Source organism: Salmo trutta, chromosome 27 (genome assembly GCF_901001165.1).
Source record: "Salmo trutta chromosome 27, fSalTru1.1, whole genome shotgun sequence".
Lineage (NCBI taxonomy): Eukaryota > Metazoa > Chordata > Actinopteri > Salmoniformes > Salmonidae > Salmo > Salmo trutta.
Window position 1 is genome coordinate 25,523,580 of NC_042983.1, and position 71,719 is coordinate 25,595,298.

The 71,719-nt window shown below is 43.7% G+C and overlaps 3 protein-coding genes and 1 long non-coding RNA gene across 7 annotated transcripts; 1 reads left to right on the top strand and 3 right to left on the bottom strand.

Moving 5' to 3' along the window:
- Positions 1–2,067: 2,067 nt before the first annotated feature.
- Positions 2,068–31,312, bottom strand: LOC115164705 (protein crumbs homolog 2). Of its 2 annotated transcripts, XM_029717456.1 has the most exons (13): positions 30,935–31,312; positions 24,953–25,648; positions 24,516–24,711; positions 23,776–23,915; positions 22,983–23,168; positions 22,697–22,810; positions 10,712–11,704; positions 9,923–10,482; positions 9,576–9,741; positions 6,437–7,298; positions 6,209–6,325; positions 4,288–4,414; positions 2,068–4,029 (listed from the first exon to the last, which is right to left on the bottom strand). In XM_029717456.1, the coding sequence occupies exons 1-13, from the start codon at positions 31,002–31,004 to the stop codon at positions 3,808–3,810; spliced, it is 4,449 nt and encodes a 1,482-aa protein (XP_029573316.1). In that variant the 5' UTR covers positions 31,005–31,312; the 3' UTR covers positions 2,068–3,807. The 2 variants fall into 2 exon arrangements, with proteins under 2 accessions (XP_029573316.1, XP_029573317.1); XM_029717457.1 differs by lacking the exon at positions 2,068–4,029 and having other exon boundaries at positions 4,305–4,425.
- Positions 31,313–40,981: 9,669 nt separating this feature from the next.
- LOC115164708 (uncharacterized) lies at positions 40,982–52,078 on the bottom strand. Of its 2 annotated transcripts, XR_003869971.1 has the most exons (7): positions 51,882–52,078; positions 51,297–51,335; positions 42,455–42,541; positions 42,056–42,106; positions 41,777–41,924; positions 41,474–41,540; positions 40,982–41,232 (listed from the first exon to the last, which is right to left on the bottom strand). It is a non-coding gene; the product is annotated as an uncharacterized LOC115164708 (long non-coding RNA). The 2 variants fall into 2 exon arrangements; XR_003869970.1 differs by lacking the exons at positions 40,982–41,232; positions 41,474–41,540; positions 41,777–41,924; positions 42,056–42,106; positions 42,455–42,541 and adding an exon at positions 47,210–48,052.
- Positions 52,079–52,270: 192 nt separating this feature from the next.
- LOC115164706 (tubulin beta-1 chain) lies at positions 52,271–54,857 on the top strand. Its single transcript, XM_029717458.1, has 4 exons — positions 52,271–52,412; positions 53,189–53,297; positions 53,411–53,521; positions 53,638–54,857. Exons 1-4 carry the CDS (start codon positions 52,356–52,358, stop codon positions 54,696–54,698), a joined length of 1,338 nt encoding a protein of 445 aa, XP_029573318.1. The 5' UTR covers positions 52,271–52,355; the 3' UTR covers positions 54,699–54,857.
- A 574-nt stretch (positions 54,858–55,431) lies between these two features.
- Positions 55,432–57,919, bottom strand: bcl2l16 (BCL2 like 16). 2 transcript variants are annotated; one of them, XM_029717459.1, is made up of 3 exons: positions 57,756–57,919; positions 56,813–57,448; positions 55,432–56,193 (listed from the first exon to the last, which is right to left on the bottom strand). In XM_029717459.1, the coding sequence occupies exons 2-3, from the start codon at positions 57,290–57,292 to the stop codon at positions 56,062–56,064; spliced, it is 612 nt and encodes a 203-aa protein (XP_029573319.1). In that variant the 5' UTR covers positions 57,293–57,448; positions 57,756–57,919; the 3' UTR covers positions 55,432–56,061. The 2 variants fall into 2 exon arrangements, with proteins under 2 accessions (XP_029573319.1, XP_029573320.1); XM_029717460.1 differs by having other exon boundaries at positions 56,060–56,189.
- Between the last annotated feature and the right edge of the window lie 13,800 nt (positions 57,920–71,719).

The window sequence follows — 71,719 nt, forward strand, 5'->3', positions numbered from 1 at the left end:
GGATCATCTCCATCTCTTAGTGTCAATTAAATGTGAAATATCTGCATTTGTCATCGTATCATTTGTGGCCGGCGTGACGCTCCTCTGATTTGTCGGCGATTCCTGACACGTGGGAGAGAGCAGGAGACGGCCGTCTCCCTCATTAGAGCGAGAGCTGGCATCATGATGGCTGACACTGGCGCGCGCCGCCTCCTCCTGACATGATACTTACCCAGGAACAGCCCTCGTCTGTCAGGGCTGTCACACAGCAGCGCTGGGGGAGCGGGCCCCTGCACACCAGGCACCCATCTCTCAGGGCTCAGGAGGAGAAGGGGGAGGGAGGAGGGGTGTTGGAGATCAGTGCAAGGCTGGGTGCTAGATTGTCTTTGTCCAAGTTTTCTATTGACTGTGTCTATCTTTATTTATCTCCCTTTCTCCCTCCTTATCTATACTTAGTGTAGTCTGAGTACCCAGATCAAGGAAAATGTTGTTTATTAGATGAGACCAATCATCTTTTTTTCACAAAAACAGTGTAGCATTCACAGCTTTAAATTGTCTTCATCAGGCTTAGCTAAGCTGAGAACATTGTGTATAAATTGTGTTGGAGTCTGTGAAAGCTTTTATGATATATCTACTGTAAGGTGTCAGATACCTGGAAGGTTGTGTTAAGATAGTAAAGTAATAGAAAAGTAAATATGTTCGACATTGTACAGTAGATTACATCATATCTAGGTAAGGAATATTTTATACCTTCTTTTATGGCTGGGGGGGTATCGGAATGCGAGCTGCCCGGTGTGTGTGTGTGTGTATACGTGGGTGTGTAGATTCCAGCCCAGCATTCCTGCCTCTTCCGCCCCCACGCTGTGGATCAGGGAAGAACCAGCCAGCAATCCTTTCCTCTGCAGTTCTGTTCATTAGGGAGGGAGAGAAGCACTGACCACCACTGCACTGCTCTGAGGGTGGGAGTTATGATAAAGACACAAAGGAATTCACCATGAGCTCTTCAAAGAGGCCAGAGAGTGAGGAAGGAGGGATGGTGCAGAGTGAGAGGAGAGAGAAAGAGAGAGAAAGAGAGAGAAAGAGGAGGAGATAAGATGGAGACTGTGATGTTACAGGATTTTTCGATAAATTGAATGATCCCTCAGGATATTCAGCCACCATCATTGTTCTAACTTTTTCACATATCATAACCTTTAAATGTAAGCACCTTTGTCAGCAATACTGTAAACTGTAATAATAGTCCTTCCCAAATGTTTCTTCTAAGCTCAGCACTCCCTCCTGTGGGTTTCTCTTGTTTGTGTGGATCAGGCTTCACATCTCTGTCTCCCTTATCCTGGCTGTGTTCCTCTCCCTCTTGGTTTACTTGAGTGAAATCATTGTAGTTCCCTCAGTTGTTCTCATATTGTCAGCAGAGAAGATTTCATTTAGAATTATTTTCTTGGACCGGATGGGCCCCTCCGTTTCAAAATCATAGGCCAGTTCCCATTCTCTTGGATCAGTGAGCTCATTTTAAATCTGGAATCATACTCTTCATTTCATTTGGGATGAGCGAGAGAAGATTTCTGTGTCGTGTCTGAAGGGTCCTTTCATACTTTGTTTTTCCAGCCAAGAAACAGACCTGTTCTTGTGAGAGACTGTATTTCTATATAATTTATTTTTCAATGAAATGAAGGCGTTACAAACATGCACTGTGCCGCTCTACTCCCTCCCCGATTCCCTTCTTATGCTACAGCACTGAGAGAGGGGATCCATTCAGGAGCATTGCATTCATTTAAGACACAAACCATAGGCACTGAATTGCAAATTCTATTTAACAAATAGATAGTCAACCCCTTATAGTAGGGATGTAAAACTCATTCCACGGAGAGCCGAGTGTCTGCAGGTTTTTGATTTTCCCTTTCAATTACGACCTAGACAACCAGGTGAGGGGAGTTCCTTACTAATCAGTGACCTTAATTCATCAATCAAGTACAAGGTTGGAGCAAAAACCTGCAGACATCCGTCCCTCCGTGGAATGAGTTTGACACGTGCCTTATAGGATACCTGTTGACTTCTAAGATAGTTACAAACAGAAACGTACACAGCAGATCCATTACTCCACTGTGTTTTTTATTATCCTTCTTCTACATGAGCTCTTTTGCAGAATTTTCACTTTTGAAATCCAACAGAAACATTTACGTTTCGAATAAATCACATTATATACAATTACATCATGTTACAGTGTTACTATCCAATCACATTTTACAGAATCACAGAATACTCCTTGTATATACCAGTGTAGCCTACCCAGCATCCCATACTATTGAGTACACTGTACTTTGTACTGCGTGAGTAGAGATGCGTCCAGTGTAAGCTCCTACCATACTGTTGAGTGCTGAAATACAGGTCAGTCCAGTCTATCCCCTGTTGTAGATTAATCCAGGGTGTACCAGGATTGGGGTCAAATCAGTTTTCAATTGACAATTGACTTTGTGAATTGAAAAATGCCCATAGAAAGCAATGGGCTATGTTCACTTCCTGAATTGACTTTATTGAAAACTGAATTGAACCCAACCCTGGCATGTATTCTGTGAAATCCAGCACCGGAGCAGAGATGATGTCAGTGTATACACAGTAACATGCCTCCCAGTAAAATATCATCCGGCCCTGCAGGAATAAGAGGAGGAGGCCCAACAGAGCTGGAACAGGCAGCTTGCTCTGTCTATCTGTCTGTCATACTGCTCTACAGTATTCCACAAAGACATCAATAAAATCATCACAGTGAGTTTCCCTTTGAGACAATACATGGCTCCATCGTACATATAGATACAATATACAGGAGTCAAATGTTGGGTTTGTCAGCATTCCATCCATTCTGTTAGGAAGGCACATACAAACAACTCATTCATAAAGTCATTTAGAAGTCAATTCATAACAAATACTTATCTTTCAATGATTTGCCTTTAGTAGGGTCTGCATGAACTTCATATCTAGCTAATTTGATAGAAAAATATAGTGCCTTACTTTCATTCAGCTCAGTTACAGTATAAATGTGGTACAACATCCATAGTTACAGAGAGCGAAAACGTCCATCGACCACTTGGCTGGTTAAGTTAGTGGCGCTGGTGAGCAAAGACTAAGAGACAGGAGTGTAGGTTTGGGTAAATGCAACCTGTCTGAAGACTGTGGCATCAGAGTTGAAGTTAGCTGATAACATTAACATGGTCTCAATCCACTTTCTAGGAGTTTTAGGAGCACCTCATACATTTGCATAAGACAGTGACATGAACAAAAACACATCAAATATTTAGAAATAGATAATTATTTACATTGTTGGTGTAGCCTGTTAACTTACATAGTGCACATCCCGAGAAAAATACAATGTTTTACCATCAAAGTCGTCATTAGTGTGAACTCACACATAATCAATGTGGGGTACAGAATGTTCACAGGTAGGTATTTTATAGAAAGATACTGGAATCAAGTATGGTTCATCACTCCAGGGAAGGGATTAGCTGAGGAGACTCAACCCGACAGCATTTCTCGAGTCTTGGGAAGAAGACCGTCTCTGTCCTGCCTTTCTCTGAGGCTCTGACAGATCACGTCACTTCTTCCCATAGAGGGATGAGCTCTGGGTTTAACCACCCCCACCACCATGACCCAGCAGCAGCAGTGTGGCGGGGGCACCACTGTAAGGGCATATGTCCACACCACCGGTGGCCTTCCACCGCTTGGACACCTCTTAATGAGTCTGACCAGTCCTCACCTGTCTGTTTGTGTGTCTGAACCAGGGAGTGTAGGTGTATGCAGCCAAGCGAAGGAAGTGTGTGTTTCTGTTGTGTGTAGGGCTCATATGAGCCTCTCCTCAGGGGGCACTTTGAGCACGCTACCCATCTCCAGCCGTGCCCCTGCCACCTCCTGGGCACTGGGACTGTAGGTGCCCTCTGACTGGCGCTTCTTGCGGGCGGTCAGCACCATGAAGACCAGGGCCACCACAGCCAGCAGTACACACAGGCTGGCCAGAGGGATGGCCACCACTAGCCAGGGCACACGCTCCCTCTGCTCCTGTCTCTACAGAGGGGACAGAGCAGGGCAACAGGCCTAACTTACTTCTCACTCAAACTGAGATTAGAGGAACTACAGTTTAAATAGTTTAATACATCAGCTCTTTTGATCCAAACTGGTCTATGTATAAGCTTTTGATACTCAACATACATTAGCATTACATACTAGACTACTGTAACATATACACCTACACTATGTACTGGTTACATGCAGACTGTCAGTTACTGAGTGCGATATGGGGAGATACAGTATGTGGTCACCTACATTGCTTTCACACTGTGTGCCGCTGAAGCCCGGCATACACATACAATGGAAGCTGTTGAGTCGGTCCAGACAGGTAGCACCGTTGAGACAGGGACTGGACTCACACTCATCTATCTCTGCCTCACACCTGGGAGAGAACTTCAGGGGTTCAACACAACACTGACACACCAGCACTCCCACAGCTCGCTGTACTTACAACAGGGACCTTGCTCTGTCCACCCACTGACAGACAGCATTTTAACCTTAGACATATAGGGCTGGTTTACTGGACACAGTGCTTTAATGATGTCATGTTATTTAGGCCTTTTGATTTGAACATAAAGATTGTTTTAGTTTTGTAGGCTAGGCTACCTCTTTAATTATTACATTTTTGGATCAAGCCTTAGCAGTCATTCTTATTTCTTTCCCAATGATCAATGCTTTAGTTTATTATGTTGCTGTCCACATTTCTCTGTGAAATAGCCGTTTGATTTGAACATTTGAAAAGTTTTGGTGTGTGTACTAGGCTATTTGATTGAATTTATATACAGTACCAGTCAAAAGTTGGGACACACCTACTCATTCAAGGGTTTTTCTTAATTTGTTCTATTTTCTACATTGTGCAATAATAGTGAAGACATCAAAACTATGAAATAGCACATATGGAATCATATAGTAACTAAAAAAGTGTTAAACAACCACAATCACCCGACCTCAACCCAATTGAGATGGTTTGGGATAAATTGGACCGCAGAGTGAAGGAAAACCATCCAACAAGTGCTCAGCATATGTGGGAACTCCTTCAAGACTGTTGGAAAAGCATTTGTAACGTAGGTCAACTAATGTTGAATACTTATCATTACTGGTGAGATTCCAGTAACCAATCATATTGTACTATATTGCTATTGATATGTTTAAGTTGACAGCTATTACAAATCAGCAGTCAGAAGCTGCAGTTTATTTTTAGCCAATCAAAACTCAATATTCTCTTAGTCCCTCACCTAACCTCAGGTTATACACCAGTTGGCGCCAACATGCTAAACAAAGAGCTAGAACGGAGCGTGAAGAGCTACCGCCATTCCATGGAAGAAAAACTACGTTTCAAATTGTTGAGAAGTTGTATAAAACTGAACTAAAAAGAGAGAACTGGATATTAACGCTCACTTATCTATACGAACATGCTGTGAAGGGATTAAGGGAAAGATTGACGCCAGGATTTGTGAGTTTTTGTATGGAGAACGAGCTGCTAGCGTCTAGTCTAGCTAAGCTATTTCTAGCATTTTGTGCGTGTTCATACTGAACCAAGCATACGCACAAGCCGTTAACATTTAGGCTAGCTCAGCTATCAATCAATTGAAATTGCAAACGTTAGTGATCATGCTAATCATGCATGGCAAACTATTTTAGTTTTCATACTTTTATAAAATGTGATTAGCTATTATCATAATCCATTTTGGTACACTGTTATGTTTTAGATGACTTTATAAGAAATGATGTGTAGGTGTAAGCACTAGTACTTTTCATTTGCCTGGACTAGTCCACGTGAGCCTAGTGCAGTAGTTTTTTTTACATTTTACATTTTAGTAATTTAGCAGACGCTCTTATCCAGAGCAACTTACAGTAGTGAATGCATACATTTCATACATTTCATACATTTTTTCTCAGTTTTGGATGAGACTTTATTGGACAGGACTTTATGACCAAAATTATCCTATTTACACTTTGTATTTAATTTTGTCACTAAAATTAATGTTTCTGACTCATATCGATGCCACATAGGCCGTTTAAAACGAGAGAAGTTGGTTCTAAGAGGCAGTTTACCTCTAAGCCTAGTCCACTGAGCATGCTTTTTAGTCCACAAAAATGTTAGTGTCCATGGATCCAGCCAATGTATTTCTATGGAAAATGTGAAATGCATGAAATGATAGGTTTGTGATCTCACCAGTCCCCAGTGTATCCAGGCTTGCAGGTGCAGTTGGCACCCAAGTTCCCATCCATGCAGATTCCACCGTTATCACACTGCGTATCCTCATCACACTGCTGTGGAGGGAATCTCCGCCTACAGAACACACACACATAATAGAGTCATTACAACTTCTACACAAACTAAACACACACACAGTGTTGGGATTATTCCAGTCACTAGCATGCACAAGTTTGTGGTACTCACTGACAGCGGCGGCCGCTGTATCCAGGGAGGCAGATGCAGCGGTAGTTGCCCGTCCCGTCCAGACAGGAGCCCCCGTTCAAACAGCTGTGCTCCAGGCAGTCATCCACCTCCTCATCACAGTCTATGCCCCCCCAGCCTTTGTGACACTCACACCAGTAGTCTGCCAGCAGGTCTGTGCAGGTGCCATGGGCACAGGGGCCTGAGGCACACTCATCTGTGTCCCTCTGGCAGAACTGTCCTTCCCAGCCTGGGGCACAGCTGCAGTTTAACAGGTTCCAGAGGTCCTGGCAGAAGCCCTGGTTGAGGCAGGGCTGGGACTGGCACACATCGGCACCAACACACCCCATCTTGGGCTTCTGGCCCCCCTGCCTGATAAACCGGGCTGCCTGGGGGGCATCCTGGTCGTCCACCAGGGGTAGGTAGACTCCTCCCACCCTCAACTCCCCCAGACAGCCTGTGTAGTTCTCTGCCATCCACACAGTGGTGTCGTTGAGGAAGTTGAGATTCCCGGCTGTGCCCATGGTGCTGCCCACCCTGCGCCCGTCCACAGTGAGGCGCCAGCGGGACACAGGTTTCAGGGGGTCGGCCATGGCAAGGTGGAGATGGTGCCAGGCCCCATCTGAGATGGGCAGGTCACTGGTGAATGCCTGCAACTCCAGGCTGTTGCCGCTCAGTAGTTTGACTAGCAGGGAGGAGTTGAGCAGACCCAGACAGAAGATCTCTGCTCCGTTAGTAGCCCGCAGCAGCACGCCGTTCTCCTTCCGCGTACGTATGTCCACGGAGACACTGGTCACAGAGGCGACTAGCGAGCCGTTAGCAGTGAACTGCAGAGTGTTGCTCTCAAAGGTGGCATTAGTGAGACCTGGGGGAAGAGCAGTATCGTATATACACTGAGTATACAAAACATTAAGAACACCTGCTCATTCCATGACATACAGTGAGGGAAAAAAGTATTTGATCCCCTGATGATTTTGTACGTTTGCCCACTGATAAAGAAAGGATCAGTCTATCATTTTAATGGTAGGTTTATTTGAACAGTGAGAGACAGAATAACAACAAAAATATCCAGAAAAACGCAAGTCAAAAATGTTATAAATTGATTTGCATTTTAATGAGGGAAATAAGTATTTGACCCCCTCTCAATCAGAAAGATTTCTGTCTCCCAGTTGTCTTTTATACAGGTAACGAGCTGAGATTAGGAACACACTCTTAAAGGGAGTGCTCCTAATCTCAGTTTATTACCTGTATAAAAGACTCCTGTCCACAGAATCAATCAATCAATCAGATTCCAAACTCTCCACCATGGCCAAGACAAAAGAGCTCTCCAAGGATGTCAGGGACAAGATTGTAGACCTACACAAGGCTGGAATGGGCTACAAGACCATCGCCAAGCAGTTTGGTGAGAAGGTGACAACAGTTGGTGCGATTATTCACAAATGGAAGAAACACAAAACAACTGTCAATCTCCCTCGGCCTGGGGCTCCATGCAAGATCTCACCTCGTGGGGTTGCAATGATCATGAGAACGGTGAGGAATCAGCCCAGAACTACATGGGAGGATCTTGTCAATGATCTCAAGGCAGCTGGGAACATAGTCACCAAGAAAACAATTGGTAACACACTACGCCGTGAAGGACTGAAATCCTGCAGCGCCCGCAAGGTCCCCCTGCTCAAGAATACATATACATGCCTGTCTAAAGTTTGCCAATGAACATCTGAATGATTCAGAGGACAACTGGTGAAAGTGTTGTGGTCAGATGAGACCAAAATGGAGCTCTTTGGCATCAACTCAACTGTTTGGAGGAGGAGGAATGCTGCCTATGACCCCAAGAACACCGTCAAACATGGAGGTGGAAACATTATGCTTTGGGGGTGTTTTTCTGCTAAGGGGACAGGACAACTTCACCGCATCAAAGGGACGATGGACGGGGCCATGTACCATCAAATCTTGGGTGAGAACATCCTTCCCTCAACCAGGGCATTGAAAATGGGTCATGGATGGGTATTCCAGCATGACAATGACCCAAAACACACGGCCAAGGCAACAAAGGAGTGGCTCAAGAAGAAGCACATTAAGGTCCTGGAGTGGCCTAGCCAGTCTCCAGACCTTAATCCCATAGAAAATCTGTGGAGGGAGCTGAAGGTTCGAGTTGCCAAACGTCAGCCTCAAAACCTTAATTACTTGGAGAAGATCTGCAAAGAGGAGTGGGACAAAATCCCTCCTGAGATGTGTGCAAACCTGGTGGCCAACTACAAGAAACGTCTGACCTCTGTGATTGCCAACAAGGGTTTTGCCACCAAGTACTAAGTCATGTTTTACAGAGGGGTCAAATACTTATTTGCCTCATTAAAATGCAAATAATTTTCAAACATTTTTGACATGCGTTTTTCTTGATTTTTTTTGTTGTTATTCTGTCTCTCACTGTTCAAATAAACCTACCATTAAAATTATAGACTGATCATTTCTTTGTAAGTGGGCAAACGTACAAAATCAGCAGGGGATCAAATACTTTTTTCCCCCACTGTAGACTGGCCAGGTGAATCCAGGTGAAAGCTATGATCCCTTATTGATGTCATTTGTTAAATACACTTCAATCAGTGTGGATGAAGGGGAGGAGACAGGATAAAGAAGGATTTTTAAGCCATGAGACAATTGAGACATGGATTGTGTATGTGTGCCAATCAGAGGGTGAATTGGTAAGACAAAATATTTAGGTGCCTTTGAACGGGTATGGTAGTAGGTGTCAGGCGCACCGTTTTGTGTCAAGAACTGCAACGCTGCTGGGTTTTTCAACAGTTTCCCATGTGTATCAAGAATGGTCTACCACCCAAAGGACATCCAGCCAACTTGACACAACTGTCGGAAGCATTGGAGTCAATATGGGCCAGCATCCCTGTGGAACGCTTTCGACACCTTGTTGTGTCCATGCCCTGATGAATTGAAACTGTTCTGAGGGCAAAAGAGGGTGCAACTCCATATTAGGAAGGTCTTCTTAGTCATACCTTTCAATATGTAATATTCAGTATTATATTGTATTTGTTATTTTGGGTGCATGTTTATGGCTGAAAGAGAGCAAGAGACTGAGACTGTCAGAAAGGGAGTGAGGGAGTGAGATAATGTATCAAAAAAGTCCACTTACACTCATAACCGTCAACTAGATCCACACACTGGCTGCCCATGACACAGGGGTCACTGACACACCACACGCGTGTATCACATCGCCTGCCAGAGAAGTTCATGGGACAGGTGCACTCAAATTCATTCCAGGTGACCATGCACGTTCCTCCATTCTGACAGGGACCAGTCTGAGGAGAACTTAGAAATTAGTGTCTGTTACAAAGACTGAACTCAAAAGTCTTTATCAGGACCCTAACCTGACAAATCTAGTCAGCTCTTGTACCAAGTTTCCTTGAACAGTTACACCCACTTCCTGCAGTTACAGTAACACATCTCTAAAGATTAAAGTTGCCATTGATGTTACTGTACCTTGCATGCTTCATCACTGACACAGCCATCCAACACGTTCTCGACTTTGTTTGGGAAGTAGCACTGGTACGCTTCGTGGGTGTGGCACTCCTCCTTTGTGTGGTTGGGATACAGCTGCATGTGGTCCAGAGTGATGTCCTGCAGGCAGCCTTTGAAGTGACCTCCCCAGGGGGCAGTGGACTCCCCCGGCGGCAGACCCCCAATGTACACCACATCCCCCCGTTCCATCCTCACCCTCCCCAGGGAGAGCTGTGTACCAGCCTGGCTGAACCCTACCTGACCCTGGCGTATCGCCACAGTGACCAGCTCCCTCTGTCCGCTGGTGAAGTAGGTACTGTTAGAGAACAGAGTGGTGGGGGGGCTGTTGAAGACCAGGGTTCCCTCCCGCAGGTACAGGATGAGGTAGGCCCTCCTCCCTCTCCGCAGCTGGAGTAGTAGGCCGCTGGGATTCAGAGAGCGCAGGAAGAAGGAGATGTTGAAGTTCTCACCATCAGTCGTGTTGATGTTGAAGGCAGAATAGCTCACTGTTTCTTCATTACTGAATGTCCATGAGGGGTATTCTGAGGGAAGCAACAAAAAGCAATGCTCTCAGCGTGAATGACAAAACCTGTACAAACCAGTGTAGTTGAAGGAAACTGGTTGTAAGTTGAGTAACCCTCTTTAAATGACCGTATATTGTCAACGCCTGGTGTTTAGAGTTTATTGTATAGTTTTTAAATAATTTAAAAAGCAATATTTGAAAACTAAAAAGTAAAGTAGTAATTTTTTTAAAGCTATAACAGTTCTTACCTTCTTCACACAGGGAGCCATGATAGGGTCGATGACACTCACAGCTGAAGCTAGTCCACAGGTCAATACAGTGCCCACGATGATGGCAGGGGTCAGGATGACACCAGTCAGTCTTGTTGCAGCCCAGCTCCATGTCTTGGATGCGCTCTAGAGAGAAATCCTGTGGCAGAACACGATGGTGGTCAACCTGTAGATCCTCCATGCAGCCAATGAAACCCTTCCTACTGTCTGTGTTGTCCAGATACTTCTGGGGGGCCCCCCCCACATAGACTTCTGGGAATGATCCATGTTGGAAGAAGACCAGTTGATTGTGTCCTTCATTCTCCACCATGCATCCCTTGTCATTGTTACAGACTGGTCCTTTGACCATCAGTACCAGCTTCTCATCCATGGTCACTTTGGCCTCATGCCAGTCTCCGTCGTTGACTGGGAGATGGAAGGTGGCCTGTAGCTCCTTCCCTGAACCAGCTCTAGCCTTGAGGAGGGTCCCCACGATCTCCAGGGACACAAAGTAGTGCTCGGCCCCTCCGTAGAACAGAAGCATGTCAGGCAGAGTGGTCCTGAAGCGCAGCTGGACGTGGTGGTGATGTGGATCTACATCTGCCCTGCTCCTGTTAGCTGTAGGAGGGAGCTGAATGAGGATATAGCCCTCTGTGTTGAAGGAGAAGGTGGTGGGTATGCCGCAGTGCTTCCCAGTGAAGCCCGGGGGACAAAGGCAGGTGTGGCCATGCTCTTGTTCATCCCTATCCCCATCACTGTCCTCATTACCATTCTCTTCTTGGCTTAGGATAGGCACACAGGGGGCTCCGTTCTCACACAGATGTTCCCTGCAGCCAATCAGACGGATGTCACAGTTATGGCCGCCCCACGGCTCCTCCCCTGGCTCCGCCTCCACACAGTGACAGGTGTAGGCGTTGGCGCCGTCGTGGCAGGACCCTCCATTCTGACAAGGCTCGCTCTCACACTCGTCGATGTCTACCTCGCAGTGCACACCTGGAACGAAAACATAACACACCACAAGTTCTTCATGTTATACATGTATCTGGCTGAAGGGTTTTGTCATGTCATTCTCAGCCACACAGACAGATTCAGCAGGAGCATAAGGGTCTCCCTAACCAAACCAATAAGTTAATCAGAGTCTCCCTAACCAAACCAATAAGTTAATCAGAGTCTCCCTAACCAAACCAATAAGTTAATCAGAGTCTCCCTAACCAAACCAATAGGTTAATCAGAGTCTCCCTAACCAAACCAATAAGTTAATCAGAGTCTCCCTAACCAAACCAATAAGTTAATCAGAGTCTCCCTAAGCAAACCAATAAGTTAATTAGAGTCTCCCTAACCAAACCAATATGTTAATCAGAGTCTCCCTAACCAAACCAATAAGTTAATCAGAGTCTCCCTAACCAAACCAATATGTTAATCAGAGTCTCCCTAACCAAACCAAATGAGTTAATCAGAGTCTCCCTAACCAAACCAATAAGTTAACCAGAGTCTCCCAAACCAAACCAATAAGTTAATCAGAGTCTCCCTAACCAAACCAATAAGTAAATCAGAGTCTCCCTAACCAAACCAATAAGTTAATCAGAGTCTCCCTAACCAAACCGATAAGTTAATCAGACTCTCCCTACCCAAACCAATAAGTTAATCAGAGTCTCCCTAACCAAACCAATAAGTTAATCAATCTCCCTAACCAAACCAATAAGTTAATCAGTCTCCCTAACTAAACCAAATGAGTTAATCAGAGTCTCCCTAACCAAACCAATAAGTAAATCAGAGTCTCCCTAACCAAATCAAAAAGTTAATCAGTCTCCCTAACCAAACCAACAAGTTAATCAGAGTCTCCCTAACCAAACCAATAAGTTAATCAGAGTCTCCCTAACAAAACCAGTGAGTTAATCAGAGTCTCCCTAACCAAACCAATAAGTTAATCAGAGTCTCCCTAACCAAACCAATAAGTTAATCAAAGTCTCCCTAACCAAACCAATAAGTTAATCAGAGTCTCCGTAACCAAACCAATAAGTCAATCAGAGTCTCCCTAACCAAACCAATAAGTTAATCAGAGTCTCCCTAACCAAACCAAATGAGTTAATCAGAGTCTCCCTAACCAAACCAATAAGTTAATCAGAGTCTCCCTAACCAAACCAAATGAGTTAATCAGAGTCTCCCTAACCAAACCAATAAGTTAATCAGAATCTCCCTAACCAAACCAAATGAGTTAATCAGAGTCTCCCTAACCAAACCAAATGAGTTAATCAGAGTCTCCCTAACCAAACCAAATGAGTTAATCAGAGTCTCCCTAACCAAACCAAATGAGTTAATCAGAGTCTCCCTAACCAAACCAAATGAGTTAATCAGAGTCTCCCTAACCAAACCAAATGAGTTAATCAGAGTCTCCCTAACCAAACCAAATAAGTTAATCAGAATCCCCCTAACCAAACCAAATGAGTTAATCAGAGTCTCCCTAACCAAACCAAATTAGTTAATCAGAGTCTCCCTAACCAAACCAAATGAGTTAATCAGTCTCCCTAACCAAACCAAATGAGTTAATCAGTCTCCCTAACCAACCCAAATGAGTTAATCAGAGTCTCCCTAACCAAACCAAATGAGTTAATCAGAGTCTCCCTAACCAAACCAAATGAGTTAATCAGAGTCTACCTAACTAAACCAAATGAGTTAATCAGAGTCTCCCTAACCAAACCAAATGAGTTAATCAGAGTCTCCCTAACCAAACCAAATGAGTTAATCAGTCTCCCTAACCAAACCAAATGAGTTAATCAGTCTCCCTAACCAACCCAAATGAGTTAATCAGAGTCTCCCTAACCAAACCAAATGAGTAAATCAGAGTCTCCCTAACCAAACCAAATGAGTTAATCAGTCTCCCTAACCAAACCAAATGAGTTAATCAGAGTCTCCCTAACCAAACCAAATGAGTTAATCAGAGTCTCCTTAACCAAACCAAATGAGTTAATCAGAGTCTCCCTAACCAAACCAAATGACTTAATCAGAGTCTCCCTAACCAAACCAATGAGTTAATCAGAGTCTCCCTAACCAAACCGATAAGTTAATCAGTCTCCCTAACCAAACCAATAAGTTAATCAGAGTCTCCCTAACCAAACCATTAGGTTAATCAGAGTCTCCCTAACCAAACCAATAAGTTAATCAGAGTCTCCCTAACCAAACCAATGAGTTAATCAGAGTCTCCCTACCCAAACCAATACGTTAATCAGAGGCTCCCTAACCAAACCAATAAGTTAATCATTCTCCCTAACCAAACCAATAAGTTAATCAGAGTCTCCCTAACTAAACCAAATTAGTTAATCAGAGTCTCCCTAACCAAACCAAATGAGTTAATCAGAGTCTCCCTAACCAAACCAAATGAGTTAATCAGAGTCTACCTAACTAAACCAAATGAGTTAATCAGAGTCTCCCTAACCAAACCAAATGAGTTAATCAGAGTCTCCCTAACCAAACCAAATGAGTTAATCAGTCTCCCTAACCAAACCAAATGAGTTAATCAGTCTCCCTAACCAACCCAAATGAGTTAATCAGAGTCTCCCTAACCAAACCAAATGAGTTAATCAGAGTCTCCCTAACCAAACCAAATGAGTTAATCAGAGTCTCCCTAACCAAACCAAATGAGTTAATCAGAGTCTCCCTAACCAAACCAAATGAGTTAATCAGAGTCTCCCTAACCAAACCAATAAGTTAATCAGAGTCTCCCTAACCAAACCAATAAGTTAATCAGAGTCTCCCTAACCAAACCAAATGAGTTAATCAGAGTCTCCCTAACCAAACCAAATGAGTTAATCAGAGACTCCCTAACCAAACCAAATGAGTTAATCAGAGTCTCCCTAACCAAACCAAATGAGTTAATCAGAGTCTCCCTAACCAAACCAAATGAGTTAATCAGAGTCTCCCTAACCAAACCAAATGAGTTAATCAGAGTCTCCCTAACCAAACCAAATTAGTTAATCAGAGTCTCCTTAACCAAACCAAATGAGTTAATCAGAGTCTCCCTAACCAAACCAAATTAGTTAATCAGAGTCTCCCTAACAAAACAAAATTAGTTAATCAGACTCCCTAACCAAACCAAATGATTTAATCAGTCTCCCTAACCAAACCAAATGAGTTAATCAGAGTCTCCCTAACCAAACCAAATTAGTTAATCAGAGTCTCCCTAACAAAACAAAATTAGTTAATCAGACTCCCTAACCAAACCAAATGATTTAATCAGTCTCCCTAACCAAACCAAATGAGTTAATCAGACTCCCTAACCAAACCAAATGAGTTAATCAGAGTCTACCTAACTAAACCAAATGAGTTAATCAGAGTCTCCCTAACCAAACCAAATGATTTAATCAGAGTCTCCCTAACCAAACCAAATGAGTTAATCAGAGTCTCCCTAACCAAACCAAATGAGTTAATCAGAGTCTCCCTAACCAAACCAAATGAGTTAATCAGAGTCTCCCTAACCAAACCAAATGAGTTAATCAGAGTCTCCCTAACCAAACCAATAAGTTAATCAGAGTCTCCCTAACCAAACCAAATTAGTTAGTCAGAGTCTCCCAACCCAAACCAATAAGTTAATCAGAGTCTCCCTAACCAAACCAAATGAGTTAATCAGAGTCTCCCTAACGAAACCAAATGAGTTAATCAGAGTCTCCCTAACCAAACCAAATGAGTTAATCAGAGTCTCCCTAACCAAACCAAATGAGTTAATCAGTCTCCCTAACCAACCCAAATGAGTTAATCAGAGTCTCCCTAACCAAACCAAATGAGTTAATCAGAGTCTCCCTAACCAAACCAAATGAGTTAATCAGAGTCTACCTAACTAAACCAAATGAGTTAATCAGAGTCTCCCTAACCAAACCAAATGAGTTAATCAGAGTCTCCCTAACCAAACCAAATGAGTTAATCAGTCTCCCTAACCAAACCAAATGAGTTAATCAGTCTCCCTAACCAACCCAAATGAGTTAATCAGAGTCTCCCTAACCAAACCAAATGAGTTAATCAGAGTCTCCCTAACCAAACCAAATGAGTTAATCAGTCTCCCTAACCAAACCAAATGAGTTAATCAGAGTCTCCCTAACCAAACCAAATGAGTTAATCAGAGTCTCCTTAACCAAACCAAATGAGTTAATCAGAGTCTCCCTAACCAAACCAAATGACTTAATCAGAGTCTCCCTAACCAAACCAATGAGTTAATCAGAGTCTCCCTAACCAAACCGATAAGTTAATCAGTCTCCCTAACCAAACCAATAAGTTAATCAGAGTCTCCCTAACCAAACCATTAGGTTAATCAGAGTCTCCCTAACCAAACCAATAAGTTAATCAGAGTCTCCCTAACCAAACCAATGAGTTAATCAGAGTCTCCCTACCCAAACCAATACGTTAATCAGAGTCTCCCTAACCAAACCAATAAGTTAATCAGTCTCCCTAACCAAACCAATAAGTTAATCAGAGTCTCCCTAACTTAACCAAATTAGTTAATCAGAGTCTCCCTAACCAAACCAAATGAGTTAATCAGAGTCTCCCTAACCAAACCAAATGAGTTAATCAGAGTCTACCTAACTAAACCAAATGAGTTAATCAGAGTCTCCCTAACCAAACCAAATGAGTTAATCAGAGTCTCCCTAACCAAACCAAATGAGTTAATCAGTCTCCCTAACCAAACCAAATGAGTTAATCAGTCTCCCTAACCAACCCAAATGAGTTAATCAGAGTCTCCCTAACCAAACCAAATGAGTTAATCAGAGTCTCCCTAACCAAACCAAATGAGTTAATCAGAGTCTCCCTAACCAAACCAAATGAGTTAATCAGAGTCTCCCTAACCAAACCAAATGAGTTAATCAGAGTCTCCTTAACCAAACCAAATGAGTTAATCAGAGTCTCCCTAACCAAACCAAATGACATAATCAGAGTCTCCCTAACCAAACCAATGAGTTAATCAGAGTCTCTCTAACCAAACCGATAAGTTAATCAGTCTCCCTAACCAAACCAATAAGTTAATCAGAGTCTCCCTAACCAAACCATTAGGTTAATCAGAGTCTCCCTAACAAAACCAATAAGTTAATCCAGAGTCTCCCTAACCAAACCAATGAGTTAATCAGAGTCTCCCTACCCAAACCAATACGTTAATCAGAGTCTCCCTAACCAAACCAATAAGTTAATCAGTCTCCCTAACCAAACCAATAAGTTAATCAGAGTCTCCCTAACCAAACCAAATTAGTTAGTCAGAGTCTCCCAACCCAAACCAATAAGTTAATCAGTCTCCCTAACCAAACCAAATGAGTTAATCAGAGTCTCCCTAACCAAACCAAATGAGTTAATCAGAGTCTCCCTAACCAAACCAAATGAGTTAATCAGAGTCTCCCTAACCAAACCAATAAGTTAATCAGAGTCTCCCTAACCAAACCAATAAGTTAATCAGAGTCTCCCTAACCAAACCAAATGAGTTAATCAGAGTCTCCCTAACCAAACCAAATAAGTTAATCAGAGTCCCCCTAACCAAACCAAATGAGTTAATCAGAGTCTCCCTAACCAAACCAAATGAGTTAATCAGAATCTCCCTAACCAAACCAATAAGTTAATCAGTCTCCCTAACCAAACCAATAAGTTAATCAGAGTCTCCCTAACCAAACCAATAAGTTAATCAGAGTCCCCCAAACCAAACCAAGTGAGTTAATCAGAGTCTCCCTAACCAAACCAAATGAGTTAATCAGAGTCTCCCTAACCAAACCAGATGAGTTAATCAGAGTCTCCCTAACCAAACCAAATGAGTTAATCAGAGTCTCCCTAACCAAACCAAATGAGTTAATCAGAGTCTCCCTAACCAAACCAAATGAGTTAATCAGAGTCTCCCTAACCAAACCAAATGAGTTAATCAGAGTCTCCCTAACCAAACCAAATGAGTTAATCAGAGTCTCCCTAACCAAACCAAATGAATTAATCAGAGTCTCCCTAACCAAACCAAATGAGTTAATCAGTCTCCCTAACCAAACCAAATAAGTTAATCAGAGTCCCCCTAACCAAACCAAATGAGTTAATCAGAGTCTCCCTAACCAAACCAAATTAGTTAATCAGAGTCTCCCTAACCAAACCAAATGAGTTAATCAGAATCTCCCTAACCAAACCAATAAGTTAATCAGTCTCCCTAACCAAACCAATAAGTTAAACAGAGTCTCCCTAACCAAACCAATAAGTTAATCAGAGTCCCCCAAACCAAACCAAGTGAGTTAATCAGAGTCTCCCTAACCAAACCAAATGAGTTAATCAGAGTCTCCCTAACCAAACCAAATTAGTTAATCAGAGTCTCCCTAACAAAACAAAATTAGTTAATCAGGCTCCCTAACCAAACCAAATGATTTAATCAGTCTCCCTAACCAAACCAAATGAGTTAATCAGAGTCTCCCTAACCAAACCAATGAGTTAATCAGAGTCTCCCTAACCAAACCGATAAGTTAATCAGTCTCCCTAACCAAACCAATAAGTTAATCAGAGTCTCCCTAACCAAACCATTAGATTAATCAGAGTCTCCCTAACCAAACCAATAAATTAATCAGAGTCTCCCTAACCAAACCAATGAGTTAATCAGAGTCTCCCTACCCAAACCAATACGTTAATCAGAGTCTCCCTAACCAAACCAATAAGTTAATCAGTCTCCCTAACCAAACCAATAAGTTAATCAGAGTCTCCCTAACTAAACCAAATTAGTTAATCAGAGTCTCCCTAACCAAACCAATAAGTTAATCAGAGTCTCCCTAACCAAACCAAATTAGTTAGTCAGAGTCTCCCAACCCAAACCAAACCAATAAGTTAATCAGTCTCCCTAACCAAACCAAATGAGTTAATCAGAGTCTCCAAAACCAAACCAAATGAGTTAATCAGAGTCTCCCTAACCAAACCAATAAGTTAATCAGAGTCTCCCTAACCAAACCAATAAGTTAATCAGTCTCCCTAACCAAACCAAATGAGTTTATCAGAGTCTCCCTAACCAAACCAAATGAGTTAATCAGTCTCCCTAACCAAACCAAATGAGTTAATCAGAGTCTCCCTAACCAAACCAAATGAGTTAATCATAGTCTCCCTAACCAAACCAAATGAGTTAATCAGAGTCTCCCTAACCAAACCAAATGAGTTAATCAGAGTCTCCCTAACCAAACCAAATGAGTTAATCAGAGTCTCTCTAACCAAACCAATAAGTTAATCAGAGTCTCCCTAACCAAACCAATAAGTTAATCAGAGTCTCCCTAACCAAACCAAATGAGTTTATCAGAGTCTCCCTAACCAAACCAAATAAGTTAATCAGAGTCCCCCTAACCAAACCAAATGAGTTAATCAGAGTCTCCCTAACCAAACCAAATGAGTTAATCAGAATCTCCCTAACCAAACCAATAAGTTAATCAGTCTCCCTAACCAAACCAATAAGTTAATCAGAGTCTCCCTAACCAAACCAATAAGTTAATCAGAGTCCCCCAAACCAAACCAAGTGAGTTAATCAGAGTCTCCCTAACCAAACCAAATTAGTTAATCAGAGTCTCCCTAACCAAACCAAATTAGTTAATCAGAGTCTCCCTAACAAAACAAAATTAGTTAATCAGTCTCCCTAACCAAACCAAATGATTTAATCAGTCTCCCTAACCAAACCAAATGAGTTAATCAGACTCCCTAACCAAACCAAATGAGTTAATCAGAGTCTACCTAACTAAACCAAATGAGTTAATCAGAGTCTCCCTAACCAAACCAAATGAGTTAATCAGAGTCTCCCTAACCAAACCAAATGAGTTAATCAGTCTCCCTAACCAAACCAAATGAGTTAATCAGAGTCTCCCTAACCAAACCAAATGAGTTAATCAGAGTCTCCCTAACCAAACCAAATGAGTTAATCAGAGTCTCCCTAACCAAACCAAATGAGTTAATCAGAGTCTCCCTAACCAAACCAAATGAGTTAATCAGTCTCCCTAACCAAACCAAATGAGTTAATCAGAGTCTCCCTAACCAAACCAAATGAGTTAATCAGAGTCTCCCTAACCAAACCAAATGAGTTAATCAGAGTCTCCCTTACCAAACCAAATGAGTTAATCAGAGTCTCCCTAACCAAACCAAATGAGTTAATCAGAGTCTCCCTAACCAAACCAAATGAGTTAATCAGAGTCTCCCTAACCAAACCAAATGAGTTAATCAGAGTCTCCCTAACCAAACCAAATGAGTTAATCAGAGTCTCCCTAACCAAACCAAATGAGTTAATCAGATATGGAACTAAGTCCACTTGCACGCATGAGACAGTGTACACCAGGAAGCACTTGATTAGACTATGACAGTTTACTAATGATGAAATTACTGATGAAGGTAGCCTTACACTATTAAAGTAATGACTGGGACGTTAATTTAATTGATCTGACAGTAGAAATATCGATAGGAATGGTAGCCCAGTTGCTCCTTTTCTTTCTGCATTCCAGCCAAATCACAGTAAAAAAACACTTGCTGTGAAGAATATTGCTAGATTATTTACAGTATATATATAGTAAATCAATGGGACTTTAATACACTTAGTAAGAAATGAGCCCAGAAAGTTTATGCATCAGCAAAACCTACTAAAACTCCTCTCCACACAAGTAAAAACAATAACAATGCTCCATGCACCCTCCTCCAGCCCCATACCTCCCCCACATAAACACACAGCCTGTCCTAGCAGCCCTTCCCTGTACTGTAAATCGGAGGTGTTTACCTGTCTGTCCCCATGACCCACACCACACAGCCAGCAGCAGTAGTAGCAGTAGCCCCCTCATTCTCCCAGAGCAGTAATCACACACATATAGCTTAACAGAAGAGATCCAACTCGTGCCCCTTCTCTCGCTCTCTCACACACACACACTCACACACACATACACACAGTCCATACACTCCCCTCTGTACCAGGCAGGCAGAAGTGATTACACGAGCCTAGCCCACCCTCCTTCTCTCCCTCCCTTTTGCCTGCATGCCTCCTTCCCTCGGCAGCCCAGCCCAGCCAGGGCTCTAAGCCTCCCACCCAGCTGGCTTCTTTCAGTGCTGACAACAGGAATGTTGGGCTGCAGTCCCTCCTGATTGATGTTATGGATGCCCACTCGTGGCAGATGACATTTTAATCACAAGAGATGGGCTTGTGAGTAGAGGGGCTGAGCTTGACTAGCAAAAAAGAAAAAAAGAAAAAATAGATGAAAATGTATGCACTCACTACTGTAAGTCACTCTGGATAAGAGCTTCTGGTAAATGACTAACTATTTTTTTTTTAGCTCAGTAAAACATCGGGGGAAAGGAGGGTCAAGGTGGGCTGGGATGAGGGGGGGCTCTATGTCATTTGTGTATCCAGTTCCTGAGTACTATATCTGCACGTGCAAAGGAAACTCATGGATTTACAGATAATATGCAGTCATATTATTTTGTTGTGCACGTGTGTGTTATGTCCCCTCTATTTTGCTGATGCCTGGTTACAATATATGGAAGTATGCTTACAGTGCAAATAGCCTAAGACTAGGAGTATCACAATGCATTCTGTACTAATTGGTAACAGGTTTTGTTTTTGTGATGAGAGGGTCTTCGTGTCTGCTTTCATTCATTAGCAGTTGATAAGGCTTAAGCAGCTTTGAGGTAATCTCTCTCTCCCCTGGTAAACTAGAGGAAAGACCTATGTTTAATGCCCAGCCAGGACTACTGACATATGGCAGCAGGTTTTACGGGCTTTGTTGTTCTTCGACTGCCTTGCCCCTCCATATGGACTCCCCTCTACACAGTCCTCAATTCCAAAACAAATTCACGGCAGCGCACAGTATTATACAGAGCCATGATCGCATGGAACTCCTTTCCATCTCCAATTACTCAAGCAAACAACAAAATCACCTTTCAAAACGGATTTAACAACATCTCATGGAACGGCGGGGACACACAAACACACACACACACAGACACACTCTAACACACACATAGTTTTTTAGTTGTATTGTTTATATAATTTTTTTAGTTGTATTGTTTGTGAATCATTGCATTTTCACTATGTGACTATCCATGTCTGTTAGTGTATCAGTGTTTTGTTTTGTAAAGTTTTTTGGAGGACCCCAGGAGTGGGGATCCAAATGAACAAATACCTGCCCTGTCAAACCCCTGTACACGGCAGGTCACCCAAGAAACTGGATAAATACTTTGTTTTATATTCAGTTGTTTTTCAGAGTTATTCATGGGTGGTTTTCCTTCCCACCTTCACTTGTACTAAACTCAAGGTCAAACTTTCAAAGTGGTTTTATCTCTGTTTTGACTGATGGTGGTATTAAAGTTTTCTAATGCCCAAGCAGACCAGTTCCAGCCGGAATGATCAGCAGTGGCAGGATTAACCAATTATTGTTTTTCTCACTGCTCAGCAAGCATCTCCAAAGAGATATCACTATGGGATTTCCAGGGCCGTGTTTAGGCATAAGTGCAATAACCGGTCAATTAGGGCCCCCGGCCATCAGGGGGTCCCCGACCCAATAAAGAACTCAGTCGGGGTCTCAACTTACTATTGAGAGTAAGAATAGTAGAATACACCAGGTTTAATTTTGGTTATGCATCAGATTGGTAGTTAGTCTAGCCAGCTATCTAAACTTGTAGTAATCATGGCCAAATACTGAACGGGCACTCAGGGCACATGCCCAGGGGCCCTGATCTTCAGGGGGCCCCCATTGATTGTGTTAGTCATTCTCACACACACATCATATTAAGATGGCATAAGTCATTACAAAATGTGCAGAATTGTAGGAAATTAGCTGTAAAACTAGAAAAGTGTTCTCTCTGCCCCTTGGCAAAATATGTAGAATTGCAGGAAATTAACTTTAAAACAAACATGTTTCTCTCTACCGTCAAGGGGGGAGGGTTCATTTTCTCTGTAAACTGAAATATATTAAGAGCAGGTCAGGGGTTGTTTGCACATAAAGAGCTGTATTATTACACAGTGAAAAAGAGAGACAGTCTTACCTGTAAACCCAGGTAGACAGACACACCAATATGAGTTGACCAGGTCCTCACAGCTCCCTCCGTTCTGACACGGGGCGGACTCACACTCGTCCACATTCACTTCACAGCTCTCTCCTGAAAGAGACAGGACGCATTACTTACTTACTCAATAACTTACCCTTAACTCAAATTAACATTGACTACAATATCAAAGGATTCCAATTCAACCAGATCTTATTCTTAAAGGATCCTGTCCTATTCAATGATCATGAGGTCATCAAGTATGAATATGAGTCTTTTGGCTTACCAGCAAACCCAGGTTGACAGTGGCAGAGGAACCCAGCTGCATCCTCATAGCTGAACTCCCTGTCTTCCAGTCCAGACAGCACCCCATAGTACAGCAACTCTGAGCGCTGGAAACACTCTCCTCCATTCTCACAGGGCTCCGGCTCACACTCGTCTATATCCACCTGGCAGTTCTTCCCTTCATAGCCTGCATTTCACACAGCCATTGTTAAAACAGGACCACACAGTACCACCTTGTTCAATAGACACATACAGTATCTATCATCATGTCTTTATGCATCAAAACACAACAATATGATGTGTTCTCCCATATTATGATATATTATTGAGGATCATCTTTGTTTTCCTACTGCTCATGGCCCTGCAGCTGCACCAGTTCTGCACTAGATGGCACTGTGGTGTAACACCACAGTACTACACTATTACAGACTATTATAGGTTTTTCACTATGGCTCATACCACTACCCCTTCTTGTCCTCTAAACTACATACCTTTTACCGTTTATCTCATTGATTTACGTCTGGGTAACTCCAAGAACCCAATCTTACCAAGAAGAGGGTTTCAAATGTCTCTAAAAGACTGCGCCTGGAGTTTTTCATTTCATCATACTCCTGACACTTAGGATGGTGCCATACACTCGCTGTTTTAGTGTCAGATAGCAGATCAAATTGCCTTGTCCAATAATCTCTGCATGTGTAGTACTTCCTGTAGTGTAGCGAAAGCAATGCAGACATGTTACCACTCCCTCATTTAGTGAGAAGTGGGTACACAGCGGGAGTATTTGGTGTGTGTACCTGGCCAGCAGACACAGCCATATTGGTTGATTCCCTCTACGCAGGTAGCTCCATTCTGGCAGGGGTCAGAAGCACACTCTGGGATGTCCACTTCACATTGCTCTCCAGTAAAGCCTGTCCCAGTGCAGTCACACTCATTGCTGAGGAGGAAAGTTACAGAGGCAAATTAGATCCATCTTATTTCAGTGAAACTGGGACAGCTTTGATGTATAAAATGCGGTGGGATCTCAGCGCAGCCAGTAGATATGTTAAACAGCCTTAGCTGTGAAGTTTCTAATCTAGTATATGATTTCTGAGCTACAGGCTTTCCACCCTCCTGTTGGTTTTTGTGGGGCAGTCCCACTCCTTGCGTTATTTAGTTTTATTGGACAGGACAAAGGTAGAGAGGAAAGATAGAGGTGAGATTATGTTGAAACAGCAGTGGGCCTGATCCTAAACAGCTTAGACCTCTACAACTCCTTAGACCACCTTTAGGGCATTTTTTGACTAACAAATGTAATTGGTTCAATCTAACGTATCTCTGTCTTATCAACCCAGGTCGGATGAAGCTCTATCAGGTTTTCCTAACTTCCCAACCTCATGATTAATTACCATCTGAATAAGCGGATTGATCCTTATCCTTGCCCTGTTAAACTTTACTGTCTGGAAGGAATCCCTCGGCTGACATACTGCTCACCGACACATTGGGGTTAAGCAGCTGATTCAGCCTATAAGAGGAGAGAGAGTAGGAGCCGCCTTACCTGTTCACCAGGTCTGTACAGTTGCCCTCGTTGAGACACGGACCGCTGGCACACTCATCAATGTCCAGCTCACATTCATGGCCCTCGTACCCGGACACACATTCACATGTGTACAGACCCACATGGTCATGGCAGCTGGCTCCATTCTGGCAGGGCTGCTCCTCACAGTCATCTATCTCCACTTCACAGTTCACTCCTGCCACACACAGCACAGACACAGCTTCATATGATGGGTTTCACCATGAGGAAAACAACTGAGCTCTGAGGTCTAATGGAGCAACACTGAACATGGTGTGTCAAACGTTTGTATTTTCTATATGAGGTTGGTTCAGTAATGAACTCTTAACTAAAGGCATTGAATTAAGAAGAAAGGGTAGTTCCCTAACACTCTAAGACAGCAGGATGTATTGCACTGACCTAAACAGAGACTGTCTCACCTTTGAATCCAAGAAGACAGTTGCACTCATAGTGGTCCACCTCATTGGCACAGGTCCCGTTGTTCTCACACGGCCGCGATGCACACTCGTTAATGTCCAGGTCGCAGTGGTAGCCTTGGAAACCAGGCACACAGAAGCACTGGTATCTGTTGACGCCGTCTTTACAGATGGCTCCGTTCTGACAGGGGAGTGACTTACAGTCATCTATGTTCTCCTCACAGTCCCTCCCCTGGAAACCCGGGCTGCACTGGCACACGTACCCATCCGGTGTGCCAACACAGGTGGCATCGTTATGGCACGGCTCCTCAGAGCAGTCCCTGATCCTCTCCTGGCACTCTTCTCCTCCATAGCCAGGGGGACAGTGGCAGGTGTAGCCATCCACCGTGTCCACACAGTGAGACCTGACACCTCCTTTACATGGGTTGCTCAAACACCTGCTGATGTTGAGTGTGCAGTTGGTCCCTGCGAAGCCGACAGGGCAGTGGCAAGTGTAGACCCCTGTGCCCAGAGTGCTGGTACAGTTGGTGCAAGGGGCATCGTAGACACAGGGGTCGTACAGCTCCTTACAGTCCTTGCCCGTGTAGTGGACTGGCCATCTGGGGCAGAGACATGTGTAGTTACCCATATTATCCAAACACGTACCTCCATTCTGACACAGGGATGACAGACACTGGTCTGCTGCTGTGCACAGTATACCTGTAGGCAAGAAATAAAAGACTCAGTATTTAACATGAACAAGTAGACCTTATCAAGCTCCAAAGTTTGACTTGATGAAACGTGCTTTCAAAAGCGAGTCAGGTAAAGAGCATTTTATCTGTTGAAGGGGCAGTGTTGTATTTTGAGACAGGCTTGCATAAGTTAAGTAGCCAATAGGCAGAGGGTAGCATAATGTGTCTGATTCTCTGTAATATTGGTATGAGGATAATAATTGACTTTATTTTGTAAAGTGGTTTCTTGCATCAAACAACATATTGTCAGTCACCTCCTTGTCTGAAGGACAAGTGGATAAACAGGTTAATGTCAAGCCCTGCATGTTTTTTTCAAAAGTCTCATGGAATGTAGGCCTACATTGAACACCACACATTAACTGCTACTGTAGGCTGAATGATAGAGCCGCTGCAGTTTTTCCATGTTAAAATGTTATGGGATGCATTTTATCCATTGATTTTGATAGTAGGCCATTCTGATAGGCCTACATTATGATCAAATATCCACAGTAGCCTAAAGCGGGTACAGCCTCAGTGTTCACAATAAACGCATGCCAGAAGTCGCACAGAATTTTCACAAGGTTCAAGTTTGTGCTCAGCAGACCTGAAATTTGCTCAGTGCCTACATTTTTTTGAGGGAACATTGCCAGTGAGATTACCAAGTAGTAGCACTGAGAGTTTTTATAGGCGTGACATCCTACAAGCTCATTAGTAGACTAATACACCAGCTACAGTACCTTTGACCTCTCCCTTTGTCTCTGATTTTGAGGCGCTTACAGAGCACTCTCTTAATGAAGAGTAAAAGCCCCACTTCCCTCTCTCTCTAGTCTCTACCGTGAACACAGCAGATGGTGTTAGGAGTAACTTCATTACACAATCATTGTGTGAGCAGCTGTTAGCTGAGACTTCATCAATGTTAGATCCCTTCACTCTGACCACTACTTCTCTAACTTGGTTCAGACCGCATGGCCCATCATAATACACAATGCATCAGGTTGTCATTCACTAGTTTAATAATCACAGACTGTTTGACCCTGGTTCGATTTTCCGCTATAGTTGTTGAGGACATAGCAACACTATCTTTGCAGAATTTCCTTTATGGAAAAGAATAAGCTTACAGTCCTCTGGTCTCTTGGCCCTCTTACCCCTCCCGCACAGCCCAGTCCAATCTCTTCTCTGTCCTGGCACCCCAATGGTGGAACCAGCCTCCCCCTGAAGCTAGGACAGCAGAGTCCCTTCCCATTTTCCGAAAACATCTGAAACACTACCTCTTCAAAGAGTATCTTAAACAAACCCACATCACCCCCCCCCTCCTCTCCTACCCCCACTAGCACTGACTTTGCTGTTAGCTGCTTTATTGAAGAAAAATGTGGTTGTCTCATCTATCTATCTATGTTAAGATAAAAGCACTAACTGTAAATTGTGCATTTATCTTAAGATAGATAGATGAGACAACCACATCAGTCATAGTAAATAAGTTGCTTTGGATAAAAGTGTCTGCTAAATGAGTAAAATGTCAAATGTAAATGCTGTGTGAGTCCTGATAATGTGTTCCTCATAAAACATTACGTTTATGGAATGTGTATGTTGTCTTAAATCCTGATTTGATTAGATTACTAAAGTATCGACTTAATGAACACAGATGTATAGCTTCTGGCTTATCAGAGTTATTCAATATACTGGTGTTGTTTATATTGTATTGAAGGGATTTTTAACATATGTTTACATGACAGTTGTTTCTGTCACTCACAGCTTATCTTAAAGGGTTCACATTGTGAATACTTCTCTGTCCCTTCCCACTGGGCACAGACGTCAATGTCTATTCCACATTGGTTCATTTAAATGAGGGGAAACAACATTGATTCAACCAGTGTATGCCCGTGGGTTGTTAGTCACCCCTCCTTATAAAACACCCATCCCTCGATCCATAGTAACACCTACTACAAATTCATATTCTCAATGACAGCCTAGGAACAGTGGGTTAACTGCCTTGTTCAGGAGCAGAACGACAGATTTTTTTACCTTGTCAGCTCGGGGATTCGATCTTGCAACCTTTCAGTTGCTAGTCCAACGCTCTAACCATTAAGCTACCTGTCGCCCCATGCCTTTTAGCATGTCTACATACAGTATATCCCTCCTTTGTCACCCCTAACACCTATCTGGCACCTTCATGTTAACCCTAACACCTACACCTGTTACTGTAATGTGACCACCCATAGTGCTGAAGAGCTGCAGGGTGGACAGGCTTTTGATCGAGTTCAGCACCTGATTCAATGAATCAACTTATCATCACATAGATTAGTTGTGTGTGATCAGGTTTGTGATTATTGGCAAAAGCCAGCACAACTTGTTGCTCTCCATGACAAGTGTTGGAGACCACTGACCACTGATCATTTCCTACTGTAAGGCAATGTGTCATTGTCTACTTGCTGTCAGTCAGTCTGCTCCCCCTGCTGTAATCTGTCTGTTCGAAACACCTTCCCTGTTCTCTACTAATGCCCTGATACCCCAGACACACTGGAATGTTGGTTTCAGCCCCCAGTTTAATCAACCCATCAACCCACAAGCTTCCCTTAACTCATGGTGTTCCCTTTATATTAGAGAGTGTGTTTAACATGCACACATGTTAACACTCTCATCCTCTAGACATAATCATAATGCATAGGATTTACACTGAGTGTACAAAACATTAGGAACAGGTACTGGTCACAGAGGCAACTAGCGAGCCGTTAGCAGTGAACTGCAGAGCATTGCTCTCCAAGGTGCCGTTAGTGATACCTGGGGGAAGAGCAGTATGTCAGTAATGTAATATCGTATATACACTGAGTATACAAAACATTAAGAACACCTGCTCTTTCCATGACAGACTGACCAGGTGAATCCAGATGAAAGCTATGATCCCTTATTGATGTCAATTGTTAAATCCATTTCAATCAGTGTAGATGAAGGGGAGGATTTTAAGCCTTAAGACAGTTGAGATATGGATTGTCTATGTGTGCCATTCAGAGGGTGAATGGGCAAGACAAAAGATTTAAGTGCCTTTGAACAGGGTATGGTAGTAGGTGACAGGCGCACCGGTTTGAGTGTGTCAAGAACTGCAACACTGCTGGGTTTTTCATGCTAAACAGTTTCCCGTGTGTATCAAGAATGGTCCACCACCCAAAGGACATCCAGCCAACTTGACACAACTGTGGAAAGCATTGGAGTCAACATGGGCCAGCATCCCTGTGGAACACTTTCAACAGCTTGTAGTGTCCATGCCCTGACGAAGTGAGGCTGTTCTGAAGGCAAAAGGTGGTGCAACTCAATATTAGAAAGGTGTTCCTAATGTTTTGTGCACTCAGTGTATATAGCAGTTTTATAAGACCCAAAGATGCTTAAGTAGTGTAGTGTAGCTGGTACACATGGACCCCATATCAGACTAGTAGTAGTGTGGGGGGTGGTGATTGGTTAAGACAGTGGTGGTCTCTGACTGGTCTATCCTGCTGCAGCCAGACCAGTCATCCCTGAAACATTCCAATGTGTTGATGTCATTGCTGCCTCCGTGTCATGAAACAGTTCATAAATCATGGTTATGGGCAGATTACGGCGCTGTTCTCTGGCACTGCACTGCACCAAGCACTTGACCCCCAGGAATCAAGATAAACACAGAGCAGAGCCAGGTACTTGTCATGGGACCATCCTAACTTAGTACGCAGGTAGAGTAAAAGAACAGAGAGTTGTCAGCCTCAACTCTAGAGTGAGTCTGTCAGAGCACCCCTCTAACAGTGTGGGAGAACGCAGCAGGAAGATAATAGATGATTAATAGTTATTCTATAGAACTTATTTCCCCTGCCCCGTGATAACAGTTACCAACAATAGTTAGCCAAACATAACCTTTACATATACTCCAAGTCAAATGTCAATTGAAACCCACACTGTGAGGTATGGACCAATGATGCCATGACTAATGTGAGAGGACGCTCTTGGCTCTAACACAAATTCTAGTTAGAGGAATTCTATTTGGTCACCACAGGGGACTGTTATCCAGTGTTGAGCTTTCTCCTAAACTGTATTCATACTCAAAAGGCTACACTGTGGTGATTCACTTCGCTTTAAAAAGCACAAATTCTCACACGTTTAGTCACAGTTATCCTGTGATGTCAGTCAGAGATTTAAAGGTTTGTGTTTCGTGTGGGTTTAACATTAAAGGAGCCACATTGTTGTCAAGATAGTATTTTCTATGAACAATGGTTGATTCAATACTGTAGATATTTTTCCATCAGCCATAAAATCTAAATATACTGTTTGTTTTTCCACACTTCTCCGAACACTTGCCTCTCTCTCCATTCATAGATTAGACAAAAAGTGGTGCAGACTCTTAACCCGTCACCATGGTGATGGGTAACAATGGCCCCTGCATGCAATCCACTATAGCCGTCCCATCCTGTCAGTCTGTCCAATTTAACGAGGTTCAGACGCTTCCCACAGGGCCGCAGGAAAAATGGGTCAATGCATCATTAGGTGGGGTTCAAAATAGCCTCCACCCAACGGCACCCCAATCCCACCCCACAATCCCTCCTGTCTTCATCTCTCTACTAATCTTAATGCTCCTATCATAGAAGACATGGGTTATCAGAGATTAATAACAAAAGCCAATTATCTCACCGTGTTAGTTGATTGTGAACTATGAATGAATTAATGATAAGCGCTCAAACAATTATATCTTTAGTTGTCTTACATAGTAGTGGATGATAAATTATAGTGACATACGTTTTACCACAATTCTTGTTTTATGTATGCTATGTTACAAATGTTTGATAGCTCTCTTCCTGGGGCAAGTCTATCTTGGTTCTCTTAAAGAGATGTATAAATAGGACCAGCCGTATAATTAAAGAATAAATGACTTATTGAAGGGAGACTGCACTCAGCTTAACATCAACTACAACAATCTGTCTGCCAGCTGGTTACTACCACTCGTCCTCCTGTAACATCTTCCCACCTTGCTAATGCCCTATTACAGCCCTGTCCCTATCTCCTACACACACACACACACACACACACACACACACACACACACACACACACACACACACACACACACACACACACACACACACACACACACACACACACACACACACACAGATACACACACACACACATTTTCACATCACTACTTTCCCCATTAATACTCACACATACAAGTGCACACACACTTCTCACTATTCACACTCACAACAACACATGGAATATCCTAGTATTCATACACCTAGTAGTTGATCAACAGTCCTACCCAGTTTGAACATTATCATGCTGAGCAGCAAAGTTCTTTGGGACTTGAAAAGAAACCTCCCAAACTCCATGGCAGTGATGGGACCCACTAGGTCCGTAACGTCCAGCCTGAGAACTGCTGCCTGTCACTCCTCCACAGGGTCCCCGCCCAGCATACTGGTCCAGCCGATCAACTCTCTGCTCTAATAGAAGTTAGCTGGAAGTGTGCTGCAGGCTCTCCATGCTTGGTCAGTAGTCAGTACTGTGAGTGTGTGTGTGAGCTCTCTGGGGACAGAGCTTGGCTGGCTAGAGTAAGGCAGAGTAATCACCCTGCAGAGAGAGGCCAAAGAAAACATGGCCTGGATTCACTGACATGGACTGTTTCTCTCTTTAGCACTCTCTCTTTCTACTACACCCCTTTGTCCTCTTTCCTCCTCTCTCTTCATTCCTCTCTCCCCACTTTATTTCACTTTCTGAAAGAAAACACAAACGCCACATGCAACAATTTCATTGATTTGACTGAGTTACAGTTCATATGAGGAAATCAATCAATCTGTTGGTCACAGACATATAAAAAAAAATGGGCCTCACAATGGGCCTCAGGATCTCGTCATGGTATTTTTGTGCATTCAAATTGCAAATCACATCAAATCGCCATCCATAAAATGGTCTTGTGTTTGTTGCCTGTAGCTTATGCCTGCCCATGTTCACAACACTGACATCAGCAAACCGCTCGCCCACACGATGTCATACACGTGGTCTGTGGTTGGGAGGCCGGTTGGACGTACTGACAAATTTTCTAAAACAACGTTGAGGCTGTTGGTATGGAACTTAACTTTAAATTCTCTGGCAACAGCTCTGGTGGACGTTCCTGCAGTCAGCATGCCAATTGCATGCTCCCTCAACACTTTAGACATCTGCACATTTTAGAGAGGTCTTTAATTGCCCCCAGCACAAGGTGCACCTGTGTAATGATCATGCTGTTTAATCAGATTCTTGATGTGCCACATCTGTCAGGTGGATGGATTATCTTGGCAAATTAGAAATACTCACTAACAGCGATGTAAACAAATTTCTTCACAACATTTCAGAGAAATAAGCTTTTTGTGCGTATGGAACATTTCTGGGATATTTTATTTCAGCTCATGAAACATTGGACCAACACTTTACATGTTGTGTTTAGATTTTTGTTCAGTGTAGTTTTATGGCAGTGTGGACCAACAACAAATGCACCTGTTGATATGAATCAAAGTAGACCAAGATACTGAACCCACTTTAACAAGATTTTTCTCTCAAAAGTATCCCTGCCTCTTTTATAAATGTGTTAAGCCAGACCTTAATGTCACTATAGCCTCCTGCACTAGCCTTACAACAGTTTCTGGAGTGGAGAGAGGTCCAGTCCAGGTTTACTGAGTGTACGAGGGGTCCATCAATGGCTAGCCGGATCCTTTGTGAGTGGGGGGCTTATCCCACCGCGCTCTAACATCTAGCGGGACAGAGGAGCCCCCCATGGCAGCTGAGTAGCCCCTCCGCACCCCAGAGCAGTCCTAAACCCAGGCCAGGCATAACTACAGCATACTGGGATTGGAATGACACAGAGTTTAATTAAACACTTGGCACCAGAGCAGGCCAGAGATAAGTCTAGCTCCATTCATCCCAGCGACACACAAACCCAACCTGCAGTATGGGAGCCTGAGAGTGACAGAGTGACAGAGTGACAGAGTGACAGACAGTGTCACTGCAGAGCAGAGCACCTCTCAGCATTACTGCCTGGCAGGATCACAGTGACGGCTGCAGCTTTCATTAAGCACCAAGACAAAAGAGAGGGAAGGACCTAAAGACAGTCCCAGTTTGTCAGTTGTTCGGCCAACTCAGTAATGAGCACAGGCAGATGAAGAAATCATGAGAAGATAATTTAAACATTTGAATAGTTGATCTGTTAGAGTGGATGTTGTAAAGTAGAAACAATTTCAAGATCACTAGACTATTTATCCCTTTTGATCTCTGAAAAATGATTGTTTTTTAAATAGTTCTTATGGTAATTGGAACATTTGAAAACTTTATTTAAAATGACTTGTGTTACTTATGTTTAATCTTCAGGTTCCAGTGAAATGCCTTATCTATCTAAGAGGATGTTTGTTATTGTAGGACCCTGGCCGTATGCTTTATCATTAGATTTATAGCTGTGCCTGGGTAGGTCCTCCTCAGTCATAGACACACCCCCAGACCAATGTTTGTTATATGTGGTCAAGGGTCTGTGGGCAGACGTGATTGATGAGGTAATCTTCTTCCCTAGTCTGAGTAAAAAGACAGGAATTTTTATAAAACTGCTGAAATCCTGGAAACATGTTTATAATAATTTTATAAAGTCGATGAAGTTATTATCTGAAGTCTATAACAATTGGTCATACATAGGGTCTAAATGTTCTTATTGATCAACATAAACAGCTTATTATGTGAATGATAAGTCAGGAGCTTATCAGTGTTTAGCCTGCTAAAAATAAACTAGTGAAACAAGATCTACTGCAGAGAAGTGATGTACTACGGAAAAGCTACATGCACTAATCCCAGTCCCAGCAGGAATTTGGGTAACCATGATAAGGGTATTTATCCTACGTCATAAAACAGTATACTACCCAGATTAGTGCTGGAAGCACAACAAATCTGTCTGCCCACTATGGAGTTTCCAGTTTACCAGTCATATACCATACGGGCTAAAGGGCTGGGCTAAAGGGCTGGGCTAAAGGGCTGGGCTAAAGGGCTGGGCTAAAGGGCTGGCTAAAGGGCTGGGCTAAAGGGCTGGGATAAAGGGCTGGGCTAAAGGGCTAAAGGGCTGGGCTAAAGGGCTGGGCTAAAGGGCTGGGCTAAAGGGCTGGGCTAAAGGGCTGGGCTAAAGGGCTGGCTAAAGGGCTGGCTAAAGGGCTGGGCTAAAGGGCTGGGCTAAAGGGCTGGGCTAAAGGGCTGGGCTAAAGGGCTGGGCTAAAGGGCTGGGCTAAAGGGCTGGGCTAAAGGGCTGGGCTAAAGGGCTGGGCTAAAGGGCTGGGCTAAAGGGCTGGGCTAAAGGCTGGGCTAAAGGGCTGGGCTAAAGGGCTGGGCTAAAGGGCTGGGCTAAAGGGCTGGCTAAAGGGCTGGGCTAAAGGGCTGGGCTAAAGGGCTGGCTAAAGGGCTGGGCTAAAGGGCTGGGCTAAAGGGCTGGGCTAAAGGGCTGGGCTAAAGGGCTGGGCTAAAGGGCTGGCTAAAGGGCTGGGCTAAAGGGCTGGGCTAAAGGGCTGGGCTAAAGGGCTGGGCTAAAGGGCTGGGCTAAAGGGCTGGGCTAAAGGGCTGGGCTAAAGGGCTGGCTAAAGGGCTGGCTAAAGGGCTGGGCTAAAGGGCTGGGCTAAAGGGCTGGCTAAAGGGCTGGGCTAAAGGGCTGGGCTAAAGGGCTGGGCTAAAGGGCTGGCTAAAGGGCTGGGCTAAAGGGCTGGGCTAAAGGGCTGGGCTAAAGGGCTGGGCTAAAGGGCTGGGCTAAAGGGCTGGGCTAAAGGCTGGGCTAAGGCTGCTAAAGGGCTGGGCTAAAGGGCTGGGCTAAAGGGCTGGGCTAAAGGGCTGGGCTAAAGGGCTGGCTAAAGGGCTGGGCTAAAGGGCTGGCTAAAGGGCTGGCTAAAGGGCTGGGCTAAAGGGCTGGGCTAAAGGGCTGGGCTAAAGGGCTGGGCTAAAGGGCTGGCTAAAGGGCTGGGCTAAAGGGCTGGGCTAAAGGGCTGGGCTAAAGGGCTGGGCTAAAGGGCTGGGCTAAAGGGCTGGGCTAAAGGGCTGGGCTAAAGGGCTGGGCTAGTGATCGAGAAGAGGCTTTAGAGCTAGGTGGTCTGTGAGCAATCAAACATGACCATTAGACTATGATTAAAACACACACATGCCATGACATCCCCTCTGCTCTGTGCCTCTGAGATTACCATTGTGACAGGAAGCCCAAAGCACCTCTGACTTTACAGCAGCATTGTATGGAAATGTTGTGAATCAATGACGGCTTCCTGTTTATAGGCGCTGTTCCTTGATATGGGTGGCACTGGCACCGTAATATTGAGAATCTACAGGTAGACCAGTGACTGAATGCTGGCTTGCTGTTAGAACAAGCAGGTTTTAACAGTGGGTCGTCTACAGGGGTGGAAGGATGAATATGGGGAGGTGATGACCAACTAATGCTAATTCTGTCATTAAGCAATAATAGAGGTTTATGGCAGCGTATCTCATGCATAGCCATGGGAAGTAGTTTTTTTTTGGGGCGGGGGGGCTGCAGAAAGCTATATCGGTCTGCTAATAACACTAATACAGGACTATTAAAGGCCCAGTGCACTACTTTTGTGGTATGTGATTATTTATTATTAATTTTAGAAATCTAATCAGATTTTTCAGCACCCCGACTTCCCTCTGCTATGATCTCATGCCACTGAATCTATTAACACTTTTACTACACTTTTACTGCCATTGAGAGGGAATAGAGCATGCATGAGTGATGCTGAGAGAAAGAGTGATGGTCTCTGGGGCTGAGCTTTCACAGACCAAGTACCATCTGACACTGCCCACCTTTCTTAGAGACGGGGAACCCCCAGGATTTATGAGACTTCTTATAAAGGCCCAGACTGGAGCTTAATCTGCCTGCTCAATCACACACTCTGCACTGTCCTCCCTAAAGCCCACACGTGCACGCAGACACACACACACACACACACACACATATTCACATGGAGACATACTCTGTGCAAAACCTTAGAAAAGCTGCTGAACTTCAAGCCTGACCCTAAACAATTTTGACATCTCAAAGAGGTCCGTGTACCACTTGTGACCCCCAGCTCCACTGGCTTATAGTTCCTCTTTTTCATTTTAACAACAGAGAATGCAGGAACAGCAGAAGACTGGAGGGCATTCAGACCCCATTGGATATATAATCCAACATTACCTTTGTTGTCCCCACATTCATCTGATTACATCCACAGCAGCTACACTTTGAAGAAGGAGAATATTTTCTCCCCATTAAAATCTTATTTTCTTCTAAGTTACTTCAGTAGTTGCATTGCTGCTACCTCACAGAGTATTGAGCCTCTGATTAGGGTGTCCAGACAGAAGATGACATTTCACTTCCTTATGTTATAAAATACATTTTACCGAGACAAATATGATTATTCGTGTTCTGAATCATTCAGTGGGGACTTTTTCTAACATGTCATTAACATTATATCAAAACAGTCAGATGACGTAACCTAATACATAACAAGCACAGAATTCTGCTGACATAGCGGTGCTGATTTCTCATAACAACTTTTGAGGATTTTACATTTTCGTGATTGTCGTCTTCAAAGTTGTTTGCTGGTTGCAAAAAGCTAAATTAACATGACACGAGCAGAATTACATGTAAAAGGCTTTGAAAATAAAAAGCTTGGTACTCAGTGCTCTGTTGACATTTCACAGAGATACGCTTGTTTTTGTAAAAATAACTCTAACCCTTTTCTTAACCTAAACCTCAGTCTCCGAACCTGCCACGCTATTTCACCTAACCTGCCACGCTAATTCACCTAACCTGCCACGCTAATTCACCTAACCTGCCACGCTCTTTCACCCTAACCTGCTATGTAAAGAAATCATATGTGTCGAGAACCCATCAGTCTCATAACATTGGAACTGACCAATGGCAGGTACACTATAGATACACAAAAGTATGTGGACACCCCTTCAAATTAGTGGATTCGGCTATTTTAGCCACACCCGTTGCTGACAAGTGTATAAAATCGAGCACACAGCCATAAAATCTCCATAGACAAACATTGTCAATAGAATGGCCTCACTGGAGAGCTCAGTGACTTTCAACGTGGCACCATCATTGAATGCCACCTTTCCAACAAGTCAGTTCGTCAAATTTCTGCCCTGCTTGAGCTGCTCCGGTCAACTGTAAGTGCTGTTATTGTGAAGTGGAAACGTCTATGAGCAACAACGGCTCAGCTGCAAAGTGGTAAACCAAACAAGCTCCCAGAACGGGACCGCCGAATGCTGAAGCGCATAGCACGTAAAAATCGTCTGTCATCGGTTGCAACACTCACTACCGAGTTCCAAACTGCCTCTGGAAGCAACGTCAGCACAATAACTGCTTGTTGGGAGCTTCATGAAATGGGTTTCCGTGGCTGAGCAGCCGCACACAAGCCTAAGATCACCATGCGCAAACCAAGCATCGGCTGAAGTGGTGTAAAGCTTGCCGCCATTGGACTCTGGAGCAGTGGAAAAGTATTCTCTAGAGTGATGAATGAAGCTTCACCATCTGGCAGTCCAACAGACTAAACTGAGTTTGGTGGATGCCAGGAAAACGCTACCTGCCCCAATGCATAGTGCCAACTGTAAAGTTTGGTGGAGGAATAATGGTCTGGGGCTGTTTTTTATGGTTCGGGTTAGGCCCCTTAGTTCCAGTGAAGGGAAATCTTAACGCTACAGCATACAATGACATTCTAGACGATTCTGTGCTTCCAACTTTGTGGCAACAGTTTGGGGAGGGACCTTTACTTTTTCTTTATGACAATGCCCCCGTGCACAAAGCGAGGTACATACATACAGAAATGGTTTGTCAAGATCGGTTTGGAAGAACTTGACTGGCCTACACAGAGCCCTGACCTCAACCTCATCAAACACCTACGAGCCAGGCCTAAATTCCCAACATCAGGGCCCGACATCACTATTGCTTTTGTGGCAAATCCCCACAGCAATGTTCCAACATCCAGTGGAAAGCCTTCCCAGAAGAGTGGAGGTAGGCTAGTTGAGGTAGGCTAGGCTAGTTGAGAACAAGTTCTCATTTGCAACTGCGACCTGACCAAGATAAAGCATAGCAATTCGACACATACAACAACAGAGTTACACATGGAATAAACAAAACATACAGTCAATAATACAGTAGAAAAAAATAAACAAAAAGTATATATACAGTGAGTGCAAATGAGGTAAGATAAGGGAGATAAGGCAATAAATAGGCCATGGTGGCGAAGTAATTACAATATAGCAATTAAACACTGGAATGGTAGATGTGCAGAAGATGAATGTGCAAGTAGAGATACTGGGGTGCAAAGGAGCGAGATAAATAAATAAATACCATATGGGGATGAGGTAGTTGGATAGATGGGCTGTTTACAGATGGTTATGTACAGGTGCAGTGATCTGTGAGCTGCTCTGACAGCTGGTGCTTAAAGCTAGTGAGGGAGATATGAGTCGCCAGCTTCAGTGATTTTTGCAGTTTGTTCCAGTCATTGGCAGTAGAGAACTGGAATGAAAGGTGACCAAAGCAGGAATTGGCTTTGGGGGTGACCAGTGAGATATGCCTGCTGGAGCACGTGCTACGAGTGGGTGCTGCTATGGTGACCAGTGAGCTGAGAGAAGGCGGGGCTTTACCTGTGGCACCCCCATAGAGTGTATCAATGGGCATTTCCTGATATCAGCGAACAGCCACATCAATAAACACCCCGAATTGTGGTCTGCAATTACACCATATTCTAAATCTTTGAAAATAACATTATTTTGAATTAATATGAAGAGTGTATTCTAAAATATGACAAATACTACGTCATGACTCAAAATCGATATCCATCTTACCTCTATATTGTTTTATGTCCAGCGGATTCGAGGAGAAAGATGAGGAGTTCAATGGGAAAGTGAGTCTGTCAGGTAGCCAGTAGCCTTAATTCTTGCAGCCTAGCTGACGCCATGCAATTTTTCAGTTTTTCTTCTTCTCTAGCCTCAATTGATTAAGTCACCTTAAATCTAGCCATCCTACAAGGGTAAACACTCCAATAACTTTTGAACAGATTATGGTAGCAACATTAGGTTTGGACCATTGATTTTCTTAGAGAATGATCTACACAATGTATTATTTTACCCATTGCTCTAAATTTGTTTTGGATTGGACACCCTACTTTGATACAGTATAACTGCAGTGTTGCGGTCTGCTTACCGCCCGCCACTCCCAGAGCTTCCGTCAGGGACCTGTAATGGGAGTCCCTGCTGTAATCGGATTCTAAATAGTACAATCTTCTCAGAGAACAGAGGCGCTGCAGATTCATGACCAAATCCCTGCAGTTTCTCATTGAAGGGGAAAGGTGATCTCCGTCAACTAGCAGCAAGCACCAGCTACACTAATATCCTCATCAGAACTAGCCTTTCTAATTACTCTATTGCCTCTGAAATCCTATTGACTAAATGTATCGAAATGTATATGTTCAATGTAACATCCTATTGGATCGTCTTTTTAGTTTCATTGTGTGTTTGGTGTATATTCTGCTCTTTTGATGTGCTTGTCACTGAGGCTTTCAATCTACTGTAACATGCAGTCCAGCAGCAATATCCAATATTTCCTGAGAGGATGTATGGCTAAATCTCTGTGCTCAGCCTGAAAATGTTTACTGATTCATATAACAGTTTCATTAAATGCCACTAATCATATTTTCTATTCAAAGTTCAGGAAGATTGTTTTTTAGGTTCTAGGTTAAAAAAAAATTATAAGATTGTAGGGCTCCTCTCCTATGACCTTGTGTCTATGGTAATCTTGATGAGAGGCTAATAAGCGAGAGAGAGACACTAGTCCCCTAGCGGGGCCCTGAACCCACACAAACATCCCACTTTAACCCTTTCTTTCACGGGCCTGGCCATAGCGATACCCCCCTCAGATGCTGAAGTAATGAAAGGATTCAGACAGGATAAGGGGATTGGAGCAAACTTCCTCTCGTAATATTTTGAAGGTAAAGCTAATGGCAAAATATTGCATTCCATTTAGCTTTTAAGATTGTGTCTGTCTGTAAGCTTACCTAAGACATTACAGGGAATTCATTCACTGAGGGGGCATGCAGACAGAGACAGACAGGCATATTGTTCTGTTTCAGGGCAACTCCTGCAAAGGTCAGGGAATATGTGGCAGTCTGTACGCATGAACAGTCAGTGCTAGGCTAGGGTACAAATGAACATGAAAATAAATCTTTACTCACAATTCATTTTAAAAAATGACAACTATTTAGAAACAATTTGTACTTTAATTTTCGTTATGTACATTAGTCAAAACAATAATTCTAAGACAAAATACAATTCAACACAATCATAATTTAATCACCCTGAAAAAATAAAAAAACTTCAAGTTCTATCAGAAAGAAAAAAACTAGCTGACAGTAGGCCAACAGCATAACTTCATAGTATAAAAGCTCCTGCACTGACAGAGCAACATGAGTACAGCGCACTGGACAAGGAGCACACCTCTATTCAAGATGACCCTTAGCTGTTAACACCTCAAATATAATACCTGTCAAAAATTGAGTGTAACTCAATGTCCTACATAAAAAACAGCCAGACGGATACAAACTAACTACTGATCCAAGCAGAATCCAAACCACTGTGCCAATAATCCATTAGGAGTCGAGCGAGGGGTCCAGGTGTTTCAGAGCCACTCCTACCAAGTGTAGACTACCTGCGACCAGGCCAGAGACGTGGGCTGCCTCTCTTAGTGGTGATGCTTTACCATGACACTAGGTTGTACTGGAAGACTGCTGAACAATTAATCACCCAGACTATGTACAGCTGCTACTCGCTGTTTATTATCTATGCATAGACACTTTACAAATGACCTCGACTAACCTGTACCCCTGCATATTGACTTGGTACCCGTACCCCCTGTATATAGCCTCGTTATTGTTATGTCATTTTCTTCTGTTACTTTAAAAAATATATATAGATTATTCATTATTTTCTCTTTTTTTCACTTTAGTTTATTTAGTAAATATTTTCTTAACTCAATTTCTTGAACTGCATTGTTACTTAAGGGCTTGTATGTAAGTGTAACCGATGTGAAATGGCTAGTTAGTTAGCGGTGGTGCGCGCTAATAGCGTTTCAATCGGGTGACTCACTCGCTCTGAGACCTGAAGTAGTTGTTCCCCTTGGCTTGGCGCCAACGATGCTTCGTGGGTGTCAGTTGTTGATGTGTGCAGAGGGTCCCTGGTTCAAGCCCAGGTTGGGGCAAGCTAAACTGTTAAATAAGCATTTCACCTGTTGTATTCGGTGCATGTGACAAATACAATTTGATTTGAGATAGTGGCTCCATGCAGTAGCCAGCACAGTGTCCCTTCCCTGACTGATCCACTGGAGGGCGCTGAGGATGCAGGGGAAGACCAGGGTGTGTGTCATGGTCTTGGCCAGCAGGGGGAACCTGTCCTGTATCAGCAGCCTGACTCAGATCCCTGCTGCTTCTCTCCCATTCAGGCTCTGCTAGCTGCTCTCGTTGTCCAGGCAACGGGTGAGCATGTTCTCCACCAACACATTGAAATTCTGCTGATCTGTAAAAAAGCAGAGCACACAAAGAGAGTAAAGGACTACACACACACATCTAAGACATTTTTCACAGCTGGACAATGAATGTGGTAGAATGATTTTTTACACAGCCAAGAAAACAAATATTCCAACTTGTGTAATCATATATTTATTGTGGCAGTTATGCTCCAGTAAATAAACATTTATTTGCACGACTTGTCTGTTAAAACCCCAGACAGAGAAGCCCAGAGAGAGAAGATAACTCACCTGCATTGTTTTCTGTAATAGTTTCAGTGATGTTGGGACAAAACACAGTCGAATCAAACTAGCATGGCTGCAAGGACAACAAAGTGAGAAGATTTGATATTTTGTCTATTTCAGTGTTTAATCTGTGTTGTGTCATCTGCAAGTAAGCAGAGACACACAGTCACTGAACCTCATCACAATTGGAATGTGTACTGTTGTTTTGAGAAATACGTTCCCACACTAGCTAGAATAACATTGTCATACGTTGCAAGTTATAATCTAACACACACACACACACACACACACATCCACACACACACACACCAGACTGTTGGTAGCAGTGTAGCCAGGTCTTGCTGTGCTGCAGGGCAAGTGATGCATTGCAGCGCTGCTGTTGTCCAGCCAGGCCCAGACATAGAGGGTCAGCCCCAACTTCATACTGCTCCAGATCTGGACATACCCACAGGGGACACTACACAAGGCAGGGGAGAGGGGGTCAACTCGGCATGTGAAATATGCGTGCACTCAAACAAATGCATAGCAAAATCAATGCAAATCTACTGGTTTTTGCCAAAGCCATGAGAAAAGGCCCCAGTGACTCACCCCAGTCTCTTTGGCTCTGTCCGGTAGAACAGTGAATGCTGGCACCCCTGGCTGAGGAGAGATAGGACTTTATTCAACTACATTCACCCCTGCAGACAGGCTGAGTGGCACAGCGGTCTAAGGCACTGCATCAAAGTGCAAGAGGTGTCACTACAATCCCTGGTTTGAATCCAGGCTGTATCACATCCAGCTGTAACTGGGAGTCCCATAGGGCGGCGCACAATTGGCCCAGCGTCGTCCGGGTTTGGCCGGGGTAGGCCGTCATTGTAAATAAGAATTTGTTCTTAACTGACTTGCCTAGTTAAATACAATTTTTTTTTTAAATAGATAGTAAGTATAATGCCACAGGTACACAGTGCATAGGTTGACCTCACACAACACAACATGCATTACTCTCACCTGAAATATACATGCTTTCTCCTCTATGGTGTCTCCTAGTATACTTGATCAATTCCTAAGGAGGAGATCCCAGAAACCCATGGCTTCCTGTTCACCAAATGTCAGAAAGAAAAATAAGTGAATACGGATTCGGTAACTAATCAATCTTATATTTGACTTTGATAATATAGCCTTCATGATATGCAGCAAAATTACCTGATGATGTTTGTACAGTCATAGGCCCTTCAAATCACAACCTCTACAGATAAATCCATCTGTTATATATAGAGAGATACTGCTCAGAACGGTTTACAACTGTTATCAATTGATTTGGTCGTTAGTACAAACTGTACATGTGACAGGGTATGTGAATGTTACCCTCTCCTATAGGAAGACATGGAACGCCAGGATCGTGAGGAAGCGGAGATAGGCCGGCATACTAACTCCATGGGAGTCCTAAGGATCAGTGCAGTGACACAGTCATAACAAGAAAGGGTCAGAGAGTTTCTTTGAGAGTGATGGGCTACATCAGTGTTCATTCTTCAACTCTCTATGAAGACATACTATAACTTTGTAGCCTCTAACTGGGCATACACCTCCCAGAAGTATTTGGTGAAGAGCTCTTTGCTGATTGGCTGTCCATTGATGCTTATTCTCGCTCTGACATGTACCAGGTGTGGAGAGCTGTAAGGTAAAGATTACATTCCTAATGTTCACAGTAGGATAGCCATGACAACTCTGACTGTATGTTAGGTCATTTCATATTATGTGTGTGATAAGAATGTAGTTTTTTACAATTCCTGACATTTAACCCTAGTAAAAATTCCCTGTCTTAGGTCAGTTAGGATCCCCACTTTATTTTAAGAATGTGAAATGTCAGAATAATAGTAGAGAAAATGATTTATTTCAGCTTTCATTTCTTTCATCATATTCCCAGTGGGTCAGAAGTTTACATACACTCAATTAGTATTTGGTAGCGTTGCCTTTAAATTGTTTAACTTGGGTCAAATGTTTCAGGTAGCCTTCCACAAGCTTCCCACAATAAGTTGGGTGAATTTTGGCTCATTCCTCCTGACAGAGCTGGTGTAACGGAGTCAGGTTTGTAGGCCTCCTTGCTCGCACACGCTTTTTCAGTTCTGCCCACAAATTGTCTATAGGATTGAGGTCAGGGCTTTGTGATGGCCACTCCAATACCTTGACTTTGTTGTCCTTAAGCCATTTTGCCACAACTTTGGAAGTATGCTTGGGGTCACTGTTCATTTGGAAGACCCATTTGTGACCAAGCTTTAACTTCCTGAATGATGTTTTGAGATGTTGCTTCAATATATCCACATAATGTTTCTCCCTCATGATGCCATCTATTTTGTGATGTGCACCAGTCACTCCTGCAGCAAAGCACCCCCACAACACGGTTGGGATGGTGTTCTTCAGCTTGCAAGCCTCCCCCTTTTTCCTCCAAACATAACAATGGTCATTATGGCCAAGTTGTTCTATTTTTGTTTCATCAGACCAGAGGACATTTCTACAAAAAGTACAATCTTTGTCCCCATGTGCAGTTGCAAACCGTAGTCTTGCTTTTTCTGGCGGTTTTGGAGAAGTGGCTTCTTCCTTGCTGTGCAGCCTTTCAGGTTGTCGATATAGGACTCGTTTCACTGTGGATATAGATACTTTTGTACCGGTTTCCTCCAGCATCTTCACAAGGTCCTTTGCTGTTGTTCTGGGATTGATTTGCACTTTTCGCACCAAAGTACGTTCATCTTTAGGAGACAGAACGCGTCTCCTTCCTGAGTGGTATGACGGCTGCGGGGTCCCATGGTGTTTATACTTGCGTACTATTGTTTGTACAGATGAACGTGGTACCTTTGGTGAAAGTGCCAAAGCCTTCAGAAAGCCTTGGTTACCCATCACTATTCAAGTGCACACGTTTGGTAATGTAATTGCTAGGTTAAAGGTAAAGAATGATTTGCAAACGCAACTGTAATCCTCATTGAATTAAGTGGGGAATCCTTTGTTCACGTACTAGTCGGACTGAGGAAACTATGACATTTCAGACTTGCTAACTGATTGTTGGGTGGCAGGTAGCCTAGTGGTTAGAGCGTTGGGCCAGTAACCGAAAGGTTGCTGGATTGAAACCCTGAGCTGACAAGGTAAAAATCTGTCGTTCTGCTCCTGAACAAGGCAGTTAACCCACTGTTCCCCAGGAGGCCGTCATTATGAATAAGAATTTGTTCTTAACTGACTTGCCTAGTTAAATGAAGGTAACATATTAAAATATTCAACTGGTGTTGAGCGTTTGTAAATTCATCAGTTATTCTGTGCTCTGGCACACTCAGACGAGAGTGCTCTGAAATCGGAGTAGATAGCCAGAGTGAATTTACGAAACCTCCCATAATAAAAAAATATTATAAATCAACAAATAGTGATGACAGGCTAGACTGTAACTAGACAGGCTAGACCTGCAACAGGCTAGACCTGTAACTTTTTAATTACAGATGTACTGTATATATGGGCCTACAAGATGCAACCCTACATCAAACAAGCTCATGCCTGTTAGTTATATTGTCTAATTCCAGTTCTGTCTGTGTAACTGAAACCCCCAGTAAGTTTTAAAATATAATAAGTATGAACAAGTACATGGTTGCTGCAGTTTGATAGGGTTTTCATCCCCCCTACTGGGCCAGGAGTTTTTCCAGGAGTTTAAAACTGTGACCTGATTAGAAAAACTCTGTTCTCATCAAAGCTCATATAAAACCGTTTTACATCTGATTAATCACTGTCATGCCCCACACAGAGACTAATTTTAAGGTCTGAAAGGTACTTTCCCATCTGCCAAATCAGCAGTATTTTTTGATTGCCCGAAGATTATGTTCACTTGCCCAGAAATGGGAAAATAGTTGTTTACACACACAAATGCTATAGCTTGTCAGTCTCTTAATAAAACAACAATGAGGTAGCAGAAAAATCTGCTTTACTGGCCTGCTCCATCAGATGGAAGGCATAGGCCTAACTTTTGCAGAGCGTGAGACACTCCTATTCATTTCAACGGAACCTGGGCGTGAGCACGCCAGCTCCACAAGAGACTTGCGCTGCTACAGTGTAAGATTTCAACAAGCAGCTCACGCCTGATGGGGCTTTTACACTAGAGATGACATCAAGCGTGTAGCCCTATCCTGGAGTCAAATGACCAAATTGCTCTCTAGTGGCATCATGGGTGGAATGTTACTAATATTTTTCATAATTTCCTAAAGCCAAAAATATCTAATAATTTTTTCATGTATATTTTTTTGATACTTCAAGGGGTCTTAAAATCAAAATCATATAACTAAATGATCCTTGGTATCACCTTCTTAAAACAATTCCATATAGCTTAGTAGAACCTCCCCACCCCTGGCTTAGACATGGCTTAGACTCTTATGGGTTAATGGAGATAATTTTCCTGCTGGGCTCGTACAACCCAGCAGGAAACATGAACATGAAGGGATACTCTAAGGATAACATCCTCCCTGCAGGTAACTGATCTGATTTTTTTCAATTAAAAATCAATGATCTACTCCTGAATTGAATATCACCATGCCATTCATGCTCTGTTACAGATGTTATGGTAAAGAGTCATGGGGAAAGTGTCGGTATGCATGCTGCTCTTGCACGTAGGCTACATTTACTAAAGCCTTATTCTCATGTCAGCAGACTGATTCTACCACCATTCTCTGTTGTCTCTTTCCAGTGTAATAAAAGGCTGTGCATTGTCAAGTGGTGGTGGTTGCAAGAAGAACAACTCTGGCTCAGGCACCTCTACCCAACCACCTTGCACCAAGACAAGATGAACTCTGCTATAGGAACCATAATGATCAGTCTTCTACTTTCTGCATGTCGGACCCTCATCGTTGGTCATGTTGGTCTGCAGCTACTCCACTACACAACAGGCCTAACAACCAACACAAATCATTCCCAATCACCTTCACTGTAAAAACAAATTATCTTGTACTTGTGTTTTATCTTTATGACAACTAGGTACTGTTTTATATATTCTAAATAGAAAAATAAAGGTTTTCTTTTGCTTTATAAGACATTTGTGTTGAAATGTAATGTTGTCATAAGATAACCATACAATATTACCTCGAGACAGTTGGAGTTCACTTCATTCAAAACCAAGATGATAGTCACTAGGCAACAACATTATAGTCACTAGGCAACAACATTATAGTCACTAGGAAACAGGGACACTGCTAGTCAGAGAAACAGGAAGTAAAACCCTACTTCTAACACATTGAAATGATTCAGCATGATCATACTCATGGTTAATTTCATGTTCTTCAATTTCTCATCAAAGTTTTTAATAGACCTTCATCAATGTTTGTTTTGATGAACCAAAACACCCTAATGTGGATCTATTGGAAATTGTGAATTCATACAAGATCGCCAGTCTCCTGGGACGTATTTTTCCAATAATCAATAAACATGACACTGGTTTTGAATACAGCCAGAAGATGGCAGTAGATGATTGGAACGTTTTGCTCTCCGGAAGTGTTGGGAGTTGGCCTGTAATAAGGGAGTGGTATGGAGTCGAACACACAATGGACTGCTTAGCAGCTGCCTCCAGTAGCAGGCCTCTGAAAAAGATCATCATACCAAATGAGCATCTGTTTGGATGCTGTCCCAGAGATTGTAATCTTTTGGTAACAGTTTTAAGACTGGTTTACCCATATGCCATTACCCACTGTTTCATTATGGGTGACTGTAGTAGTGTCCAATATGCTTATATAAAACACTAGAAAAGGTAGGCAAGATTTATTTATTGAAACCATTGATTGATTCAAATCAATGTCACTACTACAGAGCTCATTTAAACCATTTAGAGAGAATCCCCGTTCTTTGAAAAAAGGAAAGAACACCACAGAGAAAAACACATTTGATTGGTAAACCACATTCATTTGATTGGTAAACCACATTCATTTGATTAAAGACTCACTTGAAAGAGTGCAAATGTAATGTATTAATGAATGAACACTCCCAGGATTGATCAAAATGATTTGAACCATCTCAACATCTCATAAACATCTCAAAATATGCTCTGTCACATCCAACCATAAAACCAGATATGAGGCTGTTGCTAAGTGCTGTCTAGTGGGCCAGTATTTATTACAAGAGATCTTGAAAATGTATTTACATTGTCTTTGGGAAAGAACACATGTACTTTAATCTCAAAATCCCTAAATTAGTGATGCAGTAGTATTACATCACCCCCCTCCAGAAGGCTAGAAATCCAAATTGATCCAGTGAGTCATCCTTAATCAATACAAACCCATCCCCCATTTTCTTCTACCATTACGACACCAATTACCTACCATCTCAGCCACCATCATTATCCCACTCAGTCATTCAGCCAGTGGCAGTGATATCCCACTACATAACCAGCATAGTATATTGCCAGCGATGTGATGGCCTGTTTTGATAAGTGTCACAGCGGAGGTCTGGACTTCCCCGGGCCACAGCTGACTGTATGTTCTCTGCGTATGCATCATCATCATCATCATCATCATCAGTAAGCTCAGTAGATGTGCTGCATAGTCTGGAGCTGAGTGTCTGGCAGCATTAGCATCAGCTGTGCTTCCTGACTGACTGTTCTCCCAGTAGACCAGCCATGGAGACAGAGGGAGAAGAGAGAAAAGCACAGAAGGATAGCATGCATGGCCAATCTCAGGAAAATCAATGGAAGAATGATGTATTCCCTCTCTGCATCTGGGCACTGTTCCATTATTCACAATGCAGCCTAGCCTACTCCGCCACCACTGAAGGAGTGCCCCTCCCCCTCTCGCTCTTACAATAGTGAATCCCACCCATTCACTCATAGATTGTTACTCTTCATTAGGGACAGATATGGTGATACACAGCTTACTACGCTATGAGAGATCGGGATCAGACACAGCCATTTATTATAACAGTATTCCAGAGTAAATGTAAATACTGAGGAGAGTAACCTGATATGTCTGAATCACTGGGCTCCACCAGCAGACACTGTACAGTACACAATCAGCGTGAGACACAGCTGTTCCTGTCCAACACCTGGCCTGCATTATTAACCACATGCCCATTCCACCTGCTCACCGACAATTCTACTGTATAGGCCAGGCCAGGGAAGACCACCTCTGATTTCTGCTGTTCTCCAATGAAACTTTACAAAGATGTCAGATATTCACTGGAAATACTAAATGTTGCCCAAATAATTGTTGGTAGAACCCTCTTGTAGAGAGTAGGCATCTGTCTGTACCAATATGCTGAATAGCTGAGGAGGACTGGGCGTGGCAATTACTTTACAGTGCTTTAGAATTCTACTGTCAATTTGTTGCAATTTGTTATAAATTGACTTGTGTGTACTTGTTCCTCACTGCTAGAAGACACAGTACTTGAATAGCATCACAACATGCCCACTGCAACACAGTAACTATTGTAGCTGACACTAGCTAGAATTTGCATTCTGCCAGGGTGTCTTTTTTGCATGGTCATGGTCTCTTTGTTATGTAACGTGAATGTGGAGCTCTGTCTAACTCTTCCTCACATTCCACCCTGAGAATAGTGTAGTCAAGTCATAGAGATACAGTATAATACCGACTCTGTTATATCTACAGTTGTAATCATTTTTCTATGGGTGTAGTGTACCACTGTCTGCTACACTATCTGGAGGTACACAGAGGATGCAGTAGTCTACTGCAGATGTAGGGAAGATGCCGAGTCAGGGCAGGGTAATTTAACCATCAACCTTCTGGGGAGCTCTAGTCTAGTGGGACAGCCAAGCTGCAAGTTACTGTAAGCATATAATGAAGTGACATTATGTCCATAAATGAGTCCATAAAGAGTCGAGGACAGCAAATGCCCTCAATTTGACTCGGAGATGCTTTTATGCCGATGTGCAGTAGACACGCTCAGCCTCACTCAGCCTCGCTTCACATCCCATGACATCACACCACTTGGTGTACAATCAGACTCTATTCCCCTCCAAAGTTAGATGAATAATTAATTTACCGCAGAGGGATAAAAATGGTTTGAATCAAAAGGAAATCTCACACCTCCAATCCTGTCTTGAGGCTGTCTATTGTTGGATAGGCCCAGCCCTTGTCTTTCTGCTACTTGTAATGTAGATTAAAAAGGCTGAGATAGAAATAGAATCTGGATGTGTGTGCTCAGACAGAGGATGGCATGGGAAAGGTGTTGTATGAAACCATAATGAGCTGCTTCCACTGTATAGGATGTTACTCAGGAAATGTATTTGTGATTGATTCCTTTTGTCTCTCCTCAGGCTCGCCTTCTTCCAGTCCTCACAAGAAAGCCCCACTCTCTCCCCCTTTGTTACTATTAACACACCCACCGTTTCCCTGTCATCTGTGACTAGACACTACCGTGGAGGAGGAATGCAGGGGCCATGAAGGAAGTGTGAGGAAGAGTTAGACAGAGCTCCGCATTCACTTTACATAACAAGGGGCGGCAGGTAGCCTAGTGGTTAGAGCGTTGGCCTAGTAACCAAAAGGTTGGAAGATCGAATCCCTGAGCTGACAAGATAAAAAAATCTGTCGTTCTGCCCCTGAACAAGGCAGTTAACCCATCTGTTCTTAGGCCGTCATTGAAATTAAGAATTTGTTCTTAACTGACATGCCTAGTAAAATATTTTTTTAAATGAAACTATTGTTGAAAGCACACTGTGCTTAAGATTCATATGAAATGTTGTGCTTTAGGCATATTTGTCAACATCCCAACTGAACAGGGTCATAGGCTTTAGTATGGGGTGGCATGTAGCCTAGTGGTTAGAGTGTTGGGCCAGTAACCGAAAGGTTGCTAGATCAGGGCAGTTAACCCACTGTTCCTAGGGCGTCATTGTAAATAAGAATACATTCTTAACTGCCTTGCCTAGTAAAATAAGAAAGTATTCTGTATATACACAGTGTACAAAACAATAGGAACACCTGCTCTTCAACTCAATAACAGGAAGGTGTTCCTAGTATTTTGTACACTCAGTGTATGTATACACTAAAGTGTACACACTTGAGGCACCACAGGGAATGTCAATGCCGTGCTATATCAATCTGAGAGTACACTGTATGATGACCCAGTTACAGAGTGAACACAGCAGCGATGTCTCTGCAAAGGCAGCCTACGCTGTGAGAATGGACTGTATGCACTCACTGTGCTGTAATGAGATTGAAACTAGGCCCTTTGTTTCTGAGTATGGCTATTCATTCCGCACACAGAGCTCTTATCCCTACACCTTGACAACTCTATAGGTTTAATCTACATGAAAATCCATGTTATGGATACAGTGGTAAGAGCTGAATGGGCATGGATCACCAGACTCAAGGTAAAGCCCCTATAGGTCCTCCACAAAGGTCTGTTCAACAGATATTGGTCCAAACTAAAAGAGAATCAGCTGGTGTCTCTCCTCTGTCCTTCAACGCACAGCTACTTTGCCCATGCAGGAGGCGAGCGCTGGCGTCTCAGACACATTCTCCCCCTGGCACACATATTAACTATCAATAAGCCCCCGTTCCTAATTCCAGCACTCTTTAAAACAGGCATGCACTGCTCCCCTCCCAAGCCCACTCTCTTTCTCTGCTGCTGCCACACCCCTCCCTGTTTTGTTCATCCTTCCAGACAGTGTCTGTCTCTCTGGTGTTGAGACCGATAGCCCAACCTCCCCATCTCATGCTAAACTGGATTTCAGCTGTTTCATTGCACTATTTATGTGTTGTGTCGTATTATATAATTAGGACTATGCCAGTACAAAGATGAATACAATTTAACATGGAAGATTAAACATTTTATTGGACTGTCTGTCACTTCATGACTGGACTATGTTGTGATCAGTAATACATACCAAGGAGATGGTTGCAATGGGGCCCCAGGTCAGAGTCATCTGTTGGAAATGGTAATACATTGACGTTATATAAATCAGACATGGATTCATTCACAACAATAGACTATGTATATGCAGGATTTCGTCTCAATGTAGTTTAAATATAATAATCCTGTTGTGAAGTTCTCACTGTGGCCTGTAAGGGGAAAGGAGCAGCCAAGCAGTCTGTGTGTAAAGCCCTGACACAGCCCAGGCAGCCATGTTTTACAATGCGCAAAAAGGGAGGCGCCCATATTCAGAAATATGTAACAACAACGATAAGAATTAGGGATATAAATGACTCTGGGTACATATAATCTAATCGAAGGTTTCCGGCACAGTACCAAAGGCTGTAGACTATGTTGTGTTATGATAACAAAACAACTGACATATCTTCGATGACATATTAGATCCCTTTCTTGACAGAAAACATGTGACATGATGTTGGATACATTTCATGTGACAAAATGTAAATCGAGAAACGAAATAGCTATGTTTCACCCCCAAGAAGCCGAAATTATTCTGCCAGGAATGGTTACAAAGTAACAATGAGCCACGTGGACTTACATTACATCTGTGAGCTTGTTCTTAGTTCTACCATTTTATGTGAAAAGGTTTCACATATTTTAAATAGTCAACAGGTGCCTCTCTTAATCATGTACTCTGTGTGGTTTATTGGATCAAAATATGGTGAAGAAAGTATCGTTTAAAATGAGATATGATTTTAGCCGGCATAAAGGATGTAGGACAAATCTTCAAGATGATGTGAGGATCACACGTTTGCGTATATTTTGATTGATAGACAGAAGAGGCCAATGAAAATCATTCTTTGTGAATATGATTGGTCTATAAGTGTGTCAATAATTGGGTCTGAGAAATATTAGCCAATAGATTTGTCAGATTTGGTGACATAGAATCTAAGAGGCGGGCTCAAGGTCCTCTTATATAGTCAGGGACACCATTCTTTTCGCGCACTCTAAGAAAGGAAGCCAAGCCACTGGTTTTTATTGGCATAAGAGTTGTTCTACCTCCAAAGTAAAAATGAGGGAAATCGTGCATCTTCAGGCTGGACAGTGTGGAAACCAGATCGGAGCTAAGGTTTGTCATCTGTTTTATTAATTTGATGCAAATCGTGCGATAAATAACTGTGCGTAAAATCGCAGTTTCTTTGTATGCGTGTCCAGCTAACCACACCCAAAGAACTGTATTGTTAATGGAAATGCAAGCAATTAATATTCCTAAACTATATTGATTACGGTTATTGTTTTGATGGGTAAGGGGGGAAAAAAAAAAAAGCGTTGATATTATTTTTATGCGCTACTCAATTTTTATTCGACCGGTTTTATTTGGACTGGAATGATCCTTACACTGTAGACTACTGGCGAGTGCGACAATATACATGAAAATGTGTATTAAGAAATTGTTTTATTAAATGTAAAATTGATCGATTAAATGTGGGTATGGATAATCACAATTTACTCGACCTACTGCAATGCGCAAAAGGGGAAGTAGGCCTCAGTGATGGCAAATGCCATATTCCAAGTAATCTGTTAAATAGTGAGTACATTTCGGTTATTGTCGTAATAAACATATTTCTTGGGGGGAATGGGAAATTTGTTCAATCCCATATTATGACCCACATTCGTGTCATTGATAGCGCGCCGCGCCCGGTTTTTGGCAGATGTGGGCGGTGTTTCAGCAAGTGACGTATACGACATTTTCAAAAGCATTGCTAATGGATTTCAGCCAATCGGAGGTCGTGCCGCGCGCGCGGAATTTTAACGGAAGGGAGATTTTCATTGAATGGCATATTAGCCTACCTGATATGAATTCTATTTTGCGCTGTAGACTAAATCCGAATGCTCTTCTTGCAGTTCTGGGAGGTGATCAGTGATGAACATGGCATTGACCCAACTGGTACATACCATGGGGACAGTGACCTCCAGCTCGACAGGATCAACGTCTACTACAATGAAGCCTCAGGTAGTAAGCCTTGTTCGTCTACTGTATAACCACATTTGTCAAATTCATTATCCCTCCCAAGTTGATAATGTGTGGTTCTGATATTGACCTTTATTTTCCTCCTGGTTGTCTAGGTGGTAAATATGTGCCTCGTGCCGTGCTTGTCGACTTGGAGCCAGGGACCATGGACTCTGTGAGATCTGGACCCTTCGGCCAGATCTTCAGACCTGACAACTTTGTGTTCGGTAGGTCTCTCTGCTTTATATTTGTACAGTATTTTTATCATATTCATAATGTCGCCTGTACATAAACTGAATAGAGCACTAGACTACAATAATTTATTCAATATCTTGTTTTGCAGGCCAGAGTGGTGCTGGAAACAACTGGGCCAAGGGCCACTACACAGAGGGAGCTGAGCTGGTGGACTCAGTCCTGGATGTTGTGAGGAAGGAAGCTGAGAGCTGTGACTGTCTGCAAGGTTTCCAGCTCACCCACTCACTAGGAGGTGGAACCGGCTCTGGCATGGGCACCCTGCTCATCAGCAAGATCCGTGAAGAGTACCCCGACCGCATCATGAACACCTTCAGCGTGGTGCCCTCACCCAAAGTATCAGACACTGTGGTGGAGCCCTACAATGCCACCCTGTCAGTCCACCAGCTAGTGGAGAACACTGACGAGACCTTCTGTATTGACAACGAGGCTCTCTACGACATCTGCTTCCGGACCCTCAAACTCACTACTCCCTCCTACGGCGACCTCAACCACCTGGTGTCGGCCACAATGAGCGGTGTCACAACCTGCCTGCGATTCCCAGGACAGCTCAACGCTGACCTCCGTAAGCTGGCTGTCAACATGGTGCCCTTCCCCCGTCTCCACTTCTTCATGCCTGGCTTCGCCCCCCTCACCAGCAGGGGAAGCCAGCAGTACCGCTCCCTCACTGTGCCTGAGCTCACCCAGCAGATGTTCGATGCTAAGAACATGATGGCCGCCTGCGACCCCCGCCACGGACGCTACCTCACAGTGGCTGCCATCTTCCGTGGGCGCATGTCCATGAAGGAGGTGGACGAGCAGATGCTGAACGTGCAGAACAAGAACAGCAGCTACTTCGTGGAATGGATCCCCAACAATGTCAAGACCGCCGTCTGCGACATTCCTCCCCGCGGCCTCAAGATGGCTGCTACCTTCATCGGCAACAGCACAGCCATCCAGGAGCTGTTCAAGCGTATCTCAGAGCAGTTCACAGCCATGTTCAGACGTAAGGCTTTCCTCCATTGGTACACCGGAGAGGGTATGGACGAGATGGAGTTCACTGAGGCTGAGAGCAACATGAATGACCTGGTGTCTGAGTACCAGCAGTACCAAGATGCCACCGCTGAGGAGGAGGGAGAGTTTGAAGAGGAGGGAGAAGAGGAGCTGGCCTAAATGTTTATAATTGTGCACATCCAAGCTGTATAATTCACTGACATGTCAGTCTTGACCTTTCCAGTGTTCCATTACCTGTCCTTTTTGTTTTGTCACCTCTGCTATTCCTGTCATTTCTTGTTTGTACAGAAACATGTCAATAAAATTTCTTTTGTTTAATGTGCTGTATTCCTCGATTTAATGGTTGCTTCAATAAACTATGGTTGGGCTTCAATAATAGCCAGATCAGTAGTCACATATCACACATTATTCTGACAACAACCAGTTCTTCAGCTAGGCAATAGTGTTCAGTGGTGAAAACATTCAAATGACATACATTTATTGTATTGTAACCACAGTTTCATAAATAATTGTAGAGCAGCTGTTGGTAAATTTGAAGTCATTCATGTATGTTTTCTATACATAGTAAGATGAGGGGCTACAGTGTTCCCCAGCACAATCGTATAAGTTCTCTGAGGCATAGCTCAGGTTTTTGCATGTTTTGCCATGCCTCTGAAATCTGATTAGTGCGCTAAACTCATGGTAAATCTATTTTGAATGAGCAATTTATAGCCATTCAAGCTATGATTTAGTCTGACATAACATGCACTGTAGCACTAATAACCATGCTGCTTATCCAAGGACTTTATCCCCTGTGATGTTGACAGACCAAATTGGCAAGTAAAGTGGTGTTTCATAAACCCTCTAGTTCCTTATTTCGATGTTAGTGCACACATAAATATACACATGTAGGCTATCATGAAGTTTATTGCTAATTTGGCTGACAAAGTCAAAGGTATATGAGTAATATTGGAATATGCCTGTCCATTCACCATTTATGTATGACATGGGTTGAATTTGACAAACCAAAGTCTGCGTTTACACAAGCAGCCCATATCTGGTCTTTTTCTTTCACTAATTGGTCTTATGACCAATCAGATTAGCTCTGAAAGATATCTGATGTAGGGGGGAAAAAATCTGAATTGGCTGCCTGCCCCCTCCCCCCGCAAAAAACTGTTGGATTGGGCATTTCAGTTTCAGTTGTGCTAATATCCTTGGCTGACACCTGACTCAGTGAAAAGCTTATCTCTACTGAATTATGATTCAGTTGTAAACTAGCTGGCTGGTTAATACTGGGAGCCTATTGTATGTTTGTTGAGCCCTGAAACTGTTATGTCAATGTCTAATGCAAAGTTCCATAACTGCCGGGCACATTATTACTGAGGTAATGTTTTTACCAGCATGATTGCACACCTCAATGGTTTAAAATAGACAATAGTGGGACATTGAGATACAATTGGTAAATCTATGCTTTGGGAAAATATTTATTCAGTAATGGGACTTTTGGAGCAATCTGATTGTGGTCACCAGGTGGGGGTGTTGTTTAAGATATTATTCGTTTCCACAGGAAATAGGACAGGATACTGGTGACCAATAGCAGTAGAGTCCAGCAACACACCTTCTTCACCTGGCCCTCCAAGTCCTGCTTCTGCCCAAAGCGGGACACAAAGCCTGTCTGCCAACAACAGAAAACGTGTTTAGATCCCAGGAATGAAACCGAATTTAAGATTCACAACAACAACAGGACAATCAAACATTTTAAACTGTAGTCTAGTGCTCTATTCAATCACATCTGCTTTAGCCGACATCCTTATCAAAGCGATGTCCTTGTTTTGGCGATGTCAGAGGTGGAACTGCGTTAGAGTTGTCAAATTCACAAGCAGCTCCTGGCATTACACCTAAAGCGGACATTGCCATTGGCTGCACAGAGTCGCATGAAAATAAATCCCATGCAGCCAGCCTCGTTACCAAGTTTGAACCCTGGAATGTGAGATGTAATCTACACCTCAATTAGGCTGATAGAAACCCTCATTACTTGATTTTATGATTTTATAATTTGAGAGTAATTATTTCTATATAGCTTACACTTTCTCGTTCTGAACTTCTAACGGGAGTGGGGCAGGTGTGGCTTCGTGACAATGATCGTAAGATCAACTGCTCACCGATTTGACGGCTCCAACGCCGCCAAAACATCCGTTATGTGGCTGTCTGCCATTGCTGGTTAACGCTTGATCTGATTGAATCTAGGCCTTAGTCTTACTCTGCCACTGAAGAGCCTTGACTAGTGAACTTACCCATCCACCCTTGTCCCGAATCTCTGGACAGATGACCCTCTCCACGTAACCACCCACACACTCCTTAAGCTGGGGCAGGATTCCCCCCATGCCCCTCTCGTGGCAGTGCAGGGCCATCTGGCCAGCCAGCACATACACAGACAGCACCGCACTCCAGGCCAGGTCTCGTCGACGCCCCCCGGGGGTGGTGGTGGCAAAGTGCTCATCCAGGATGGCGGTGAGCATGGGGCAGGCTGTGGCCTCGGTCACATCGTGGAAGACGCGTGGCCAGCGCCTGAAGAAGATGGGGAACCTAACTAGCAGCTCATCCCCAGCATGGCGCAGGGCTGCTGCTGTGGCAGTAGGGGGTGGGCCTATGTGGCCGTCAGGCCCTGCGATCACATAGTTTATATAGTCATGTAACATCAGATAGGCCTCTCGTACCAGGGGGTCAGGGCTGTTTATGCCACCCCTGCTCTCTAGCCCCTCTGACTGACCCATCGCCTCCGGCTGATTGACTCCCTGTCGCAAATCACAAAGCTGTGACTTGCATTAGAGCAGTGGGCCGTTCACAGATAAACAGTCCCTGTGCCAAGTTGCCATCTGCCATCCTCTCAGCAATGTCAATTCCTCATAGATGGTTAGAGATCCAGTCACCTGAAACCACAAAGAAATCATCAACCTCTGCACTGTGCATGTTGAACTGCACAGTGGGTAAAAAACCATTTAGCACTTATTATACCTTTTATAAACAAAACAAGTAGAATGCTTTTCAGTTAATGTTAGTAAAAATCTGTGCATTTCTCCAACTCCATTATGATGTTTGTTAGAATAATGTTATATTACACAGACATATCATACAATATTTGAATATAACATATTCTGAAATGTCAACTAATGCAGCAATGTGCACATTTCCAATAAACAACACTGGCAATCAACAGAGAAAGTATTTAAAACTCACCCCTTCCCTTCCACCAAAACACAAGTGGTACCAAGACACACACACACACACAAAAAGGAATTAGAGGTGCAGGTGACGGAACAACAGTGGGTCCAAAGCAGTATATAGTTCAGCAGGAGTAGGTCGCCAACCAGTCCGCTCGTTGCTGCCTTTAGCCAGGCTAAATTTAGAGGCCTTGTTGGAAACTGACACTGAACTCCTGCGTCATATGCACAATCATCAACCCTCTGACACACATCCCCATTCCAACACAAGCAAAGTTAAATATAGATCTTAGAGAGTGTGTGTGTGTGTGGCTCAGCGTAGAAACAGGTTAATGTTAACAGTCTGTGAGATCATACGGGTGAAGACAGACAAAGAGGAGGCAGGCCAAAATAAAGTAATCAGTTGATAGGTTTAATATTTCACTGAGCTATTGCCTTTGAAAACCATTCAGAAATGTTTCTTTTTGGATTCTGCCCTCATCAAATCCAGATTTCATACTGTGATGTTGTGCTGCCTTACATAGATGTACAGTTATACAGTTTTAGCTCTGGAACATTTGTCATTGATGTTTGATTGTGGTATTTTAATTCAGAGACCACCCACAAACACACACACACTCACACAGCATCACGATAAACATACAACAACAATCCTACTCCTTCGCATACAGATTTAGCATAGATTGTGCTTCTTCAAGTGAGCTTCTTTCAGCCTGTCTGTAATCTGTGTGGTGCCAGTCAGGGGAATGTGGTGAGGAGGTGTAGGCTTTAGGAGCTGCTGAAGGCTTTCCTCTATTGACCATTGTTTTCCTCCAATGGGAGTCTGCCAATCTACCCATCTGTTCCTCCACCAGGAATAATGCTGACCAGTGGAGTGCAAGGCAATAAAAGTCACATGCAAGCACTTGGACTTCCACTAGGGTGCAGTGGTGTGTCACTAAACATATTTGGTGCTTGTGAGTTGCAGTCAGTATTGAACTGTAAATTATGGTTTTGCAATACTGTAGGTTTGTAATTGATTGAAATAACAGAGACCAGGAAATGGTTGCCTTTGTACTTCCTCCCCTGCAGCTTTGTATATACAACCAGTATATTGTATGGCCATGGAAACTATAATTTATCTTTAACACATTGTCAAGCATTTTGGGTTTCAATACATTTGTTTTTATTCTTGTGATTACGCATATTGCAACCAAATAATTGTCTGTTGATTTAAAGAGACAGAAAGAAAGGGTTCTTATTGCGACAGTGTATGGCTTAATGACACACTCATGTTCATGTGTGCATCTACACTGGCCTGTGTGTTAACTATCTACGTACCCGTTAATCTGATGGAGCACTTGGGGATCAATCAAATGCACTCATTTACATTAACATTTTAGTCATCTAGCAGACGCTCTTATCCAGAGAGATTAACAGGCTCAATTAGGGTTAAGTCATGTACTCCTGTTCACTCCATTGATTTATAAGTGAAGACAAAGACCAGCTCAAGTAGCCTCGTCACCAGCTCTGTGTGTTTGCCCATCTGGCACATACTGTACATGCAGAAGGAGATGTGAAAAATGACAAGTCCCCTCATCCTTCCTCATAGATAGATGCAGTATGAGAGAGGTTTTGTATTATTCTTCAACACATTCAACAGACAATGCTAGAACGTTACAATGAGTGTGTAACATGGTTCCCCTCCTCATGGAAGAGACAGGGTGCAGGGGAAGTGACATCGTTGATAGTACCTGCTATCAGGGCTCTCATATGTTCATGTGGCAACATCTGCAGGGGAGGGACTTCCTGTCTAGAGTTTTACTGTAGGCTACAGGGCCCTTTGAAGTTGGTTCAGTCCCTGCCAGGGAAACTAAAGTGTTTAACCAGATGAAGCAAAATCCACTCTGACAGTTTCATCTGACAAGCTGATTACAAGATAATTGCTTTCCAACACCAGCTTTTGTTGAGAGCTGAAGTATTTGAGAGTACATGAGTATGTTGCTTAGTGCAGTTTCTATGTCCTTTGTGAAACCAAATAGACTACAAGACCAAAAGTATGTAGACACCTGCTCGTCGAACATCTCATTCCAGAATTGTGGGCATTAATATGGAGTTAGTTCCCCCCTTTGCTGCTATAACAGCCTCCACTCTTCTGGGAAGGTGTTCCATTAGATGTTGGAACATTCAGCCACAAGAGCATTAGTGAGGTTGGCACTGATGTTGGGCCATTCTACTGCCAATCTTTGTCTATGGAGATTGCATGGCCGTGTCCTCGATTTTATACATCTGTCAGCAACGGGTATAGCTGAAAAAGCCAAATCCACTAATATGAAGGGTTGTCCACATACTTTTGTATATATAGTGTAGATATAGGATGTTTACTGTTTTGTCTTTCTCATACAGCACCTGATTGAGTGTAACAACTGTCTCCTCCTTTTCAAAAACAAACAAAGGATATTGTGGAAAAACCTTGCCAGTTATGGACAACTTGAGGAGAGCAAGAAATAATGATATTATTGAGTTTTACAATGCTCATTTTCATCCACTTATATCTGCCCACCATGACCACATGTACATATATATCGCTCTCTTTCTACTGGTACATTGCTTCTTTCCCTGCCGAGAGGTTTTCAGAGCTTCCCCAGGATCACACACACATTAACACATTCAATTGGTCTGAGACCAGAAATGTGGAATACTATAATTTGACTGCTTGATCGCATGTTGTTTCTCTGGGAAAATTCAGGCCTTTGCTGGAACCTGAAAGAATCATGTAGAGCTTCCCTGTGAAATGTGAAAGCAATGCTAAACTACAGGACTGTTTTTCTAGCACAGACTGGAATATGTTCCGGGATTCTTCCGATGGCATTGAAGAATACACCACATCAGACGTCGCCCCCACAGTGACTGTACGCACATACCCCAACCAGAAGCCATGGATTACAGGCAACATTCGCACTGAGCTAAAGGGTAGAGCTGCTGCTTTCAAGGTTCGGGACTCTAACCTGGAAGATTATAAGAAATCCTGCTATGCCCTCCAACGAACCATCAAAGCGTCAATACAGGACTAAGATAGAATCATACTACACCGGCTCTGACGCTCGTCGGATGTGGCAGGGCTTGCAAACTATTACAGACTACAAAGGGAAGCACAGCCGAGAGCTGCCCAGTGACACAAGCCTACCAGACGAGCTAAATAACTTCTATGCTCACTTCGAGGCAAGCAACACTGAAACATGCATGGAAGAATCAGCAGTTCTGGACGACTGTGTGATCACGCTCTTCCCAGCCGATGTGAGTAAGACCTTTTAACAGGTCAACATTCACAAGGCCGCAGGGCCAGACGGATTACCAGGACGTGTACTCCGAGCACGCGCTGACCAACTGGCTAGTGTCTTCACTGACATTTTCAACCACTCCCTGTCTGAGTCTGTAATACCAACATGTTTCAAGCAGACCACGATAGTCCCTACGTCCAAGAACACTAAGGTAACCTGCCTAAATAACTACCGACCCGTAGCACTCACGTCTGTAGCCATGAAGCGCTTTGAAAGGCTGGTCATGGCTCACATCAACACCATTATCCCAGTAACCCTAGACCCACTCCAATTTGCATACCGCACAAACAGATCCACAGATGATGCAATCTCTGTTGCACTCCACATTGTTCTTTCACATCTGGACAAAAGGAACACCTATGTGAGAATGCTATTCATTGACTACAGCTCAGCGTTCAACACCATAGTGCCCTCAAAGCTCATCACTAAGCTAAAGACCCTGGGACTAAACACCTCCCTCTGCAACTGGATCCTAGACTTTCTGATGGGCCGCCCCCAGGTGGTAAGAGTAGGTAACAACACATCCGCCACGCTGATCCTCAACACGGGGGCCCCTCAGGGGTGCGTGCTCAGTCCCCTCCTGCACTCCCTGTTCACTCATGACCGCACGGCCAAGCATGACTCCAACACCATCATTAAGTTTGCTGATGACACAACAGTGGTAGGCCTGATCACTGACAATGATGAGACAGCCTATAGGGAGGAGGTCAGAGACCTGACAGTGTGGTGCAAGGACACAACCTCTCCCTCAACGTGATCAAGACAAAGGAGATGATTGTGGACTACAGGAAAAGGAGGACCGAGCACGCCCCCATTCTCATCGATGGGGCTGTAGGGGAGCAGGTTGAGAGAGGAGCAGGTTCAGATCCTCAAAAGGTTTTACAGCTGCACCATTGAGAGCATTCTGACGGGTTGCATCACTGCCTGGTATGGCAACTGCTTGTCCTCTGACCGCAAGGCACTACAGAGGGTAGTGCGTACGGCCCAGTACATCACCGGGGCTAAGCTTCCTGCCATCCAGGACCTCTATACCAGGCAGTGTCAGAGCAAGGCCCTAAAAATTGTCAAAGACTCCAGCCACCCTAGTCATAGAATGTTCTCTCTGCTACCGCACGGCAAGCGGTACCGGAGTGCCAAGTCTAGATCCAAGAGGCTTCTAAACAGCTTCTACCCCCAAGCCATAAGATTCCTGAACAGCTAATCAAATGACTAACCAGACTATTTGCATTGCCCCCCCCCCTTCTACACAGCTGCTACTCTCTGTTATTATCTTTGCATAGCCACTTTAACTCTACCTACATGTACATATTACCTCAATTACCTTGACACCGGTGCCCCCGCACATTGACTCTGTACCGGTACCCCTGTATATAACCCCACTATTGTTATACACTGCTGCTCTTTAATTATTTGTTACTCTTATCTCTTACTTTTTGTTATTTAAATATTTTTTTGTCTTTTTAAGTAATTTTTGTTATTTTTTTAACTTTTTATTTTGTGTGTTTTCTTAAAACAGCATTATTGGTTAAGGGCTTGTAAGTAAGCATTTCACTGTAAGGTCTACTACACCTGTTGTATTCGGCGTGTGTGACAAATAACATTTGATTTGAAGAACATCCAGCAACAGGAAAGCTGTAGTACTGATGGAAAGAGTAGAAACGGCATACAAAGACAGCACAATAACATCCCCACAACTCATCCTCTGTTATCCACGGCAAATAGCCTCCCAATCAAGACAGGGACAAAGAAGGAAAGGGAAAGGGAAACATTAGAGTCTTGACCAGTGGTGAAAAGGAACAAAGAGGATTTAAGATGGAAGATGAATCTTGTGACCTCTGCGTGATACACATTGTAATGACTAGAAAAAGCAGAAACACCGTTTTTTTGCTCTATCAATTGGAACAATATGCTCCTTCCATCCTGTCTGTCTGTTATCTGTAATGCATTTGTACGTATCTCTTGTATTCAGGAAGTTTCTTATCTACACAGAACTTGAAACACTGAAGTTTTTGACCTTTTCTATAAAAACACTCAGCTCAATACAAAGCTGCAAGATGACTAAGAAAGGTAAAAGGAGACAAGCGAATGAAAAAACACCCCCTCTATACATTTGTTTTGTGTGAGCCTCCTATCACCCTCAAAGAGGGAGGCCTGGGCAGAAAGAGGAGAACTTGCTCTGAATTTGCCAGTAATTGAAAACACCTATAACTCCCTATCTCTACCTGGCCTCAAACGACCACTCCCCTCTCCCTCCCCTGTTACTGCCTTTTATTCCAAACCAGTCTTAATGGCTTCCCTACCCCAACCTGTTCTCAGTCTCCCACAAGACTGAATTTGTGCAATCGATTGAGGTCCATTTAGTGTCTGGAGGAGAGGTGACCCACTTGTGTTCTGTGTCCTGCTGTCTCCCACCCCACCTCCAATCCGCCAATTGAAGGTATTGATGCCAGCTATTGTTTCCCCCTCTGCCCGGGAGGAATTTAGGGACCCATCAGGCGTAGATGGAGGAAATTAGGGACCCATGGAGGAAATTAGGGACCCATCAGGCGTAGATGGAGGAAATTAGGGACCCATCAGGCGTAGATGGGGGAAATTAGGGACCCATCAGGCGTAGATGGAGGAAATTAGGGACCCATCAAGCGTAGATGGAGGAAATTAGGGACCCATCAGGTGTAGATGGAGGAAATTAGCGACCCATCAGGCGTAGATGGAGGAAATTAGGGACCCATCAGGCGTAGATGGAGGAAATTAGGGACCCATCAGGCGTAGATGGAGGAAATTAGGGACCCATCAGGCGTAGATGGAGGAAATTAGGGACCCATCAGGCGTAGATGGAGGAAATTAGGGACCCATCAGGCGTAGATGGAGGAAATTAGGGACCCATCAGGCGTAGATGGAGGAAATTAGGGACCCATCAAGCGTAGATGGAGGAAATTAGGGACCCATCAGGCGTAGATGGAGGAAATTAGGGACCCATCAAGCGTGGACGGAGGAAATTAGTGACCCATCAGGCGTAGATGGAGGAAATTAGGGACCCATCAGGCGTAGATGGAGGAAATTAGAGACCCATCAAGCGTAGATGGAGGAAATTAGGGACCCATCAGGCGTAGATGGAGGAAATTAGGGACCCATCAGGCGTAGATGGAGGAAATTAGGGACCCATCAGGCGTAGATGGAGGAAATTAGGGACCCATGGAGGAAATTAGGGACCCATCAGGCGTAGATGGAGGAAATTAGGGACCCATCAGGCGTAGATGGAGGAAATTAGGGACCCATCAGGCGTAGATGGAGGAAAGTAAGGACCAATCAGGTGTAGATGGAGGAAATTAGGGACCCATCAGGCGTAGATGGAGGAAATTAGGGACCCATCAGGCGTAGATGGAGGAAATTAGGGACCCATCAGGCGTAGATGGAGGAAATTAGGGACCCATTAGGCGTAGATGGAGGAAATTAGGGACCTATCAGGTGTAGATGGAGGAAATTAGGGACCCATCAGGCGTAGATGGAGGAAATTAGGGACCCATCAGGCGTAGATGGAGGAAATTAGGGACCCATCAGGCATAGATGGAGGAAATTAAGGACCCATCAGGTGTAGATGGAGGAAATTAGGGACCCATCAGACGTAGATGGAGGAAATTAGGGACCCATCAGGTGAGGATGGAGGAAATTAGGGACCCATCAGGCATAGATGGAGGGAATTAAGGACCCATCAGGCGTAGATGGAGGAAATTAAGGACCCATCAGGTGTAGATGGAGGAAATTAGGGACCCATCAGAGGAGGATGGAGGAAATTAAGGACCCATCAGGCGTAGATGGAGGAAATTAAGGACCCATCAGGCGTAGATGGAGGAAATTAGGGACCCATCAGGCGTAGATGGAGGAAATTAGGGACCCATCAGGCGTAGATGGAGGAAATTAGGGACCCATCATGCGTAGATGGAGGAAATTAGGGACCCATCAAGCGTAGATGGAGGAAATTAGGGACCCATCAAGCGTGGATGGAGGAAATTAGGGACCCATCAGGCGTAGATGGAGGAAATTAGGGACCCATCAGGCGTAGATGGGGGAAATTAGGGACCCATCAGGCGTAGATGGAGGAAATTAGGGACCCATCAAGCGTAGATGGAGGAAATTAGGGACCCATCAGGTGTAGATGGAGGAAATTAGCGACCCATCAGGCGTAGATGGAGGAAATTAGGGACCCATCAGGCGTAGATGGAGGAAATTAGGGACCCATCAGGCGTAGATGGAGGAAATTAGGGACCCATCAGGCGTAGATGGAGGAAATTAGGGACCCATCAGGCGTAGATGGAGGAAATTAGGGACCCATCAGGCGTAGATGGAGGAAATTAGGGACCCATCAGGCGTAGATGGAGGAAATTAGGGACCCATCAAGCGTAGATGGAGGAAATTAGGGACCCATCAGGCGTAGATGGAGGAAATTAGGGACCCATCAAGCGTGGATGGAGGAAATTAGGGACCCATCAGGCGTAGATGGAGGAAATTAGGGACCCATCAGGCGTAGATGGAGGAAATTAGGGACCCATCAAGCGTAGATGGAGGAAATTAGGGACCCATCAGGCGTAGATGGAGGAAATTAGGGACCCATCAGGCGTAGATGGAGGAAATTAGGGACCCATCAGGCGTAGATGGAGGAAATTAGGGACCCATGGAGGAAATTAGGGACCCATCAGGCGTAGATGGAGGAAATTAGGGACCCATCAGGCGTAGATGGAGGAAATTAGGGACCCATCAGGCGTAGATGGAGGAAAGTAAGGACCAATCAGGTGTAGATGGAGGAAATTAGGGACCCATCAGGCGTAGATGGAGGAAATTAGGGACCCATCAGGCGTAGATGGAGGAAATTAGGGACCCATCAGGCGTAGATGGAGGAAATTAGGGACCCATTAGGCGTAGATGGAGGAAATTAGGGACCTATCAGGTGTAGATGGAGGAAATTAGGGACCCATCAGGCGTAGATGGAGGAAATTAGGGACCCATCAGGCGTAGATGGAGGAAATTAGGGACCCATCAGGCATAGATGGAGGAAATTAAGGACCCATCAGGTGTAGATGGAGGAAATTAGGGACCCATCAGACGTAGATGGAGGAAATTAGGGACCCATCAGGTGAGGATGGAGGAAATTAGGGACCCATCAGGCATAGATGGAGGGAATTAAGGACCCATCAGGCGTAGATGGAGGAAATTAAGGACCCATCAGGTGTAGATGGAGGAAATTAGGGACCCATCAGAGGAGGATGGAGGAAATTAAGGACCCATCAGGCGTAGATGGAGGAAATTAGGGACCCATCAGGCGTAGATGGAGGAAATTAGGGACCCATCAGGCGTAGATGGAGGAAATTAGGGACCCATCATGCGTAGATGGAGGAAATTAGGGACCCATCAAGCGTAGATGGAGGAAATTAGGGACCCATCAGGCGTAGATTGAGGAAATTAGGGACCCATCAGGCGTAGATGGAGAAAGTTAGGGACCCATCAGGCGTAGATGGAGGAAATTAGGGACCCATCAGGCGTAGATGGAGGAAATTAGGGACCCATCAGGCGTAGATGGAGGAAATTAGGGACCCATCAAGCGTAGATGGAGGAAATTAGGGACCCATCAGGCGTAGATGGAGGAAATTAGGGACCCATCAAGCGTAGATGGAGGAAATTAGGGACCCATCAGGCGTAGATGGAGGAAATTAGGGACCCATCAGGCGTAGATGGAGGAAATTAGGGACCCATCAGGCATAGATGGAGGAAATTAGGGACCCATCAGGCGTAGATGGAGGAAATTAGGGACCCATCAGGCGTAGATGGAGGAAATTAGGGACCCATCAGGCGTAGATGGAGGAAATTAAGGACCCATCAGGCGTAAATGGAGGAAATTAGGGACCCATCAGACGTAGATGGAGGAAATTAGGGACCCATCAGTCGTAGATGGAGGAAATTAAGGACCCATCAGGCGTAGATGGAGGAAATTAGGGACCCATCAGGCGAGGGTGGAGGAAATTAGGGACCCATCAGGCGTAGATGGAGGAAATTAGTGACCCATCAGGTGAGGATGGAGGAAATTACGGACCCATCAAGCGTAGATGGAGGAAATTAGGGACCCATCAGGCGTAGATGGAGGAAATTAGGGACCCATCAGGCGTAGATGGAGGAAATTAGGGACCCATCAGGCGTAGATGGAGGAAATTAGGGACCCATCAGGCGTAGATGGAGGAAATTAAGGACCCATCAGGCGTAGATGGAGGAAATTAGGGACCCATCAGGCGTAGATGGAGGAAATTAAGGACCCATCAGGGGTAGATGGAGGAAATTAGGGACCCATCAGGCGAAGATGGAGGAAATTAGGGACCCATCAGGCGTAGATGGAGGAAATTAGGGACCCATCAGACGTAGATGGAGGAAATTAGGGACCCATCAGGCGTAGATGGAGGAAATTAAGGACCCATCAGGGGTAGATGGAGGAAATTAGGGACCCATCAGGCGTAGATGGAGGAAATTAGGGACCCATCAGGCGTAGATGGAGGAAATTAAGGACCCATCAGGGGTAGATGGAGGAAATTAGGGACCCATCAGACGTAGATTGAGGAAATTAGGGACCCCTCAGGCGTAGATGGAGGAAATTAAGGACCCATCAGGGGTAGATGGAGGAAATTAGGGACCCATCAGGGGTAGATGGAGGAAATTAGGGACCCATCAGGCGTAGATGGAGGAAATTAGGGACCCATCAGGCGAGGATAGCAGTTATCCATTTCTACCTTCTCCTCCAAATGTTCATGTGCTGTACAAGCTTTTCAGATACCAAGCCAAATCCGAGGTGTTTGCAGTTGAAGCTAGAATCCTTAATTTAAAAAATAACATAACTAATGTATAGTTGTAATCATGTTTTGAGGCTATGCAGTGTTTGTTTACATTTACATTGTTTACAAACATTGGCATAAAACAAGTTTATATTTTTATGGGTTACGACAGTTGAAATAAGCTCATAAGGCTTTTATAAGTTATATTCTTCAAGAATCAATGGGTATATCTTATTAATTTATAGGTTCAAAAATGGATGTAGCAGCTAACGATTCTAGCTTTATCATTCTAGGTTCTTTACTGTAGATGCAGAAGCCACGTTTCCTTCATGCTGGGACGATGGCAGTAGAGAGATGAATGATGAACGTGTCTCTGAATGGTTATCTGCCTGTGATCGCTGTCTGACTCGGCTTCTGAAGTTAACTTCCACAATCTTCACATTTTTCTTCATAAAGTTATGCAGGTGATCATATATAATATATATATGTACTGTATCTTAGATATGGTGAGCTCTATGGGGGACTGTAAATTATATGGATAGAATACAGTTTTGAGGTCCAGGTCAGGCAGGGGCGGTTCTGGGGGAGGGCCAGGGGGGGCCAGTGCCCCTGTGACAACAATTTTGGACCCTCTTGTGGCCCCACTAAATGTGGAGTATGAAATAATTTTTACATAACACATTTTTGCTATCGTTCTTTTTTTTACATCCGTCATTAGACAGTGGCAACGCGGAACACTAATGATTATGAACATGGTCTTTTGCCTGCTAATGCCTGCAATGCAGTGAAGAAAACGATATGACAACAATAACGTCTAATGTAACTGGCCCCTCTAACAGTACAACTGGCCCCAGCTTGGCCCCCCCCAGTTGAAATGGTCTAGAACCGCCACTGAGGTCAGGTAAAGGTAGAGTGGGTGCTGAGCTTCCTAAAGTGGTCAACTGTTATTCAAGTGTCCTCTCTTTATATTAACCTACATTAGCAGTTAGACCCATTGGACCAACCAGCTTTAAACCTCTTCTCCACCTCCTAAACCTCTCCAAACCTGGATGAATTTAGCAAGCTATTAAAATGTATAACAGTCTCTACCAATGTGCTAGGACCTGGGCATACAGAAATAGAGCTGAGAGAATGTTCTGTTCATTGTTGAGGAGGGGTGAGAGTTGACTCTCCTGTGGAATATGAGCTGCCTCTCCATACCAATAACTCCCTCTCACTGTCAGACGTGTGACATGATGAGAGCTCACCCACTGGAATATGTATCACTCTCAACCAGCACTGTCTGACTGTTCTTCACCACATGAACATGTTCAACTACAGATATACCTCTTGTTTATATAACGGAAGCCTCTACTCAATTAGAGCACCGTGGGTGAAAAGAAGAGTGGCCACACACACACACACACACACACACACACAAACACACACACTCTCTCTCTCGCTTATCGCTCTCTCGCTCAAGGACAAGAGATACAGCATGTGATCACCTACAATCTGTATTTGAGGAAATGAAATACAAATGATAATTGGGACAAAGATCCAACAGAGTGCTGCATCAGCAGATACTTACAGAAACACCACCGTCATTAACACGTGAATTTACTTTTCATTTTTCAACTCTATCCCACAGTTACTCTGACAGCTTTGTTTCTCACCATCTATTTCTGAATTCCCACATCAATTACTGCTTGCTTTTTGCCCATTAATCCTCCCTATTGATCATATAAGGCATTACATTACAATGCATAATAACTGAGGTTTAGCCTATAGTTCCAGGCCTGTCAACAGAGGTAGAATATAGTTAGTGAGGGAATTCGAGCACTATTTAAGGCTAGCCACTCTCAACCCCAACCTACAAGTACTGTGGCCTCCCTGCCACTACCACAGAGCCAGTAGGACTCGATTCATTCCCTAGCGTTGAAAATCAGCGCTGTAGCACGATTTACATTTAAAAGTAATTTCCGATTGAGCCAAGATATGCATCGTTTACCGCGAATGCAGTCTCGGACGTTGCCTTTAAATTTCTATCATGCTAGTGCAGGTCTTCAGCGCCATGGATTTAATCGAGCCCTTACTTTATATTTTCTTTATGAATCCCTCTCATGGGGCATGTCCACAGCCTGAAGGCATACTAGGACCTAGGTGTGTGGGACAAGCTGCATCCATCCACACTCTGATCCAGGAGGGGTCCGACAGTTTGATCTGCTCTGAGGTCATAATAGAAAATGTTGATCAGCAAGCTGTGCAAACACACAGAACCCGATTAGGCTTTGGGGATTTTGAGATTGGAGGTCTGTGGATGCTGCCAACAGGTCTGGACCTGTTGGAGTGGAACAAGTCAAATGTGAGTCTAAACTGAGCAAAGGTTAAAGGGTTATTACAATGTTGTGATACGTTAATGTCCCTTTATTTTAGGAGATTATGGAATTGTTGCATGATTGTATTGGATGTTTATCTAATGGAGGGCATTAAGAGGTATGCTGTTGAGTTGTTGATGTTATACTGATCCAGTTTGTGTTTTTGTTATTATAAAACAGGATATACAAGCACCCGGTAAACATAAGACATAGTCTTTCCACTGCTGCTGTTGCTGACTTTTTTGTGGTGATGGAACTGTGAGCTATGGCATCCTGACACATCCTATGTGTTACGAGGAAGAATGCTCTGAGGTTGTGTAGTAGAGACAATACGGTTGTGGTCACAGACGGTGAGGCCAGGTGGTCCTCTGGGGCCTGGCAGTGAGGTGGGGGACGAGGTGGGGGGCGAGTGGGGGGGGGGGGGGGGCTAGAAGGGGGACGAGGAGGGGGACTGGTCAGAGGGAGACGTTATCCTGCTGCCTCACTGAACTCCAAATCAAACCAGATGGACTCATTTATGGCCAATTAGCTCCAGTATTGTGAGTGGAGTCTGACTCACCTCACACAATTATACCTTTTATCTTTATTCAGAGGAAAGCCAACAGCTGTAAAGCAAGCTATGTTTTGGTGGGGATTTAACCACACCCCCCTAAGAGAGTTAGAGTCATGATCATGAGCATGCTCATGGAGGCAAAAGAAGGGACTGGAAGACAAATAACTGAAGTTTGAGAACTGGAATAAGCAAGCAGAATATGTGTGGGGTGCGTGGGTGTATGAGCACGGGTAGCCATAGATACAGTGCATTCGGAAAGTATTCCGACCCTATCCCTTTTCCAAATTGTTTTACGTTACAGCCTTATTCTAAAATTGATTACATTATTGTCAATCTACACACAATACCCCATAACGACTAAGCGAAAACAGGGTCTTCAGAAATGTTTGCTAATTTATAAAAAATAAAAAACAGAAATACCTTATTTACATAAGTATTCAAACCCTGACATTGAGCTCAGATGCATCGTGTTTACATTGATCATTCTTGAGATCATCCTTGAGATGATTCTACAACTTCATTGGAGTCCACCTGTGGTAAATTCAATTGATTGGATATGATTTGGAAAGGCACACACCTGTCTACCTAAGGACCCACAGTTGACAGTGCATGTCAGAGCAAAAAACAAGCCATGAGGTTGAAGGAATTGTCCGTAGAGCTCCGAGACAGGATTGTGTCGAGGCACAGATCTGGGGAAGGGTACCAAAAAATGTCTGCAGCATTGAAGGTCCCCAAGAACACAGTGGCCTCCATCATTCTTAAATGGAATTAAGTATGGAACCACCAAGACTCTTCCTAGAGCTGGCCGCCCGGACAAAGTGAGAATTCAGGGGAGAAGGGCCTTGGTCAGGGAGGTGACCAAAAACCTGATAGTCACTCTGACAGAGCTCCAGAGTTCCTCTGTGGAGATGGGAGAAACTTCCAGAAGGACAACCATCTCT

What these genes read in the sequence shown, in the direction of transcription:
- LOC115164705 (XM_029717456.1), bottom strand. Translation starts at nt 31,004, where the DNA reads ATGGAGTTTGGGAGGTTTCTTTTCAAGTCCCAAAGAACTTTGCTGCTC. An exon ending in CATGATAATGTTCAAACTGG is followed by an intron (nt 25,649 to 30,934) that starts GTAGGACTGTTG and finishes TCTTGCCTACAG; the next exon opens with GTATACTGTGCACAGCAGCA. An exon ending in TGTACAGACCTGGTGAACAG is followed by an intron (nt 23,916 to 24,515) that starts GTAAGGCGGCTC and finishes TTTCCTCCTCAG; the next exon opens with CAATGAGTGTGACTGCACTG.
- LOC115164706 (XM_029717458.1), top strand. Translation starts at nt 52,356, where the DNA reads ATGAGGGAAATCGTGCATCTTCAGGCTGGACAGTGTGGAAACCAGATC. An exon ending in GAAACCAGATCGGAGCTAAG is followed by an intron (nt 52,413 to 53,188) that starts GTTTGTCATCTG and finishes CTCTTCTTGCAG; the next exon opens with TTCTGGGAGGTGATCAGTGA. An exon ending in CTACTACAATGAAGCCTCAG is followed by an intron (nt 53,298 to 53,410) that starts GTAGTAAGCCTT and finishes CTGGTTGTCTAG; the next exon opens with GTGGTAAATATGTGCCTCGT.
- bcl2l16 (XM_029717459.1), bottom strand. Translation starts at nt 57,292, where the DNA reads ATGGGTCAGTCAGAGGGGCTAGAGAGCAGGGGTGGCATAAACAGCCCT. An exon ending in TTCGGGACAAGGGTGGATGG is followed by an intron (nt 56,194 to 56,812) that starts GTAAGTTCACTA and finishes TGTTGTTGGCAG; the next exon opens with ACAGGCTTTGTGTCCCGCTT.